Below are 72,089 nucleotides of genomic sequence, written 5' to 3'. Positions count from 1 at the left end.
CTTTTGTTTGGATCAGTGGTTCTCAACCAGAATACTCGGGTACTTCAAGTCTGAGGATCTGAGCCCTGGGATGGAAAGCTGAGACCCACCATGAGCTGTGGAGCCATCCCTGCTGCTGAGGACAGGTGTCCTGTGTTCAGCCTGAAACCCCTCGCTGGGATTCCTGCACTGTCCCTACAGTCACTGGCAGCAGCAGAGCAACCAGAAGTAGATGCAGCCCTTCCCTTGACTTTACTCAGGTCATAACTGAGTAAGAAAATGAAGCCTGTGTTTGTCCTGTGTGCTGCTCAGGAGGGAACGAAACGAGGCATGACTGTCAGGTGAGGTTAACAAGGTGTCCCCAAGCGGAGTCGGGAAGACTCAGCAGGAGCGAAGTGTGACTGAAGGAAGCATCAGCACAGAGCAACACACGGACCTGCACAAAGGGCAACAGGGAAGTGGAAGCCGAGGATGTCGGGACAGAGCTGAACGGGAAAGGCAGCCTGAAGGGCTGGACGGCATGAGGTAAACCAGGGGCTTTCTTTGCTTTGTAAGGGGCTCCAGCCTGGTGGGGGCAGTAGGAGTGGCCACAGCCACAGTCACAGAAAAGGTAGCCTAGAACAATAGAGAGACCGGGGGACAAAAGGGGTTGCGATCACAGTCCCAGAGATACCAACATCCCGACTCTGAGGAGAGATCTGACAGAAAGGGAAGAAGCCTGGACCGGGAGGCTATGGAGACCAGCACCGAACTGAAGGCCGCAGCTGACAAATGGAGAGAAGGTATTACAGAAAGGAAATGAGGAATTCAAGAAGTCCAGTGTCACTTAAAGGACAACGTAATCGGTTTTTTTGTTGTTACTATGGTCAAATACCTGCCGCGAAGCAACTCAGTGTGAGTTTTGGCTCACAGTTTAAGAAAGAATGCAGTCCATCATGGAGAGGAAGCTGTTGCCGCCACCGCCGCCGCCGGATTGTGAGGTGGCTGGTCACACTCCATTTGTAGTCCAAAAGCAGAAAGCAGGATTGGGGCTGGACTATAAATCCTCAAGGACCTCCTGCAGTGGCCCACTTCCTTCAGCAAGGCGGCTCCTCTTATAGATTCCACAACCTTCCAAAACAGTGTCACAAACCAGGGATCAAGTGACCAGACACACGAGCTTGTGGGCAACCCCGCTCATTCAAACCACAATAAAGATGACCACGGAAATCCTTCCACTTGATTTAGCAAATATAGCCAGCAGACCAAAGACCACCGAGATTAGTTCCTGGCGAGCCTTTGAAGTCTTCTGTGGCATCGAGCTGTTTGCTAATATCAAAGGTACCACGTGTCCACACAAACACTGTAACACAAAATAGCTGTGTTCTTAGCAGAGGAGAACAGGCTGCCGCCATTATCTTAGCATAAAACTGTATGCTCCATTCATCTCAGTGAGGATAACTGGCTGTTAGGAAACACTGGAACCAGAGCAGCTTGAGGAAGAAACGATGTATTTCAGCTTATGGCTTCCAGTCCATCATCCAGGGAAGCCAGGGCTGGCACTCAAGAGAGGAACTGATTGATACAGAGGCCATGAAAGGGTGCTGCTTACTGTCTTGGTTCTCTTGCTTAGCTTGCTTTTTTATGTACATCCAGGACCACCTATCCTGGGGTGGGGGGTGGGGGTAGCCTCACCCACCGTGAGCTTGACCCTCCTACATCATCAGTCAAGGAAATGTATACCACAGGCTTGCCCATAGGCCAATCTGGCTGGCATTTTCTCAACTTAAGTTTCCTCTTCTTAAATGATTCTATCATGTCAAGTTGACATAAAACTGGCCAGCACAAGGGTCCTGTCTGAAGAACAGACACAGTTGACTTCTGAATGAAGCTGAGGTTCTCTCCTAATGGCCAAACCCTTAGTGGATTGTTTTCTGTCTGGTCACACCACCTCCCAGCACCAGGGATCAGAGCTTCCCTGTGGGTTAGTCAGCTGTTTGCATTGGGGCCCCCTGAAAGGCTTACCAAAGCCTTCAAGACCCACCTACTGAATTCCTGAAAGTGGAATTTCAGATCCTATGACAACTGGGTGCAATTTGGAAGAAACAGGTGTTGCCTTTTGCCTGTCAATCAACTTCTACCCATGACAGATCCGTCATGTGGCCAAAGAGAGCCAATGTTGGTTGCAATCAGACCACCCTGGTGTACTCAAGGATACACTGCTGTTTTCCCCTATCAGGGTGGCCGTGTTTCCTTAGTGCAAAAGGCACCCAGCCCTCACCCCAGCCCTCACCCCAGCCCCCACCTGGAGTCAGCCCATCTACTTTTTGGCACTCAAAAGAGCAAGCTGTTGAGTCGGCCAGCCTCACCCACCTGTTATATGTCTCGCTCCCCAAACAGCTGGTGAAAACCAATATCAAGCTGAACGTCAGGCTTGGCCAGGGAATTAAACACACACATGTTCATGCAAGCTCCTCTCAAATTCATAAACACATCGTGACAAGTAGCAGGGTTCTGAGCAGAACCCCAAAGCCTTTGGTTTTGATTACACGAAACGCCTCTGGTAAAAAGGAATTATTTCTTTCTTTCTTACTTTTTTTTTTTTTTTTAGGAACATGCTTGATCTGATTCCAGATTTGGGGTGGAGCCCAACAGACCATGCCTGGTAGAATCTACGTGCCTCTGTCTCACACACTCTGAGCTGGATTCTGTCTGGGGTAGGCCAATCCTCCTGTCGGTAGGGAGCTAGCATGGGAAGCTTTCCCAGACACATCCTAGTGGGGTATGATTTTTCCCAAGTACAAGAAAGAAAAAAAAAGACAGCTTTCTCTTGCCATAGGCTCCCTTGTGGATACAACATGTGGAATAACTGCATTCCTCCAATGTGAATAAATGCAGCCATTTGAACCTTCTAGATTGCATCTTTGCTGTCTAGTATCAGGTATCACCTTCCATACGACCCAGAGGACCTGTCTGTCAAACCGGCAGGCTGTCCCAGATGAAGAGCCTGGCAGAGCTAGAGCTCCAGGCCTAGAGACACAAGTGTGGGAAGCAGTAAGAGCCTTTGGTTAGCCACCAAGATCTATGGGGCAACTCCAAAAGAGACAAGGAAATATCAAAGGGCAGATACAGGGAAGGGGAAGGGTTCTGTCATCTCCAAGCCTGCCTTCCCCATCCTCCGGTATTATAGTCTCTCATGTTGGACTGACTCACACACACTCACTCTTTCTACACCGACATCACCCCTCCTGTTTTTGAGATTTACCTGGTGAACCATAAGGAGGGGGACGGAAGGTGATCCCTGTTTCCACTACATTTTAAACCTAGTGCATGCTATTGACAATAGTAAGGATACGGATCCAGCCTGGCTGTCCATCAGCAGATTCGGATGATAAAAAATGTGTTACGCAGACACAGTGGAATTGTATTCAGCTGTAAAGAAAAATTCAATAAAGAAGTTTGTGGTGGGGGAAACATGTGGATCTGTAAAGTATTACACTAAGTAACCCATATGGGAGGTGACCCATAACCCAGAAAGACAAGAATCAGTTGTTGTTGTTTTTTTCCTCAATGTGGATTTTAATGTTTATGTGTAAGTGTGCATGAGTGTAGCTATTGGCTATGAAATTAGAAGAGATACCACCAGAGAGGGAAAAGGGGTCCTGAGGAAATGAAGAGGGGCAATAGAACACACGCTGTGACGGCTAGAAGGTTATGGGGTTGCCACGGTAGACGGGGACAGAGATGGAAAAGGAGAAACAACAAAATCAAATTTTGTTTGAAAATTCTGTCATGACACCTAATACTTTTGTAGTCCAATTGAAATTAATTAACTAAAGATGGTCTCTACCAGGAGAGGGAGAGAAGTTAGACCTTGTCTGGTTTCCAGTGATGATACTGTTTTCCCTCAGACCAAGTCTGAGCTCCGGAGCATTCAGTCAAAAAGGGTTGGAGCTTCTTAAATATTTTTTTTTAATTTTTAAAGATTTATTTTTATTGGTTTTAATTATATGGATGTGTGGAATATCCTTGGAGCTAGAGTTACAAGTGATTGTGAGCCACCTGATGTGGGTGCTAGGAACTGAACTTGGGTTCTCTGCAAGAGCAGTATGCACCCTTAACTCCTAAGCCAACTCTCCAGTCCCATGCCTCTGGAATTTTTATAGTATAATTCTAATACCTATCATATACCCTAACACCTAAAGGCATTTGTCAGCAGAGAAGGTGGGGGACAAATTATACATGTTTGCTGAAGAGAAGCACACAAACCAAGGAGATGCACGGGAGCAGGGGTGTGGCTCCTTGGTAGAGAGCTTGCCCAGCATGCATTAGGCTCCTTGGTAGAGAGTTTGCCCAGCATGCATTAGGCTCCTTGGTAGAGAGCTTGCCCAGCATGCATTAGGTTCCTTGGTAGAGAGCTTGCCCAGCATGCATTAGGTTCCTTGGTAAAGAGCTTGCCCAGCATGCATTAGACTCCTTGGTAGAGAGCTTGCCCAGCATGCATTAGGCTCCTTGGTAGAGAGCTTGCCTAACATGCATTAGGCTCCTTGGTAGAGAGCTTGCCCAGCATGCATTAGGCTCTGAATTCAGCCCTAGTACTGCCTGAACTGGACATGGTGGTGGACACTTTAATCCTGCTACTTGAGAAGTAGAGGCAGAAGGATCAGAAACTCAAGTTTTTCCCTGGCTATACAGTGAATTGGAGGCCAGCCTGGACTGCATAGAGACCCCGCCTTAATAAATAAAGGACAGGCTCATTCCTCTGTGCGCCTATGGCTTCACTACAGAGGCAAATCAAACAGCTCAGCTCTAGGACTATGTGACATCACAGTTGGAGGATATCCACATCCTGTGTACATTAGTACAGTGTTTGCATGTAACCCACATGTGTACCCCCAGCCTTTGAACTAGCTCTACATTTCTTAGATAACTCCCCAAATTACATAGCTACCCATCACATTGCCAAGGGAATAATGGGAAGCCAACAGCAGGGTGGATGTAGACCTCGGCTGTGGAAGCTTCTTCCCTCCTCATTTCTAGACTTACGATGGATGCCCAGCTACGTCACCTGTTCCTCATCATTTGCTCCTATCGTCCCCATGTTGCAGTCTCTGTATCTGATCATCCTGGTCTGGCTGGCTAGCTGCCCTACCCGCTCTCATTGCCTCCGTGGCAAATGGCAGTCAACTTCTCTTTTTCTCTTGTGCCTTGAGCAGTGCTTGCTTTGGCCATCAGTAAGCACTCAAAGAAATGATATTCTTCAATGAGTGAATGAATGAGCAAATGAAAAGGGCCAAGATTAAGCTGTAGGGGCTGTGAGGGTAGATTTTAGTCCAGCAATGTCTAATGATAGCTAGTTTGTACTTTAAAATTAATATAACTTATTAAAGAGACTAACTCAAAATTCTACTTATGTAAAGCTTAAGTTTAGTTTATAATTCCTAAAGATTTTAAAAGAGACATTATCTTCCATATCTTAATTGTTTAAATTATTTATAATCCAATAGGTTTAGTAACCATTTATAAAGGGCCTTGCACAAACTCAATACCCTAAGTTGCCACAGACTGTATGCATACAGTTATTATATTTAGTTTGTCTTACACACATCACTCAGTCCTAAGAAGTAGGAGCCTTTAAAAATATGTTCTTGCAGATCACACATATTATCTGTACAAATTTGAGAAATCTGAGATTTTGTTAACATTTTAGCACTGTTATGTGGTAAACGTCTCAAAACTTTCAGCTAGGAGCATACTACTGTAAGTCCCTTTTGAACTTGAATCTTGAGGTCTGTTTTTAGACATCCTGGGTTTGTAATTATTTAAAAGAGCAGTGGGAGTCTGGTTAGACCTCAGTAGCAGGAAGGCTAGCAGGAGGCCCTGTGTTTAATGCCCGGGACTGCAAAGATGAATTAGTTAACTAAACTGCTCAAAGGTGCACACAGGACTCTTAAATAACATACATGCTCACTTGGCTTCTTTGTTTCTGTTCCTTCGCTCCTCATTCCTCCAGTTAAAAGACGTTTGTATTATCCAAAGCAAGTGGGACTTTGCAACTTCCTGTGCCAAGGTTAAATATTAATGTGGAAAAATTGGGACCTGAGATGGAGGATTCAGTATTCTGGGATATTTGCACACTGTGTGAAGATACATTGCTGTGATTGGTCTAATAAAGAGCTGAATGGCCAACAGCTAGGCAGGAGGTGTGGGTGGGATTTCCAGGCAGAGAGAGGAAACAGGAGGAGATAATCTAATCGAGGCACAAAGGAGACGCCAACAAGATGCAGAGGGATTCAGACATACGGAATGAAAGAAAGGTAAAGAGCTACATGGTAAAATGCACATTAGTAGAAATAGGTTAATTAAAGGTGTAAGAGCTAGTGGAACAAGCCTAAGCTAAGACTGAGCTTTCATAATATTAAGTCTCCATGTTGTTGTTATTTATGAACTGGTGTCCCAAAGAAAAATCTGTCTATATACTGTGCCAAGGTTAAATATTAGGGAAAAAAAAATGGGACCTGAGATTTAGGATTCAGTTCTTGCCCAAGACACTGATGGGACAAGTGGGCTCTCACCCAGCCATTGCCTCAGGCATCCATGATATCAGGGGAGCCTCTCAGCCACACCCTTAGATGGAGTTTCTGTATTTCTTAGGCCTCCTCTTAGACTGGAGCCCATCCTTGTATGTAACAGTTAATGTCCTTCTCTGGTTGCGGGATTTTGTAGGATTTGTTTTGTTTTGTTGCCTTACCATGACCCCCTTTCTTTTTTTTTTTTACTTTTTTTGAGGCAAAGTTTCATACAACCTAGGATGGGCTTTAGCTTACTAAGTGTCAAGCATGTATCCAAAGATGCCCTTGAACTTCTGATCTTTCTTCCACCTCCTGAGAGGCAAAAGCCAGGTATATACAGTACTGGGGTGGAAGACAGGGCTTCCCATGTGTTAGAAGAGTTCTCTACCAACTGAGCCACATGCCCAACATCTCCCATGGCATTGGAATGTCTTTCTGTTCAACTTGTGGGTCATTTGGTCTACTAGACTCCACCATATTTCCTGTATACCCTCAATATCTGATTTTGACAGACTGGATCCCAGCATAATTTTTCCCCAAAGCAGTAATTCTTAAAGGTAATAGCAGGACAGGCAGCAGAGTTCTGTGCATAAAACTGTTTTGGCTTTATGAAACTCTTTACTGACAATACTAAGCTCAGGTCAATGGCTACAGATCCATTGAAATACCATTCCACATGGTAACTCCTGTACATTCAAATTGGTCCTCTTCTATGATTCCCGATTGGCCTTAATACGTTATAAGCTGCTGACTATGTCTTTTCCTCCAAACTAGAATATAAGGACATGGATGATTTTAATGGGTAATACAGTTTTGCACCTAGGACAGTTTTTGGCAGACATTAATATCCCAGGGGAAAAAGATGGGCCAGAGCAATGGATTGGCTGGTAAAGTACTTACTGCAAAGCTATGAGGACCAGAGATCAATCCAAGCACCTTTGTAAACTGTCAGGTGGATGCACCCTTGTAATACCAGTACTGGGGAGGCAGAAGTAGGAGGATTCCTGGCCAGTCGATCTAGACAGATTGAAGAGCTCCAGTTTCAATGGTAGACCCTGCCTAAAAAAAAATAAGGGACCGTGATTGAGGAAGACATCTAGCATCCACTTCTGGCCTCCCTCCACATGCATACAAATATGTAACACACACACACACACACACACACACACACACACACACACACTAAAAAAAACACTGATTGAATGAGCAAATGAATATAAATGGGATTGGCTATTTAAGTTGTAAATAAATGCCCTTGTTCACAAATGTTAAGAACTCCAAAATGGTACAGGCCAGATATTAAACTAAGTGTGGGTCCTGTCTCAGTCCAGGACCCCGTGCAAGGGTATTGGTAATGTACTCATAAGACCAGTAAGCACACATGTACATATGCTAAACCAGAATGTGGTACATAGAGCTGTCTGAAAGAATGAGTGGACAGTGACCTGGTGTTCCCATTTTAGCATTCCTGTAGTCTGTGATCCTCTGAAGGGCGGCAGAATCACTGAAGGTGTGGGAGATGCCTGGGTTTCACACCTGAGTCAGGAATCTTTGGTCTGGCTCTGTTCTCAGAGCTCCCTGTTGTAATCAGTGTCCACTCATTCTTCTGGCCTCTCTATTCTGGAACAAGGACTGTGAGGTACTAGCTTCCAGCTGTGGAAAGCAGACACCTCTGCACATCACATCCTGGAAACCCAGAGAAGGACAGAACCTCATCAGCTACCAAAGGACTTGTAGGAGTCTGCATGGTGCATTCATTCCCAGGAAATAAATTAGCAACTTAGGAAAACACGTTTTCATCAAATAAGCATCTTCTCTCTTTTTGAGATAGAGCCCCATTCATACAGCCTAGGCTGGCCTAGAACTCACTATGCTGCTGAGGGTGCCCTTGAATTTTTTGATCCTCCTGTCTCCATATCCCAAGTGCTGGTATTACAAGTGGGCACTACCACAACACATTTTATGCAGTATTGGGGGGTTGAACTATAGGCTGAGTGAATGCCAAGGAAGCACTGTACCACTTGAGCTATAGCCATAGTTCTTGAATAAACATTTGTAAAAGGAAATTGGCATATGACACACAGGTTGAAAGATACTTTAGGACAATGGTTTTCAACCTGTAGGTCATTACCCCCAAAGACCATCAGAAAACATAGATATTCACATTACAATTCATAATAGTAGCAAAATTACAGTTAATGAAGTAGCAGTGAAAATAATTTTATGGATGGGGGTCACCACAACATGAGGAATTGTATTTAAAGGGTCGAAGTTTTAGGAAGATTGAGAACCACTACTTTAGAACAAGTCAGAGATACAAAGTAATTTTTAATACTTAGTTTTGTTTTTTAAATGTTGACTGAGAAAGAAGTCTTTGAATGAAAACCCTCCCCTTCATATATTGAAAACAAACTGACTCATTGGATTTGACAAGAAGTCATAAGGGCAAACCGCACTATGGATGGAACCAGAAACACTGAGCACCACCATTTCCCCTGGTGGTAGAGAAAGGTCTTGCATCAGGGGTGTGCCTGGGTGACTGTGAGATCACCAGTTGGGGAGTGGAGATCACCTCCAGACAAAAACAGTAAGTAGGGGAGGCCTTCACAGATGGTGAGGCATAACTCACATCTCGGAAAATCCCAGCCTCCTGGGAGTCAGGCAGGGTGTAAATCAGACATGGAGTTGCCACTCAACCATGCACCTGGGGGCAATGTTTCAGGAAATAGCATGTCTGCACAGACCTTCCTCGTATATTCTAGAATATTCATTCTTCTACGCCTTACAAGCACATCTGCCTATTATCTGAGCAGGCGATGTGGGGGCTGCATCATTGGTCCAGTGACTAGAATGTCCCCAAGTTATAATAGAGCACAGTGGATGAGAATCAGTCCTAAGTTATTTCTATGGGATAGAAGTCTCCACCAGAGCCTGGGAATGTTCCAGGACCCCCTTCCTGTAGCAACCAGGGAGGATCACAGACCCAGAACTGCTGCAGAAGTTCTGCTGAGAAGGCAGGAAGGCACTTGCAGAAGTCAGGCTAAGGCAAAGACTGCCATCCCAGGAGCATCACCTAGCAGGGATGTGCTGGGAGAAGAGTGTCCATTCAGACCAGCCACCTCTAAGAGAAAGCCAGCAGATGCCCCAGAGCCCGAGATTCCTCCCAGGTGGACTGGTAGCCCTCTCTGTGACCTTTCCTATTTACTAGATGCAGTGGTTTGAATGTTGTGTTGTCCTTCCTTTAAAAATAAAGTATTTTCCTGAAGAGAAGGTTGAAGCCAGAGGTGAGTCTTAGTACCTCACAGATCAGCATCCTGGCTGAGTCTCTGCGGTCCATGTTCTTGTTTCTTCTTTGCTCCTTTTGTCCTTCATCAGATGCTTAATTTATCTTCACTGTGGAAACACACTGCTCAGGTGGTATTGTGTTCCCCAAAATATTGTGCACCCTAATAAACTTATCTGGGGTCAGAGACAGACCAGCCACAATATTAAACATAGAGGATTGTAGCTGGAGAGCTTTCTCTTTGGGTCCCGCCAAGCCCCAGCAGTCCGACAGCCCACTTATAAAATAAACACACAGACGCTTATATTATTTCAGCTGTTTGGCCTAATGGCTCAGGCTTCTAGCTATCTAGTTCTTACATCTTAAATTAATCCATTTCTATAAATCTATACCTTGCCACATGGCTCATGGCTTACTGGCATCTTCACATGCTACTTGTCATGGTAGCAGCTAGCAGTTTCTCCCTCTGCCTTCCTGTTTTCTCAATTCTCCTCTCTGTTAGTCCTGCCTATACTTCCTGTCTGGCTACTGGCCAATCAGTCTTTTATTTATTGACCAATCAGAACAACACATTTGACATACAGACCATCCCACAGCAGAAGATAGGCAGTGGTAGCACACGCCTTTAATCCTAGCATTCCAGAGGCAGAAATCCATGTCCAAGGATACAGCCAAGCATGGTAACTCATGCCTTTAATCCCAGAAAGTGAGCCTTTAATCCCAGGGAGTGATGGCAGAAAGCAGAAAGGTATATAAGGTGTGAAGACCAGGAACTGGAAGCATTTGGCTGGTTAAGCTTTTAGGTTTTAAGCAGCACAGTTCAGCTGAGAGCCATTCAGATATGAGGACACAGAGGCTTTCAGTCTAAGGAAACAAGATCAGCTGAGAAGTTGGCCAGGTGAGGTTAGCTGTGGCTTGTTCTGTCTCTCTGATCTTCCAGTGTTCACCCCAATAACTGGCTCAGGTTTGATTTCATTAATAGAACTTTTAAGATTCCTGCTACACACTCCTTTCATCTCTATTACATGTATTGCAGGGAGGGCTTAGCATTTGAGTCAGTTGGTAGAGTGCTCGCCTGTTACACACAAAGCCCCACACTCAGGTGATGAAACAGCGTATTAAATAAAATCCTGAAGAAAAAAAAATCTTCTATTTTCTTTCTAAAAATGGCTTTTGAAGGAAAATAGAAATAAATACACAAAAGGAGTTCAGCTCACAAATGAAGGTAAGCAAGATTTGGGGAGAAAAATATCCAAAGACTCAATATAAGTCAGAGAAATATTACTGGCAAGCTGGGGGAAATGTTGAAGCATTTTGTCTCTCTGATAAGCCAGGCCTCAGGCTAGATGTGAAATCCAGGAGTGACAAATGGCGGTAGCCGAGCATGTACTGTGTGTACACCCAGCATATGTATCAATTCCATATACAGTAGGCACAAATTACCCAGAAGGCAGTCCTTCAAAGACCAGTCAGAAAAAAAAAGACCAAAGTCCATTGGAAGCAAAAGAAGTATTATTTTAAAATTAAAGGAAAGGACAACAGATTAGATTGAGTAGTTCCTGTACCTCACTCTGCATAACACGACACACACACACACACACACACACACACACACACACACACACACACACACACACACACTGGAAATCTTCATTACTCTTTCTTCTAAATCCAACAACCAAGACAGTGAAGGAGAAGGTAAGGGAGCGCTCTTGATGGGCTGGGAAGGGAAACCTAGTCTGGGTTCTCCGGCCCAATAAGTGTGCAGATCCCTAAACACTCCACCCATGGTATTTTGTCATGCCTATCACCTCCTCACAAAATGATGCCTCTCTAGTCAGTCCACTGGATAAACAATTTCATGATCAAGAAAAAATAAGAGAACTTACGTTAAAGCCAGCCTGCAGGTCTTAGGACCTGTAAAAGTCCTTTGGGGATCATCACAATCATTCAGCTGTCAAAGTGTTTTCCATGAAGCCTGATCATCTAAGTTTGATCCACAGAAAACACGTAAAGGTGGAAGGAGAAAACCAACTCCACAAATTTGTTCTCCTACCTCGACACACATTCAGTGGCACAGGTATGCACACCCACACAAATTACACACAAATAATAGTAATTAATGAAATAAAAAAATAAGTTCCTTTATCCACTTTAGTTTTTTAATTTAAAAATGTAGGAAAAGGCTTCATGTATCCCAGGCTGTCAATTTACTATGTAGCTGAGGGTAGCCTTCTGATCCTCCTGCCTCCACCTCAAGATCACAGGGCCTTACAGGCCTGTGTCACCTAGGTTATGTGGTGCCGGGGATGGAACCGAGGCCTTTATGTATAGTAAACAAGCACTCTACCAACGTCACCACATGTCTAGCCAGCCTCACTGTAATGTGCTTAATAGATATGAAAGCAGTGTGTTCCCACGCTGAAGGTAAATTAATCACCTGAAGAGGGACCAAATGAACCAAGAAGAAACAAGAATATGGACCACAGAGACTCGGGAAGGATGCTGACTCTGAGGTACTAAGACCCACCTCTGGTTTCAATTTTTTTCTTCAGGTGATCAGTTTTTCCCACTTCCCACAGCTCCAGCTATCAAGAATTTCTGGGCTCTGATGTCTACTTATCATAAAGAGAGTGCCAAAAGATGCCCAAACCTATTGACTGACTATACTATGCTTAGGAAAACGTGTCAAAATGAAAGAAAACCTGTGTTTAATCTGAGGCCATGTTGGGAATGGAGACCTGTCCTTTTTTTCTCAGGAGGAAGGAGGACATGGCTGAGGCATTGTGAACAGCTCTGTGTGCCTGCACCCTGTCTGACTCTCTGGCGAAGGCATTATAGGGAGCTGATTTACCATACTTCCTCAATTATTTCCTTCTTAGTATCTCCCCTATTGGTCCCGACCTGAGGAAGTCATAGCTTTCTGTCCTTTGCCTTAGGGAGGCTCTTTTGGGTAGTACCTGTCTGTGACTTAGCGGCTCATACAGTCATTTTTCTGACCTTCCAAGGCATCGGCAATGCAGGGCAACCCTTAAATACACCTGCTGCTTCCTTGTGCTCCTCTGATTGCTTCCGGAGTCTTGCTTGCAGTGCAGAATTCATATCAATATGTTGGTGTGCTGAAGTGATATTGATTCATCACTTTTTTTCCAACGGGAATATTTTGGGCTCTGGTCCATCATGTATTATGTTGTTTCTCCCTAGCACAAAACCCGTAAGAAGTCCTAGTTTTCTAAGTTTCTGTGTCTCCAAAGCTCTGTGACCCAGCACTTCCACATTAAATGATGAGTTGTAGCTCTAACTAAATCAGACTTCTCTCCAACACAAAGTGGAGACATCCTTACCTCAGATGGCCCATCAGCCTCGTCATTTCTCATTCATTCATTCATACACTCAAAATGTAAGAAGCACCTGTGTGGAAGGTACCTCCTTTTCTTTTGTTTATGTATGTGTAGCATGTGCAAATATAAATATGTGTGTGTGCGCATGTTTATGTTGATGTAGGCACCTATGTATATGGATGTGGAGGCAGGGGAGAATGCCGAGTATCTTCCTCTATGCTGGTTAGTTTCTGTCAACTTGACACACACTAGAGTTGCCTGGGACACTCAGCCGAGGAATGACTTCCTTCAGATTGGCCTGTGGGTGTGTCTGAATGACATTTTCTTAATTAATGATTGATGTAGGAGGGCCAGCCCACTGTGAATGGTGAGACCCCTGGGCAAGTGAAAGAGCTCTAGGCGGAAGCTAATTATCAGCTTTCCTCCATGACTCTTGCCGCTGCTTCTGTTCAAGTTCCTTCCTTCATTTCCTTCAAATGGCCCATGATCTGCAAAGATAAGCCAAATAAAGCCTTTCCTTCCCAAGTTGCTTTGGTCATTACCAGCAACAAGAAGGGAAACTAAGACCTAAGATGTCCTCTGTCCAACTCCCCTGAACGTAGGTACGTCCACCCCACTTCAAGGATGAGACTTCACGGGACTTGACAGCAGGGGGATGTCAGGAGCCTGAAGTCCCTTCTTCATTGCTCATTATGCTACTTGACTGGCTTCTTGATTTTCAGTTTTAATTTTTCCCTTTCTCCCCCATCTTCCCTAGCCAGTGAGTGCCTGGTTAAGAGTAGAGTTGCAGATTTTAAACCTTGAACCCCAGGGCTGGGGATGTGGCTCAGCTGAAACAATGCCTGACTGGCCTGCATGACGTCCTGACCTTCATCCCCGGCTTAAAGCACGCATTCAGCATTCAGGTGAATGACTATGATCCTGGGATGTGGGAGGCTGAAACAGGAGAATCAGAAGCTATGGGCATTCATTTTTCTCTCCTCTAAAGGAGACATGGAGAGGAAACTAAGCAAAGGGGTTGTAGTCATTTACAGGAGTACAAACACACAACACACTAGAAAGTTTTAAGGAATTTGGATTTTAGAAATCATATCTGTATGAATGACAAGAAAGGAGACACAAAACTGAGGAAAAAGGGTTCTAATGGGAGGGTGTAGGGAGAAGAGGGCAGGGTATAGGGGAATATGTTTATAATGCATTACATACTTGAATAAGGCTTGAATAAAAATAATGATAATGTGAATACATAAAGTACAGACAAGAATGTACGATGCAGACAAAAATACAAGAAAAGATGGCCAAAGTGAGTACACAGCTGCATGTAACAGAGTAGGGAGGGGGATGGGCTCCACTAGGCTGAGTTCCACCACAGTCATCGCCCCACTACTAGGGTTTCATTCGTCCAACTCGGATCTGTAAAATGGGTGCCTGAGCACTCTATAATGACAGTCATGGATCTAAATATTTCTCTTCTGTTGTCCAACACCAACCACTCTAAGCCCTGTCAAACATTGATCCTCGTACTTCTTCAGTATCCACTATTGCAAGACCACCCTAACAGTTACAGTGTTGAGATGCTATTGTGCTGACCAGCATGGGAATGCTCCCATGTGCTGAAGATGGTTTATTGTCTCCAGGGACCACGTCTTAGTTAGGGTTTTCATTGCTGTGAAGAGACACCATGACCATAGCAACTCCTATAAAGAAAACAGTTAGTTGGGGTGGCTCACTTACTGTTTCAGAAGTTTAGTCTATTATCATCAGGATGGGAAGCATGGTGGCATGCAGGCAGATGCAGGTGTGGTGCTGGAGCTGAGAGTGCAACATCTTGCAAGCAACAGAAAGTGAACTCAGATCCTAGGCAGTATGAGATTATGGGGGCCAGTTACATTAAAACTATCACAGACCTCATCATCAACAGTGGCTAACAAGAAACTCCCAATGTGATTTCATTTTCTTCTATTTCTATTTTTTATTTTTCTGTGAAGAACTTATAATTTTAGAAAATGTTTTTTATTGGCTTGGGCTGTAGCTCAGTTGATACAGTGCTTATCTAGCACGCAGGAAGGCCCAGGTTCAATCTCCAGTACTTCAGTTTTAGTGGAGCACATCTATAATTCTAGCACTTAGTAGAGAAAAGCAGGAGAATCCTAAGTTCAAGGTCATCCTCAGCTACAGGACAAGTTGTATGCCAACCTGGGATATATGAAATACTGTTTCAATTCTTTTCACTGTTTCTGTAAGTCTAGCCCACTTTATTCTAGTGGTCATTATTTGGCAGAAGTGTCTTTGCTATGTGGCTTCAGTGTCCCTGTATTTCCTATCTTGTGTTTTATAAGGGTTAGGATATGCTCTGTTTTGATAGTTTATAATTCATCTGTTAGTTACCTAGTACTTCCACACACAAAAACACAGGCACACCACACACATGCCTCTTATGTGTGCATACATGTAAGTACATAATGCACATGCCTTATGCATACATACATACAGGAACATAGAGTTTATAGAGAGGTATGGCTATGGAGGATGACTGAAGTTCAAGAATGAAGTTTTACAGGTTAGAAGCTAGGTGAGGAGATGTGTGCCTATAATCTCAAGACTGGGAGAAGGGGCAGGAAAGCAAGAAGATCATTCAAGTTAAAGACCACCTGGATGTACACAGTGAGTGCCAGGCCAGCCAGGGCTGCATAGTGAAACCCTGTCTTAGAAAAACCTAGAAACAAAAAAGAATGACAGGTTGAAATTGCTGAGTTCACCTACCATGCCTGAGACCCCTGAACACAAATTAACTTTCCAGTACTTTCCAGTTGGCCCTGGTTCAGTCTAGACATTATAAACACGAGCTTTGTTACTGCCCCAGTTTTTCCCACATGCTGAGATAGACAGGCAAGCATGACCTGCTAGGTCATTGATGCTTGGAGAAGAAACTTCCACTGTAGACACTACAGTCCTTCTACTGCATCATGTCATTTTTCACAGTTTGAAAGAGACACAATTTCAGGAAAGTCTGAAAAGGGTGGATTGTTGTACCTAGACATGTACTCAGCTGTGAGCGTGGGGGCTGTCGCTTTCAAGGAATGCTTCTTTCAGCGTGTCTCTGAGTGTCTGGAATATGCTTTAGGGATGTGTTTCTGCACTGTGCGTCTCTCAACTGGCTAAAGGCTGTGTGACTCAGACTAACAAGCATGAGAGACCAACAATCACAGAAGATTATTCTTCTGTAACTGGAGATTCCTGGAAGAAAAGCAGCACACAGTAGCTTGCATTTGCCTTAAATGCTTGAAGTTCTTTCAGAGTGTTGGTGTGAGAGGAGGCATTTCTCACGCTCTCTCTGGAAAGCCAGACACAGGAGTTGATTTCCAGGCCAGCCAGCGTGGGTTCAAACTCTGGAACCCACACTTGTTAGTGGTGAGTCTTTAGGCAAACTGTATCAAACCTAACATTCCTCAGTTTAAAAATAAGGACGACACCCTGCAGGGCCCATTTAAAGGCATTTGCTTCATGATAAACTCCGAAGGTAGGAGTTTATGAGTTTGAACTTTCATTTTATTCCTCACAGAATTCAAACAAGTAACTCAGGAAAAACAACAACTCATATAAAGACTTTTTATGCACACACACACACACACACACACACACACACACACACACACACCTGTGTGTGTGTGTGTATGCACATGCATACAAATGAGCGTGTGTGTTTGCAGGTACAGATGCATGTATGCACGTATCTTGGGGATCATTTCTCCAGCGCTGTCCCTCCTCTGTCTTTTTTGAGACAGGGTCACTCTCTGGCCTGGAACTTACTGATTATGTTAGGCTGGCTGATCATCGAGCTCCAAGCATCTGTCTGTCTTCCTTCCCGTCATAGGATTAGAAGCACACACCACTCCACTCAGCTTATTATTGGAGTGCTGGAGCTCAAACACAGGTCCTCAAGCTTGCTGTGCGAGCTCTGTACCAATTGAGCATCTCCTCCACCACTGATTAAGCCTTGGAAACTCTGCTTATTCCATTTTAAAGGGAAAGATGGAGGTTTTCATGGTTCATGTCTTCACTGAGATAGCTCTGTGTGTGAATAAAAACCCAGTGGGCACTTCTTATTTTTACCTTGTGGGAAAGTACCAGCTGCTTTTTGAACACTAAATGAAAAAAAAAAACCTGCAATACTATATCAGTTTTGAGAATTTACCTTAGAAAGCCTGTTGCACAGCTTCTAACCATACCCAGGTACTGTGCATCCAGACCCCTGACATCACTGGAAACCTGTGAGTGGGTGTTTGTGAATTCAGCCATGGTTTTGACATTGTTTGCGGTTTTGTTCCGTCTGTTTCTGTCCAAAGCTATCTGTGCTTCACCTGAGTGTCTAGGACAGTCTAATCTGAAATGCCATAAGCACCAAAGCTGGCTTCTGCAATCACCCCCAGCCACACAGGAGGAGCCTCAGCCACAGCACCACCCACCAATGAGCCAGCCTGTGTGGCCACCCTCAGACACACCGCAGGAGCCCACCATAGCATAGCGTGGATGTCACCTCCTTACCTGGAATTCAGAGGTTCCAAGTTGTTATGTTGTCCCTCAAATTTGAGCATGACCTCTAACAAGGGATTTAACAACCTTAGTGCCATACATTCACGGGAACTTTGACAAGGTTCTTCTTTCCTGAAAGCTGCTGTTCATTCACTCAGTAAGCAGTACTACTGCATTAGAGTTTATGTATGCCAAAAATCAATTCTATTTTTATAAACCACCATATTTTATAGAGATACTGATCTTTGCACAGTGTCAAGTACCAACAGAAAATGGAAAACCTTGGGCAAAAAATTAGATCTTTGCTCTACATTTTATTAAAGGCTTGATTCCCAGTGAGCAGATTTCATCCAATAATCATTTTGGAAGGAACGTCCCTGTAGCGCATAGTCACAGTCGGACGATTAACGCAATAGCACCTGTGTTCACTTAGTGACCGACTTGAAAAGGCGTATTTTGACCTGTTTATTGTTTTAGGAAGTTAAAGGATCCCCTTGAAAACTCTTCCCCCAGATACTCTGGAAAGACTAAATGATGTCAAGAAATTGCTAACTCTATCCAGAGTAAAAATTAGAAAGTGATGTGTCTGGGAGTGTGTGCTGTTACCTCAGAAATAATGCCACTATTGACCTGTCTGGAGCTCCTCCTTGCTTATCTCCTTTACTGGGAAAGGCAAGTTCTTTTCCGTATTTGGTTTCGGTTGCTCAGAATATTTTCTTCCTTTTAGGAAGAAACGACGAGAATATAAAAATTTTGTATAATGTGTTCCCATTTTTTGGACAAGCTGAAGGATATATTCCTATCACAAATATTCTTAATCAGTTCAAATTCTGGTTGTTGTGCTTCCCTCAAATCCGCTTGAAATTCCAGCCTTCCATGGCAGGCTTTCATCAACCCAAGTACTATCCATGCATGCATGTGTGATTTCCAGAGTCACTCAGCCTCTGTGTCTATAAACCTGAGCAAGCACAACTTCCATTCACTTGTCTTCCCTCTCCGAAACAAGTCTCAAGGAGATGTTCATACTCACAAATCACTAGCGGGTCCTCAGTATTCATCACAACAGATCAACTGGGGAAGGTGAATTTGGAAAGCTGAAGCCATTTGCAAAGATGAGCCATAAAAGTGGGTCTGGAAGAAGCATCTAGGCAGCAGCTGGTCACCCGAAATGCACTGGTCCAAAGGAGCCACATCTGTGAGTTTATTATCAGCCGTATCATTTAAACAAGAAGGAAGACCCAGGGCAGACCTGGAAACAATGACAGAGCCAAGGAGCCTGGCAGACGGTGAGCCCTCCAAAGGCCAAACCAGACTCCATGAGTAGACTCCAGGTCCCTGCTCCACCCTCAAGAAGCCTTTAAGACAAAATGGAAAGGGTTGGTAGTGATGCCCAGCACCTGAAAGCTTAACTCCAGTGGGGAGTTCTCAACACTTTCGGAAAGACAAAGACACCAACGCTGTTTGTCCACTGAAGATTTGCTAACTTTGTCTTACTGCAGGAGCCCAGTTCACTCTGTGTTGAGTGCATCTGTGAAGAGGAGCTGCTGAAATAAGGAAGCACTGAAGGATGAAACCCAAGTACGAGTTTCCCCCCTTAGATCAGTAGAGTTGCCATGGAGCCCATCATCCCTGCATCCCTGAGGGACCTCCAATCACAACTCTAGCAGTGTCTGTGGAAAGAATAAACCTATGTTCCATGACTGTGGTATCATACCAATAGGAAACACTGCATCATAGGCTCAGCTGGCCTATGCTGGGGGCATTTAGGAGGCAGGGTGTGGTGTGCTGGTGTAACGAGAAGTATGCATTTGATCTCTTCCCATGGTTTCTGGCACACCAGAGCTCTGGAAACTACTGTAGAGAACGGGGCTAGGAGAGTGTCTTGTTCTACTCCTTGTCTAACCTGTGTGTGTTTCCTGTCACAGAGTGATGAGAAGACCCTCAGAATCTCTAGAGTGATCGGTGTCTACTCTACATATCCTAATTTTCTTTCTGTTGCTGTGATAAACACCATGAACAAAAAAAAAGCAGTTTAGGGAGGAGAAAATGGTTTATTTGAGCTTGCAAGTTACAGTCTGTTATCCAAAATGGCCAATATAGGATCCTGAAGACAGGAACTGAAGCAGAGGCCATGGAGTAAGGCCACTGCTTACTGACTTAACTTTTCTTGACTTGCTCAGCCTGCTTTCTTATACCATCTAGGACCACCCACCTGCCCAGAGGTGGCATAGCCCACTGTAGGGCACTTCCTCTGACACCACCCATTCATGGAGAAAATGCCTCACTGACATACCTACAAGCCAATCTGATGAGGGCAGCTCTTCAATTACGCATTCTAGGTAACTCTAGTTTGCCTCAACTTGACCAAAACAAGCTAACCAGGACAGTGCAGTCAGGAGCTGATTGGTGCCCGTCATTCCCTAGCCAGTTTTTTCCTAACTGGGGCTGCTCACCAGAGACACGGGAGCCCTGGACTTTAGCTCCACACATTCTGACTTTCAAAGAGAAGGGAGAGGCTGAAGGTCAACCGGAATAGCAATGGCCAGTGCAAATACGAGGACTGAAGTTCAGATCGCCAGCCCTGACTACAAAGCTGGCTGGGAGGTCAGGGAGAGGACTAGGCAGGGCAAAGCTCGTGCTGTGCAAGCGTGAAGACCTATATTTATATCTCGGCACCCACTTAAAGAGCCAGGCATGGTCACATGCACCTCCTCCCTCCGGTGTTTTGGAAGTGGGACAGAAGGATTGTTGGTTCTTGCTAGACCCCAGCCTAGCTGGAAAATGACAAACTCTGGGTTCAGTGAGAAACCCTGTCTCATGGAAATAAGACAGAAAGTGATAAAAGAGGATACACCCATTTCCCCCTTACATCTGCACACATGCACCTGCATACATGTTCATAAACCACACACACACACACACACACACACACACACACACACACACACACACCACATAAAAACTTTAAAAACTGTAACAGGACTGAATTAGAAGAGAATCTGGACTGGCAAGCTCAGTTATAAGTTGGGAGAGTGGCATTCCCCAGCTCCACAGAACACAGGTGTGTCTGGGCTGAGGACTCTCCTGACCTTGGCTCATGCATCTCTTTCTGGATTCTCACCGACACCCTTGACACCCTTTAGTTATCAAACTAGCAAACATGTGTAAAGCATTTTGCTGAATTCTGTGAGATTTGACAAATTAATCGAGGTTGAGATGGAGTCATGAGTACCTCCAGTTACAGCTCACTCTCAGAAGTTCTGGATGCCCAGTCCCATGACTGATATTTGAGGGAGCACAGTTGCATGGAACCATGCCCTTAACCCACAGGGGTTGACACAGTGTCTAGTAGATAAGGCTCAGTACTGAAGGTTACCCACTGCAGCTCCTCAAGGTCTGCTGAGGTGGTGTGTGGGGAACCAGGCCCAGAACACTGGTGCCAGCAGAACGCTGTATCTCAGTGTGGGATGTTGACTAAGGTTTTGACTATCTAGGTACAGGTGAAGAATGCATTTGTAGACTTCAATCATCACCTAGGAAAGTCTCACAGTTGCTCCTGAATCTTATATTATGGTGTGTGTACGCATGTAAACACAAACACAAGTGCATGTGGAGTTCCAAGGTCATCCTCAGGTGGTCATCTTCAGGTGCTCTTTACCTTGTTTATTTGAGTCATGGTCTCTCACTGGGACCTAGAATGAATCAGTCTAGACTGGCTGCCTCAGTCAGGTGGGCGTCAGGGATCACCTGAATCTCCCCTCTCAGCATTCAGATTACAAGCATGTGCTACCATGTACAAAACTTTACATGGTTCTGAGAATCAAACTCAGGTCCTCATGCTTGCAAAGGCAGGCATGTTACCAACGAAGTCCTCACCCTAGTACATCACATGATCTTCAGTGTGATGCCATCTCACCTCCCTTTTTTTATGATAAGGGCAAGAGCTGTTATGTCAGTTTATTAGGTTCGATTAAAAGATTGATACACAAAAGAACAGTACACAAAATCATGTTAAGAATGGGATTTAAAGTGTATCTGGAGCCTGGGAGGCTTTCCAGCCCCTCAGTCCATTTCATTGGATGATTATCTACTCAGCCCATGGTGCAGTTGGCCCTGGTAACTACATGCATGTGTGTGTGTGTGTGGGGGGGGGTTCTTGAACCTCTTCTAACACTGATCTGAAAGAGAATCCTCTGGGACATTTGCTCATGTTTCAACATTGCTCATGTTTCCAAAGGAACTTTCTATGACTGCTGTGCTTGGTCTTCCCCTCTGACTGTAAATCACAAACAGGATGAAATTAGCTGTAGTTTGATTTGTCAAAATCCTGTTATGTGAATAATCAAATCAGCTCAGCCCACTTTGGAGCAACAGCTAAGTCATGACATAGATTGACTCTGTAGCTTTGATAAATGCAATGCACACTTGTTTTTAAAAATAAAAACTAAATATTTCAATCATGTGGAAATCGGACAAATGCCTCTGAGTTACCTGGACTATTCCCTCACTTGTTAACCTGCCCACACTCTGCCAACACAGCAGGACAAAGAAGATAAGATGTATTTTTAGTAGAAGATAGATAGATAGATAGATAGATAGATAGATAGATAGATAGATAGATAGATAGATGGATGGATGGATGGATGGATGGATGGATGGATAGATAGATAGATAGATAGATAGATAGATAGATAGATAGATAGATAGATAGATAGATAGATAGTAGAGTAGATTTTTAAAAAAATTCTAGACTATAGATGTACTTCCCCAATGCTAGCAAAAAAGAGACCATTTGTAAGTATTCCAGCATTGCTGGGTGATACTTTACAGATCCCTCAGCCAGGTGTCCACATGCTGTCAGGACATGTCTTGGACTGTGGATGTGAAACATGAGATTAAACACTAAATGCTAATTAAAGCCTGTGGTCCCTGAAAGAGCAAGCAGATTTCCTAGAAAGATTCCCAGGTACCTCAACATTGCCCAGGGCCCTATGGGGTTCAGTAGGAATGGTATGGCAGGAGGAGGATCTTTTTTCTCCCTTTTTCTCTGGGTTCTCTCAAACTGGAACTCACCCCAAACACTCAACGTTGAACATTCAAAGTGCCTTCAATGACATGGTATTGTGTGAGACGTTATCTGAAGAGACAAGACACTGGCCATACCACGGTTGTGCTCAGTGGTTTTAGTATAAAGAATATCTGAGGAACTCAAAATGTTTCACAATACCTTCAGTCAAGAATAAATTTTATGCATTTAAGTAATTTTCCAATATGATGTTAAATGTATTATTGCCATTATCTTTATATATCTCTCACTCTGATCTCCCCAGTCTTTTTTTTTTTCTAATGTATGTATATGTGCATATCTTGTGTGTGGACACATGTGCATGTGTGTGTGTGGAGGCTGTCAGGGACAACTTCAAATGTCATCCTTGTAAACCATGTCCACCTCCTTGAGACAAAGTCTTTCATTGGCCTGGATCTCACTAACAGACTACATTGGCTAGCCACTGAGCCCAGGGAATCATCCATGTCTCCACCTCCAGCCACTGCTATAACAAACATACCCCACCATGCCTAGCTTTTTACATGTGCTCCTGGAGCTCACACTCAGGTCCTTGCACTCACAAAGCAAACACCTTAGCCGTCCTCCCAGCACTTCCCCAGATCCTAGACCTGAAGGCAGCACAGTTGGACTCAGTAATAGACGAGGATGGATCTTGGCTCCTGTTTTTCTAGCTCCCCCTCTCTCATCCATTCCCCCAGACCTCCTGCACATCTCTATCTCCATCATCTGCATCTTAATGTCTACGGCAGCACACTTGAAAACTTAATGAGTTTTATATTCACCAGCCTGTTCACTCTACCATAGTGAGGAGGATTCTGAGGCTCCCTTGTAAAAGTCAGCACTGGCCCTGTCTCTAGCACATCTGACTCCCCAACCCCCCAGCTACTGTCTTCATTCCCTGAGTACAGAAGCATGGATGAGTGTGTGTGTCCCGTCCCCCCCGCCGCCCCGCCCCGCCCCCCCCCCGCCCCCGTCCCCCGTCCCCCTTTCCTTCCCAGCCAAGAGAAGCTGCCTGTTACCTCCCTGAGCAGTCTGCTGCTTTGTCAGGAATTCTTAGAGACCATTCCGACTTTCTCCGATTGTAAATCTGCTGGGTAGTGTCATGATTCTTTGTGCCTTCTGAATGAGGCCGCAATCTCACGAGGAAACCACATTCCTGCATACAGACTGTAACCCCATTGTTGTCAATGGGATGTCCCATAAATATTAATGGGATGAACACGAACTTTGTATTACGAAGATGAATTTGCTGAACTTTTGATATTTTCACAGTCATTTGTAGGTCGCTGTTGTGACTCCATCATCTCAGGGAAATTCTTACTCAGCACACATAATACATTAAGCAATGCTCTAACCTCTGGGGTTATAGTAATAACTATGTAGTGTATTTCAAGCCTCAGGGTCCGGAATAAGTTGGTTGTTGATTTGATGATATAAATTCTGTTAGTCATACAGCTGGATTGAAAGAATCCACCACTCACCAACTTGGATGAACTTCTCAGACTTGAAGCTCTGGGTCCCTCATACTTAACATGAGCAGGTTGGAAGAGATGATCTCTGAGTTCTCTACTGTAACTCCATTCTCTCTTAGTAGTGTCTAAATAGTAAGCTTCTACAGTGTCTAAATGAGCTGGCTTCTTAAGTGGCTGCCATCCCACTGTAATTCACTAGAGCTTGATACGCATGTACTTAGGAGTTGCTGTTCTTGAGTCTTCAGAGGCCAGGGTATGGCCCTTGAGCCAAAAGTCTTTAAAACCCACTTCCCTAAAAACTAAGAAAGAGAAGGCTGCTTCTTTGTCCTAATGACTTTTGGACTTCAAATGTTCAAGTCCATAATAATAAAAAAGTACAGATTTCCCCCCTTCAACCAAATGTTAACATTACATATTATTGGGTAAGGAAAGAATTAATCATGAAAAATATTTCATCACTGCGTTAGGAAACAGATAAAAATGTATAATAAAAGTGTAAAAATAAAAGTGCAAAAAAAATGCAATAAAAGTAAAAAGTGATATCCAGCTGAGCAACTGGTGTTACAGTGTGGAAATAGAGTTCAAGGTAGCAGGAGGTATTGTTCAAGGTCAATGGCGTCAGGGACAGCGTCCTGGGTTTATTCCTTTTCTTGTGGGAGGGGGATGGACAGGCAGGATTTCTAACTAGAGTGTGAACTTCCTTCGTGTATTCTGCCAGAGTCTCACTAATTCATTTGGCAAATTCTTTGGAGAAGGTGAAATTATATTAAGAAGATTGAAGTTCCAGTGGAGTCCCGTGGGGTTACTGAAGAGCAGCGTGGGAGACAAGGCTATGAAAAGGGCTAGCTCACAGACGTGCAGGAGAGCTGGGTGAGGCCTCTGACAGCAAGTGCCGACTACTACGGACACCAACCAGTCTCCCTCACAGAGGTTTGCTCGAACGCTAGTTTTATTTATTCCTTCATTTCTTTTCAAATTTGGGAAGGTACTAAGAATGGGGTGGAAACTGTTCTCTGATGCGTCGCTGGAAAGCAGCTCCTGCTCCGAGCTTGTCTGTGTGCTTTGGCTGAGTCCTCCGCATGGATCCTCAAGTTCCGAACAAACAGCTCCAGCCACGGCCTAGCAGCTTGTTGAACAGGAGTATTGTCGCTTCACCAAAGCAGAGCACCGGGTTCTCAGCAACAATCTCAGAATTCCAGCACGGAGCCACCAATGGGGCGGGGAAGGCAGAGAAAGACCGCCCGAGGTCAGGGAGCAGAGACACCAATGCTGGCTGGAGTTTGCCCTGCTTTCTATTTTCCAGTTGCTCTGAGGTGTCAGTCCACAGAATGGCGCCGCCCCATTCAAGGTGGGCCTTCCCTTCTCCTTAACCTAAACTGGAGATTTCCCCACAGGCATGCCTAGCAGTTTGTTTCTTTGGTGACTCTAAATTCCACCAATCTGACCGTATTAGCCATCATAAGGAGGTGCCCATAAACAAGAATCAGGTGACAGCCAATGCCCACAGTTGATGTCATGTCTTATTGATAGATAGACTGTGAGGAAAATGTATCTGTGGCCCCGTGACTGTCCTCCAAGTTCCTGATCCCCAACTAATTATTAGAAAAATATCAGCAAATAGCAAGGGGCTTTTTACAATATATAATATCATCACTTTATTCTCTCCAAAAACAAGGCAGATCTGAGTAACTGTCACAGCTATGAGGAAGGGATGATTGCAAAACAGAATGGTCACCGAGTCCGAGTTTTGATACTCTTAATATTCAGCTCAGCTAGTAACGATATTTCAGTACTTGTTCATTGATTGCAACCAATCATATCAACATAAAATATAAGTAACATTGAAGTACGTATGGGGAGCATATGGCAATTCCCTGTGTTATGTGTTCAATTTTCTTTAAATCTTAAACTGTTCTGTAGATAGATAGATAGATAGATAGATAGATAGATAGATAGATAGATAGATAGATGATAGATAGATAGATAGATAGATAGATAGATAGATAGATAGATAGATAATATGACTCATAATAGCCCTGGATGGCCCCGAACTTTTGTGCTCAGCTGATTTTTCTGCCTCAGTCTCCCTCCAGAGTGTCTGGAACTACAGATGAATGCTACTGCATCTAGCTACTGTCATATTCACTTTTTAATTAACAAAAATATCCTGCCAAAGAACTGAAGAGATGGTTCAGTCAGGAAAGTGTCTGCCAGGTAAGCATGAGGTTCGGATCCTCAATGCCAACATAAAAAGCCTATAATCCCAGTGCTGGGGAGGCAAAGACAGGTGAATCCCTGGAGCTTGCTGGTCAGCCAGACTGTCTGAATTGCTGAATTGGTGAGTGCCCAAGAGAGAGGCTATCTCAAAACATAAGACAGAGAATAGCTGAGGAAGACAACAAATATTGACCTCTGGTCTCCAATGCATGAAGATACATATGTACACACACATACACACACACACACACACACACACACACACACACACACACACTCACGCACGCACGCACATGTGCGTGAGGCAGCAAAAAGGGGGTGTCCAGCTTAATGCATGTCTCAAACCTGTATCCCCTAAGCTTTTTGTATTTTCAGGGGTTGTCCAGGTACCAGTGGTTCTCAATTTTGGTTATATAGCTATTTATATCATTTAGTCCGTCTTGCTAACAACTACTTATATCACCTAGTGCTTTCTAATCAGCACAATCAAGCTTTCTGCTGATGAGCACTGGTGTCAGCAACACCCTGTCAACACTGCCATGAGTCCAGCTTTGGCAGCAGAAATTTCATGAGCACGAGTCACACAGTTGTGTCTTTTGCTATTTGTATTGAATGCCTCTCTGTCCTGACAGAAAGCCAAGTTGCGACCATTCTCTCTCTCCCTTGTGATACTTTGAGAGCTCTAGCAACAGGAAGATGAGTAGAATAGTGACTATAATTGATTTATCAAATTAAAGTCATTGTATTACTGAAAGCAACAAAGTGAAGAATCTCATGTGTTACTTCGATTCATTTCCTTAAGAACTCATTTCTTAGGATATTGAAAATTATTACAATTGAAAAAGAAAAATGAGCTTAAATTAAGGGAGATAAAAATGAACTCTTCTAATTTTAAAAAGAAAATTAAATGCACACTATCTGTTAAGACAGGCCCGCTGTTAAGTCTGCAGAAGTGATATCAAACCCTTCCCGGGGCATCAGGAGGCCAGTTTAGAGGCTGCAAGGTACTGGACCTTCAGTACCTTGCATCCCTGCTTAACAAGGAAGGTCTTGCTAAACTTGCCAGGATCAGAGGTCACCTCCATCTGCCTTTAAAAAATGCTATTTTAAGAAAAACTGCCCATTCTGGCTGTTCAACTGAAAAAAAGAAAAAAATGTGTCAATGATGTGCTGACTAACTGAAGAGCCATGTGCTGTGAAAGCAGGAAGCTGCAAAGCGCAGGGGGGCAGATCAGAAGGTGGAAACAGGGTGGCATCTCCCCGTCTACTCACTCAGCCTCATAACCAGCCTATCTGCAGAGCTTAGACAGGAGTGCTAAAAGCCCCAGGGAGAGCAAGATCACTCAAAACCAGGTATCAACTGGGTGCTTTCAACATCAAGGTTGGGATAATTCTTCCTTAATGTAGGTGTTTCTGTGAACACACCATTGCCAGGCTAGACAAAGAAACCCGCAAGACTTAACACAGTTAGTTTGCTCTTGGTCCCCAGGGACAGACATAGCCACAGGCCCTTTTGGCAACTTCTCAAATTGACGCTCTGGTCCCCGTGGCGTGGCCCAGTGGAAATCACTGGTCTTTTGTAATCAAATGACATAAATGGAGCAGCCAACCTTCCCAAGTCAGTGGCCAGGCTGTGGGGACTTCTGTGCCTCCGTTTCCTTGTGTGCGGAATAAAGCTAAGAACACCTTATGTGTACAAGGAAGGGATGCCTAAGACCATAATAAGAACATAGGGCTTCACAGGAGACATGGCTCCGCGGTCATGACATGAGAACTCTTACTACACAGGAGACATGGCTCCCTCCATAAGGACTAAAATGTTACATTTCTGTCTCAGTTACCAGTGGGGCAATGGAGCAGAAGGGAGAGTATAAAGCCAGATGGGCATTCATGTCAAAGTGGGATGTAACAGAAGTGGTATTGTATATGAGCAGAGAAATAAAGGGCTGTTTATCAATGTTGGGAAATTATCTCATTCTAATGAAAGAAAAAAAAAACACATTTACATCCTCACCTCACTCCATAAGCAAAAAAATAAATAAATAAATAAAATCCAATGGATTGACAGCTCCAGTGCAGAAGATGCTCTGTGTGTGTGTGTTGGGGGGGGGGAGGATGGCTTGAGCACCTTGGGTCAGGGAGGATGTCTTAAACAAGTCAGAAGAAGCAAAGAGAAAAGGAAGGAGCTGATGAAAATCCCTGCTCCAACATGCACAGCAGACAAGGTTAAAAGCCAGTGACGGACACAAGAGAGACAAAATACCATCTCACTGCGTGCAGCCAAGGAAGGATTAGTGCCAGAAGATTGACGAAATGCCTGCAGATCAATACAAACAGGGAAAGGAACCCAGCTGGAAGATGGACAGAGGCAGTGATGGCTCAAATCACCAAAGGGAATGCTGGATGAGCGAGGGATGAAAAGGGGTTCTCACTGATGGGTAGTCAGAAAATCGCAAACCACAGGCACCAACTTACAGCTACGTTGGAAATGAATAAATGTTTAGATGTTAGCCATTGTTAGTAATTATCTGGGGTGGGGAATAGGAACCGCCACAGTGGTGACTTTGGAAATGCTTGTATAGTCATTTTGGTGAGCCATCTAACAACGTGTGTAGAATTTTGTGAAGACATACCCCACAGCACAGGAGTCTCGGGCAAAGCACAACAGAGGCCAGAATATGCACAGACGTGTATAAAAATGCTGGAATTGGGATGGAGAGATGGTTCAGCTGCTAGGAGCATGGACTGCTCTTCCAGAGGACCTGAGTTTGGTCCCCAGGACCCATGCCTGGTGCTCACAACTACCTGTAATTCCAGCTCTGACTCCTCTGGCCTCTGCAGGCAGGTTCACGCATATACTTACACTCAGACACACATTCATGCATATAATTAAAAATAATGAATAGAAATGCTAGAGCAGGGCCTGGGGAGCTGCCTCAGCTGGTGACCTTCTCTCACAGGCATGAATACCTGGGTTTGGTCCCCCAAACTTATAGTTTAAAAATAAAAGCCATGGTGGTTTTTGTAGTTCTGGGCCAGAGGGGAGAGGGAGAGATGGGAGGATCTCCAGGGTTTACTGGGCAGCCAACCTCATCTGTTTGATAGATTTCAGGTTGAGAGAAAGAAGGCTCAGAGGGTAAAAGCCCTTGCTGCCAGTCCTAATGACCTGGGTTCAGTGTCTTGGAACCAGCGTAGGAGAAAAAGAGAATCAGCTCCCACAAGCTATCCTCCAACACGCATGCACACAGGATGACCTGTGTGTAAACTTTTGATCCCCAGAATCCAAACGGTGGAAGGAGAGAAGTGACTCCCACAAGTTGTCATGTGACCTTCACATGAACATTGTGACATTTCATTGAAACCTGCACACACCCAAACACATACTAAATGGGGTGGGGGTGGGCCCGAAGAACACCACTCAAAATTGTCCTCTTGTCTCCACACACCTGTGCACAAGCACTCTACACCCCCATGAATACTTGTGCACACATCTGAACATACTTACACACATACATTTGCATAAATGCCAGATACTAAGTGTTGTTTTAAAAAATGGTAAGTGGCGCTGGTTACCATGTGGAAAGGTTGTGAGGCACGAGCCATGAAAAAACCCCAGTATCAGAGCTTTAAGGGGGGGGCAGGGTGCAAAAGAACCAGGCCTGGAAAGAAGCACATGCAGAGAGCAGAGAGAGGGAAAGAGAGATCGTGGGGGCAGGAGAGAACCCAGCAGAGGAGAGGTAGAGTCTCTGTCAGGCTCTTTAAGGATTTCCACACACATGCATGGGTGGGCTTACGGAGCTACACCATGCACGCGCTGATTGCATGACCACGCCGAGCGCATGTAATCACCAGTGCACACTGATGACGCAAGACCCCTTGCTTAGCTCCTGAACTGCACATGTGAGGTGGTGCAGCTGGAGTCGGGGCAGAATTCTAACACTAAGAGCAAAGAGAAAACAGTTTAATGTGTGATTTGCTCATGCAATGTTTTGGTGATGTGGAGCTCAAAGAAGATGAATTAATTACATCTGAGAACATACAGGAAGCACTGGGGATTTTTCAAAGGTGTCATGGGTAGAAGGTGGGTGTTCACCAAGTGCTTAAGAAGTGCCTGTGTGCAGCAGGAAGTTGGTGAGGCAGATAAACAAAGAGCAAGTGTTCCAGGGCTGGGATTGTTCTCTCTAACGTAGCACAAGCCAGGCATCAGAGCTAGTCACATCCATATGATTTTTCTGCACTTAAAGACCCAAACAGTTACAAATAATAAAGAGAACATTCTAGAATTGAGACGAGGGGGTAAAAGTCAATTACCTATCTTTAATTTGTAGGGAGAGAAAGAGGCTAAGATAAACCTCGCTGACGTCAGCCATTTCTTCAGATAAGTGGCTGGCCCCTTGGCTGGCCCTTTCACAGTCAAGGGGTAATTGAATGTTAATTCCACTGACCTCATTTGCCACTGCTCCTCCATCCCCCAGCACCCCTGGCTGTCAGGCAGCATGCCTTACATAGCTGTCGACTTAATGTTTTCCTTTTGACTGAATTTTTTACCTGAGGCATTTCAGTCCTGTAACTTCAGCAATCAATTTAGGCCCAAAGCAGCTCAGGCCTCAGTTCCCTGGAAGCAAGTATTTGCATGCAAGCTAACAGCTTAAGCACCAGGGAAATGAGCTCCGTCCAAACAGATGGAAGGGAGGCTTTATGCTAAATCACACCACAGACAATTTGCCCATCCTAGAGTTGGGCTTTGTGACTCTGTGTGTGTGTGTGTGTGTGTGTGTGTGTGTGTGTGTGTGTGTGTGTGTTGTATGGTGTGTGTCTCGGTGTTTGTGTATGTCTGTGTTTGTCTATGTATGTCTGTGTGTTTATGTGTGTCTGAATGTCTGAGTGTATGGAGTGTATGTGTGTGTGTGTGAGTGTGAGTGTGTGTGAGTGTTATCTGCATGGTGCAGCTAATATCAGCTATATTATTATACCATCTTTTACAAGTAGTAAGCTATTTCTAAAGCTGTTTGCGTTAGTAATCCTAAGCTAATGCTTTAAGAATTAATCATGAATTTCCAATAGCTAGAGACGTCATAAAAGGAGAGATGGTTTGAAATGTAATTTAAATTGAACTAGACTGGGATTGTTAGTATTTTGTGTTTTAATTTTTAGACAACCCAATTTCTTTCTAAGATAGACATGTATTATGAAGAATCAGCATTGCTATTTGCCCTGAGAACTTGTCATCACATATTTTTTTAATTCTTAACTTCTAACAATGACATAGCAGCCATGTCTCACTCTTTGCAAGGACACAGGATGAAACATTTGCTGGGATCTCCAGCACGGGCCAGCAAATTCATTTACCAAATCTGGATTTTTTTTAACTGAGAGGAAAATGGCCACATCTGTTGCCCTGGGTGTGTAAGAAATATCCAGGGTTCCACTTGGACTTTTTCTGTATCCTCCTACAGAATAAAGCTAATCGAGCCTAAATGTGACTGGCATATAAAACATCTCCTCTCCAGATATCCGCGGGTGTTTGGAGGAAGAACAAACAGTTCACCTCTCAGCTGTGCCAGGGAGGAGAGGGGAATTTAGGCAGCTGGCCCCAGGGAATGGTATTCAGTATTCTAACTCCACCTGACATAGGCCAGGAAGCCATCCCCACGGCCTAGTGGTGAAAATAAAAGCATTTCACCTCCCCCACAAGCCTGCACGTCGATGAAAAGGAAAGACCCCTTAGTAAATGACAACATCCCCAGTTCCGTAAAGCAAGAAGCACCTAGAAGACTCTTGGGGGAAAATGCACAAAGAATATTGCCAAGGAACTGTACCCTGGTGGGTCAGCCCCACCACTGGCTGAAGTTTAAAAAGACACTGAGAAGCAAGGGTACCAAGCCTGGGCACCTTTACGGGCATTTTCCTGAAACAGAATCTTCTCACTCCACAGCCAAGGCTAGCCTGGAACTCAGGCCCTTCCTGTGTGGGTCTTCCGGGTGCAGCAGTTTTAGGAGGTCAGGGCTGCTGTGCTTTGTTCTAATGACATTCTCAGCAGGAAAGAATGGGACACCCACTTCAGGAGGACGGCCTTGCTCAAGATGCCAGCCCAGGTTTGCCTAGATTCGCTCTCTCTAGCTACCCAAAGCCACGAGTGTCCTCCTCATCCCCACCGGCACCCTCTACCTCCACCCAGACACCAAACCATTTCTTCCTCCCTGTTCTCACCGCTGCATATCAGGTTCCCTCTCTTGTCTCTGAATGACATCACTTCATCTCCCCCTCCCCCTCCCACTGCAATTCAAATCCTCCTCAATCTTAGAGTTGGTCTATGTCATTCCCATGTTAAAATTCCTCCCACTGGACATAGCTTCCTATTCTTCAAGGAAGAGAATAAAACCTTTGGGGGTGTTATTTATTTATTTATTTATTTATTTTTTTGGCTGTCATGAGATACCCAACAGAAAGCAACCAGAGAGGGTTTATCTGATATCAAGAAGAAAGACACCTAGTCTCTCCCTTTAGCTATCAGACAGCGGATGCCAAGGAACTGGAATTTCCCCCAGGAATCTCTTCCTGGGAGATGAGAAAGGACTGAGGCGTGAATGAGGTGCCAGCTAGAGGGGGAGATGTCTCCCAAGAAGAGATTTCTCACAGACTGACAGTTTGCTAGGCCACCTTGTAGGAGCTGAGCCGATGATTCCTTAGTGATGGGAAAGACCCCTTGACTGGGCCTGGGTAGCTATGCACACCTCTTGCCCTCTGTTTAAACCTAAACCTCATGTCGGTACCAAAAAGATAGACTGGGGTGTGAGTCACTGGGGCTGATTTGTTCCTCTTCCCAAGGCGGCCATACTGAATAAATCTTCCTCTCCTTTCTGCTGTGGCTTGTCTAATTGTCCCATTGAGACTGAGGGGCCAACCCTAGCTTGTCAGGGCTGCCAGGGCCCAGACCCTGACCCTAACAATTCCAGTAACAGGGCAGAAGTTCAATTGGGCTTAGATTTAGAAAGTGCAATCCATCGTGGCTGGGAATGTGTGGTGACTGGAAAGGTTTGGACTGTGGTGACAGGAGGCAGCATCTTACATGTTAGTGAACCAAACAGCACAGAGGGACAGGAAGCAGGACCAAGTGAAAACCCGCAGTGGCTCACCCAGCGACTCAGTGACTCAACTCTAAGGTAAGCCATCCCTCCAGAAGATTGCACAACCTCAACCTCGAGTAACAGCACCACCCCGGGGGCCAGGTGTTCACATGAGCACGCCATGCGTGTTGCAAGAGTAGTGGGCCACAAGAATTTACCTAAGTAAATGTTATTGGATATCATTGATTTGTGCAGATGACTGGTCCTGTGGCTGGGGAAGGCTTTTCAGCCTGAGTGTGATGGAATCTGCAAGAGCTGCTTGGGGAGAGAGTGCCACAGAAGCCAGTGAGAGAAGGAAAAGTAAAAATCAAGAAGAGGTAAAGGGCCTTCAAGATCATAGTAAAAGTCTAAGAAAACTGGGCAAGAGGAGGGCACAGAAGGCTGAGGAGCTGTGGGTTCATCACAAAGAAACAGCCAATCAGCTTGACATTGGGGGACAGACTGATGGGTCGCAACACTATCAGGGACACAGAAGCCAACCAGAAAGCCCTTGAAATGACTGCCCAAGGAAACCATTTGCTTGACATCCTCTTCTCCCATAGCATGCCCTGCATCTCAGTTCTTCTAAAATGTCTTTCCCTGCCTCTCCCATCTGGGATGGCACTCTGCAGTCTGGAGCTTTCTCGACCTGGGTCCCCTTGGGTTGGAGACCACATCCTAGGAAGCAGCACTTCCTGGCGGTTCCCAGCTGGATGGGTGGGCTCATCTCATCACCCTGACAGCTGCTTCCTGATGTTCCTTGGAGTCCTTCGTGTGAGCTGTTTATTTTTGCTCTTTGGCTCACTACATGATATCATTAGTTCACTGGTGCTTGACAAGTTTTATCCTAAAGTGAATGGTACAAGTGAAGACACGCTGAAACTCCCTGAAGTAGAAGCATTCCTGGTCTCTGGAAGAGATGAGATGTAATACCAATTATACGGTGCTTTCATCTTCAAAGCCCCGTGCAAACATTGTCTAATTAACCCTCCTCGCTATATACCCAGAAGGCAGGGAAGCATCATTAAGCCCGGGCTTCATGAGGAAGATACTGGAAACTACAAGGCAAATGACAAGGCCTCCACCAGAATGGCTTAGCACTGGTGCCAAAACCAGCAAAGAAGAACTCCTGACCCTCACTCCTAAGCCGGGGCCACGGAGGGAATCGACACTGAAACTTAGATTTATTGCAAAGGTCATGCCCAATATCTCGTCTTAAAGCTTATCAGAGAATAGGGAAATAAATCGTGCTGCTGCAGGGAGGCAGACTTTGGGGTCCTGGGGCTGAGTTTGTACTGCCTAGTCCCATGACCTCACCATACTTTGAATTCCTCATCTGCCAAAGGGGCCCTGTGAGCCTGCGATTGCCAGCTCCATCCCAGTGCTGAAACAGCTGGTGAAGTCTCAGAATACGAACTTTAATGATGTCCTACGACACGGATCACGTTATCCTCTGGGACAACTGTAAGAGAGATGAGCCTCCAGCCTCCCTCCTCCGTCGCTTCCACCTCCCCTCCTTACCTCTCCTCTTGTATCCTCAGGGTCCCTCCTCCAGCGGAGTGATCTCAGAAACAGCCTCCAAGTCCCTGATTCGAGACGGAAGAAGCAGGTTAAAAGCTGCACTCGCACCAAGGGGCTTTGCAGTTTTGCAGTGACTAGGAGCCATGGTAAGCCAGGAGGAGATCCTGAATGGGATTCTGTCCTCACTGCAGAGAAGCTACATAGGTTGTCAGAACCCCAGCATCCCGCCTCCCCACACCACCAGCGGTGGCAGGGGGTGAGTTTGGACTATTTGCTCAGAGCCAAACTCTATTCTGAAAGGAAGTTAGGTGTTACAGGAAAAAGGATGAACGCTGCTTTTTCTACTGCTATGAAATAATTTCACCTGTCTGGGCCTCGCTTTATTCATTGCTAAAGTTAACTAGGTATACCCGCTAGGGTGACCACGATGATTAAATGAACCAGTGCCCATGAGGAACAGCACAGCATCAGCCACGTGAGCGTCACAATGAACTGACTATTGTCACAGGTACTGGCTTGTACAAGGGACACCTGTGGGACTAGGCTGGTGGCTTTCGTCCCAGTTAAAGTGAAGAGGCTGAGACCCATGAGTGTGTGCCCCTTTTTCCAGTAAAACAGCTAAGTAGTGGTAGATTTGGGTCTCCTATGGGGCAGCCTTTGCTACCAGATTACACTTTAGAGGATTCACTGCTTCCCATTCCTTCCAGGGAGAATCACTGGGCTGCCAGTTACCAGCCTGGGCTCAGGTCTCAACTTGTGTTAATTAAACACAAAATTCTCTGTTTATCTTGGTTTGTTCGTATTTATTTATTCATCTGTCTAATTAAAGACAGGGTTTCATGTATCTTAGGTTGGACTCAAACTCATTATGTAGCTGAGAATGGCCTCTCTCCACTTCCTGAATGCTGGAATTACAGGCATGCTCCTCTGACACCCAGGGTAACCAGTGCTGGGGATTGAGCCAGGAGGGTTTTTGTTTGTTTGTTTGTTTGTTGCATGCTAAGCAAGCAATCTACTAACTGAGCTATATCCCCAGCCATATTTGTTTATCTTTAACACACAAAAAAAAATCCACCCCAAAAGTTTGACCACAAACCCCCAAAAGAATGTGAAAGGTTTAGAAAATTCAAGAAGGCTCCCTCTTCAAATGTGCAGGGTTTTCAGTGCCTGCCACAGGCTGAGCTGAGCTCTGGTTCTATAAACAAGCAGAGTGGGGGGGCGGGGGACACCAGGCTCTGAGGGTTTTAGGTTATCTGCACTTCATGGCTCCTCCCCTCGTGGGGATGATTGACAGGAAGACATTGGACTGGAGATCGTTTCACAGGGTTCAGAGTCAGAAGCCTGGCAGAGCAGGGAACCTGGAAGAAATCTCATATGGTCATGAGGTAACAGAACTCCATTCATTTCCTAAACCGGAAAGGCCATCCTCTTTGGGATACCATGTGTTCTTGCTGCTTGCTACCTTCCTAGAGTTCCTCCAAGGAAGGCCTCATTAGAGGGAGGGGTCCGTGGGACTACAGAGTCCTTTTAGGAGTACAGAAGGAATGGGGTCTTGGCACAGTCTTTAGAATCCTGCGGTTCTTTCTTCACCACAGGAATTTCACCAGCCATAGCGGATCCTGATTGCCAGCTTGACTGGAGCTGAAGCCAACTAAGAATACACCTCTGGGTAAGTTGGTTAGCACATTTCCAGGAAACATTAACTGAAATGGGTAGCTCCTCCCCCAGAGTGGGTGGCGCCTTCCTTTGGAGGCCCACACACAAAGAAGTCTAAAAGAAAAGCTTGCCTGCCTGCCTTCCTCCCCTGCAGGTCAGTGCATCTGCCTTGTTGCTGCTGCTGTCCTTCACAGACATCACAATCTACGTTCTCCAGCTTTCCAGTGTGGGTCAATGGCTCTGGAGGAATCCTCCAGGCCTTCAGTGCCCGAGTGTGGCTGCGGAGACATCCAGCCTCATGGACTGAACAGATGCAGGGTTCTCAGCCTTTCCAATGTGAAGGCAGACATTGTCAGACCGCCTCGACCATACCCAGTTGAGTATTTTCCTTTTGTAACATATATCATCCTATCAATTTTTGTTCCTCTAGAGAAGACACCAGCCCTCCTGGTGTGATGTTGGCTGTTTGTCTTTCCTGTCTAGTGGCAAACTATCCTGAAGTCACCAAAGACAGTGGGCTATTTCTGGCCAGGACCTGCTTAGGCCTGGGAATAACACACAGTCAACCTTGGGGATATCCACTCTCAGTGGCTGTGGATCTGTCCCGCTGTATTGCCTCCTCTGTTCCCCAGGACACACGGCCCTATGCCTTAGGCAGAGGATGCAGATGTGCATCCTTCCTTCTCCACAGCAGCACGGCAGCAGAGCTGCTCTCAGAACTGACCAGAGGATCTCTCAAACGACAGCACCATCCCGTCCTGCCTTGGGGTTTGGCTAGCACGAGCCAATCCCACCTGCACCCCGGAATGAGAATAGGCAGACATCACAGTGCAGCTTCGAAAGGCAGAATCCAGCTGGCTATCCCCTTTCACCGTCCACCTGCATGCAGCAGCGGCCCCCATGCCACTCTGGCCCAGGGGATGAGGTCCAAGGACAATAATTACGCTGGCAGCATCCAGCTGCCGGAGGAATGTGTCGAGCGCTGTAAGGCTGGTCTGAGCCTTGTTCCCTGTCCTCCCAGCAGGATCGTGCTACTGTTTGTACATACATACTTCACCCTCATGAATAATGTTCCCATTCAAATCTGTCATGGCAGACAGTGTATTCTGGAAGCCACTTCATGGCAAAGGTGAGTGGTTTGCCGAGCGCACATGTGTTTTCAGATGCCTGCTTCCCACTGGTTGTGCAAATGGCACCCGCGGTGTCCGGTCTCTGCCTCATTGTCACCGCGTTATCCCTTTAACAGGCATGGCGGGCGCTCCCTGCGCCCAGCATGCCAGAGAATGAATAGAAACAGAATGTTTCTGCCAAGTTGGGTTTTCATTTGAGCAGAGTGAGCAGGAGAAGAAACAAACAGTAGGGAAGATGTACAACTCACACTGAGGTGAGACCGTGGCGAAACTGGGCCAGATGTCTTTGTTGTGAGGCCTTCAGATACCTCCCACAGACAGCGGCCGCACGGAGGGAGGCCATTGTGGGGTGAACTTGAAGGACTTTCCCCCCCTGTAATAAGGCTAGCACTCTATTTGGGACATGCCTCCTAAAACAGGACACTGGTCCTGCTCCACGCCGCCTGGCTCGTCTATCACGACCCTAACCTCCAACCTCGGCTCCCTTCGGTCTGCGGCACAAGTCCTATCATTAAACCAGAAGAGCTCTTTATGCCCCTGCGGGGAATATTTATCACACCTTTTTTTGTGAGAGCAGACTTTTGTATGTCTGGGTCCCTACCTCCAAAAGTGAGCCAGTGCTGCCTTCTGGCATTTTCCTCCTTAATTGGCAATTAGGCACACTGGCGTGCTCAGCTGTACTGATTTTTATTTTAAAGCGAGTATTGATTACAATTCTCTAATAAGTGTAATAAAGCAGTGGGTGGGTAAGCGTCTCTAACAGGTATGATCTCATAAGAATAAGGGGTTGACCCAGCAGTTTTAAGAATGGTGTAGAGGGCAACGCTGTGTGCAATGGCTTGACATCCCAAGGCACAAGAAGGCTGCCTGAGCCTTTTCAGAACCAGACTCAACGTCAGAACACCAGCTTCAGAGCTTTCTGGAATTTTACCCTGAGCCCAGTCGTCCTACCTGAGTCGTGGATTTGGGGTTTTCAAGTTGCTCTCTGATATGACTCAGTGGTGTTTCTTGTGTGGTCAAGCATCTTACCTGAACACGAGAAATGAGTATCCACAAGGCAGGCATGCTGAGCCCAGGGGTCTGCACGAAAGACACAGATTCCCATTGGTGTATCACTGCTGATGATCTTAATGGAACAACCTCCACGCACAGGATGGGCAGCCAGGTCCTGGGAGAGCCATCTTTGTGTGGTTAACTTCCTCTCTGTACTCCACAGGGCTGAGTGGACAGATGCCCTGTAAGGAGAAGCAAGTACTTCCTAAGCTTGATGAGTGTGCTTGCGACCCTGCAGCTCTTCCTTGGCCCCTTGGCCTTAATGCTAATGACCAAGTATTTAAGCCTGATTCCCCTTGAAGCTGTGCTCACCTCTCCCCAGAACTCAAACCACAGCGAGTCGTCAAGAACTGAGTGTGTATAGCTATGGCAATCAGCCTTAGAGTTTGCAAACACAACAACCCAGGAAAGATGGGAGGGGGGGGAGAAGGAGGGGGGGGGGGAGAACAAGGTTTTAAAAGTATAGAAATGTTTCCAGAACTTGTCCAGCTAGCAACACGTGAAGACCAGAGTCAGGCCCAGTCCACCTGACTCTCAGAGCCCAGATTGGACCGTCTGATAGCTGCAGTGACTGGGAAACACAGGTTTCCTCTGCCAGAGAGGGAGGCCAGTCTGTTTAAGATGAAAACCCTCGGGACTAGAGACACTGCTCTGCTGGTAGAGCGCCTGTCTAGCTGGTGTAAAGCACTGCTTTGTGATTGAGCTATCTCCCGAGCCTTGAGCAGGATGGGATCCTTTGGGGACGGGATGCAGCCAGCCTCGCCCACCAGCAGAGTCCCAGCTGTTCATCGGTTCCACTGCTGGGTCCATCAGAAATTTGACTGTGCAGTTACTTCTCACCTTACATTTCGGTTTTTAAAGAAAAGACAATGAGGCCTGGGCAGACGATGCAGTTAGGAAAGTGCTTGCTGTGTGAGCGTGAGGCCCCTGGTCGGATGACTTGCAGTCCAGCTTGCAATTCCAGTGCTGGGAAGCTGCAGAGAGGAGAACTCCTATGCTCATGGTCCAGCCAGACCAGACTAACCAATGAGTCCTGGATCCCAGTGGAGGCCATGTCTGAAAACAAAGTGCCCTGTGCCTGGGGAATCACACACAAGGTCAACTTCTGCCTGCCATATGTACACCACAATGAGCACAGGAAGACATCTACACCATCACCACACACACACACACACACACACACACACACAAAGACATTCCAGCTCATCTCCAGCTACATAGTGAGATAGCCTGGTTAAGAGGACCTTGTCTCAGACAAAACAACAACCACAAAAGGAGGTGGTGGAGGATGGTCAAGGTAATTCCCATTCAGGCGACTTCCTCAGTTCCCTCTGAGCCAATACTGACATTATTGCAATGCTCTTCAGTCATTAAGGCTGCTTCTTTTCCCAGATGAATATTGCCTGATCTACTGTTTTTCTCTTGAACACTAATACAAACCATTTTTATATGTCCTTCCAATTCTATTACTAAATTATTTGATTAATAAAACCAAGAACCTTCACTGACCATGCAGAACATGCTCTGCCAATCACACGACTATATTCATTTTGTTCCTCACTGCGACTAAAACACCCATTATAGACAGTTGAGTTTAGTCCATCACAGTGGGGTATGAATGGCGCATTTCAGAGCAAGGCAGCTCACATCATGGTGTGGCCAGGGAGCAGAGAGGCAGAAACGCCAGCACTGAGCTGGCTTTCTCTTCTTTTCTCTTCAATCCATCCAGGCCCCCAACCCATGGAACGATACCACTCACATCCAGGGTAGATCCTCCCTCCTCAGTTAATGCTCCCTAAAATCACTCTCAGAGACACTAAGTGATGCCCCTCAGTCTTCTAAATTCTAAATCCAGTCAAATTGGCAATGGAGATGGACCATTACAGAGCCTAAGGAAGACCTCAAACCCATCATTTTCAGCACCAATGCCCTATGAACACTGCTCACATGTGTGTGCTGTGGCCGAAGTTACAAATGTGGCCATTGTTCATATATTTCATAACATTTCCTCTGGCCAAAGCTCCATGATAGTCCGGGTCACCATCATTCTGAATACTCTCACGGTCATATTCATGTTTAGATCAATCAAGTCCACTTTCAGTCTCTGCCGTATTGAGGGCAACTTAAATTTTCCACGTGTTTAATCAATCACACAGCCTGAGGAAAAAGTGCATGTGCCGATAGAACACTGTGGTAGACTGTAATGTACTTTACGTAGCATATATGCACTAAAAGAAATCAACAACCTCAAGAAGGATCGGTTAAAAGCCTCATCATCCCTTAATTCACGCTCCCCCCCGCAAAAAAAAACATTTTACCGTGATTATTTGGGTCTTGAATTTCTTCTTAGAAATATAAATTCTTCCAAGATGCTCCTTTGTAATGGTGGTAAGTTTTATTTGTTTGTTTGATCAATTGAATTTTGACTGTGTTTGGAGTTTGTTTGGTTTTTGAGACAGAGTCTCAAAACTATGTATTACTAACATCCTTCCTCAGACCCTAGAGGGCTGGGATTACACATGTCCACCAACACAGTCAGTTTAACATACTGTCTTGACTGAGAAAAGAGGACACACAATACTATCCAGAAAAAGTAAGAACTCTAAAGGTAAAGTAAATATGTATGCAAAAACTTAAAGATCTTTATCCAAATTTGAAGTACTTCTTGCTCACCTTTCTTGTCCAGAGCCCACAAATGCCTGTTCAGTTGATCAAGAGGTCATTCCCCTTTGCACTCCACATGAGCCCAGCACATCTGCATTCATTACTTGTCTCCTTGCTGAGACCGAATACCTGACAAGCAGAAACTTGAGGAAGAATTCATGCTGGCTCAGCATTTGAAGTGACACTGTCTATAATGACACGAAAGGTATATGACAGCATCAGCATGGAGCCACAGTCCCACCACATCCAAGAAGTGGGGCCTGGATACAACCTCAAGGCCAGCCCCCATGACTCAGCCCTCCAGCAAGCATCCACCTCCAAAAGGTTCACAACCTTCCCAAATAGCTCTGCTAGCTGGGGACCGAGTGCTCTAACACGTGAGCCTGTGGGAACATTTCATATTCAAGCAGCATTGTACTACGAGAATCGGGAAAATGTCCAGGGTGATCATGAATTTCTAGCCACCTTCTCCAAGGAGTTGGTTCAAAAACCTGCCTATCACCTGAACCACAAGAGAGGAAGATGACCCTGGCTAGGTCCATAGCTATCCCTAACAGCAGGTCAACACTCCAGTAGAGGCAGCTGTGTAAACACCTGTCTTCCAGAGAGTTCAAGCCCATGATCGTCGTGGCAGTGGGTATGGCTGCCAGCAGACAGGCATGGCATGGGCATAGCAGCTGAGAGCTCCATCACAAGCATGAAGTAGAAAGAAAGAAAGCTAACAATGATGTAGGCTTCTGAAAGCACAAAGTCCACCCCCAGCGACATACCTCCTCCAACAAGACCACACCTCCTCATCCTTCCCAAACAGTTCCACCAACTGGAGATCAAGCATTTAAATATATGAGCTTCTGGGGGCCATTCCCATTAAAACCACCATAACACGTTCCTTGGGAATCACCATAGTAATACTTAATTTTTCTTGCATGAGTGGAAATTTTTCTCATATGTTCTTATTTATTTGAAACAAAAAGAATTGACAGGGCATAAATTTAAAAAGTAATTATTGTGGGGTTGCAATGTGGCTCATTTGGTAGAATACTTGCCTAGCATAAGGAAGTCCTGGCATGATGGCACAGGCATGTATCCCTAACATTTGGTGTGGAACATCAGTATCAGAAGTTCACGCTGATCCTTGGCAATAAATATATAGGGAGTTTGAGGCCAGCCTGCAGGACACAAGGCCCTGTTTAAAGACAATGTCATTGGTCTTTGATGTCAGAGCCTGATTTTGACTAACTAAACTCTTATGATTACACATAACTTTTACCCCCCACCCTTTTATTTTCCTGGCTATCTGCCTAACTGCCCAGAATCCTTTACTAACTGAATCCTTTACTTGCTCTCCAGGAGCCAAGCAGCAAGTTTCTCTTTCCTCCACTTATCCTGAAATACAAGTGGAAAGGGAACAGGCCTAACATGAGCACCCTGGCCACTTGTTACCTGTGATTAGTTCTCCTCTAGAACAGACCAGAAGTCGAAACAATACTGCTTCCAATACACCTCTGGAATCTTCTAGAAATAGCTCCTTACCTCTTTGGCAGAGTCTGTTTAATGAGTCAGCTTAGAAATTTTGAGTGTAACTTTTTATGTCAGATTTGACACCTAAGTTTAGATAATCATCTTTCATTTCTAAAAGCAGTCAAGAGGAAGACTACATGGCGTCCACTTATATATTGTCTCACTTTTCTTATGTGACCTATATTTGAAAGGGAGGGAAAAAGTAGTGCTTCTCCAGGGTGGCTGTAGTGCTCATTATCTCTGTCATCAGAAAGCACTCATTAAAACCTAACTGGGCAGGTGCTTAGTTAGATGGTACCTGGAATTTCAAGCTATAGTGAGCTGAGAGCAGAACCCATGATGGAAGACACTGGAGTTTGCAGAGGGTTTCACTTCACACCTTTGAAAGTATGTTCAGTCCCAAGGGATTTGTTCTGTGTGAGTCTCCAGATATCGAGACATAAGATGAGTGGGAAAGGGAGGGATGGTACGCATGCCTGCTGCAAACAGAGTCTAGAGTCTCTCCCTGAAATATAGATATGCACATATCTACATTCCCTGAAATAAGCCCCTGTAATGAAGGCATCTCCCCCTAGAGACCTGTATATTTAATTAGAATGGATTTCTGTACCGCTTGGCTCACCAGGATAGCCTCAAGAGATGAACGTCTTGTTATGGGAAAACCCAAGAGATTCAGCAGCCAATCTTTCTCCAGCATACTTGGTACAGAGGGTGTGGGAAGCCCAGGATGCTCTGCTTGTGATGAAGACACAGACTGGAGTCCCTGCCTTCTGGCCATTTTTAAGAACCCGAGTGTCCCATTGTTTGCTGCCTCAGACACCTCTGCATCTGTGGGTCAGAGCTGAAACCTTCAGAACCTAGCCTTGACCCTCAACCGTGGCAACTGAGCAAGAATCTCCCTGCCACCCCTGTTCATGCCATGATGGTTCCCATACACAGTGCACTGAGGTCCTTCAAATGCAAACTTCACCGTCTTTCTTCTCCAATAAAAAAAGACATTCCTTCTTACAGCCTAGGCTGGTCCATTGTGTTCTGTAACCCCTTCTGGAAAAAGTTTTAACATGGACTATTTACATGGGCACTTATGGCATAAAAAAATGTAACGGTTTTTAAGGAGATGATATTTTGAATAATTTCACTTTTTGAAGCTAAAACACAAATAATAGGTACTGAAATTTTTTATACAGCCAAAAATACAAATTAATGCATATCAAAATATCTTATGTTTACACTGATCCTTTCAGTTGACAAAATATGAATGAATCTTTAAAACAATTCTTTGAGGGATGCTAAGACCATCACTTACATCCAAATAGCAAAGTTTTCTGTCCTCTACTAAATTCAAAGCTATGAAAAACTTGCAGGTTTATCTCTGAAAACCTTTGACTTACATTGGAGGGTGTGTTAAAATATGTCTGAAAGTGCCACAGATGCACACACATGCCACTGTAACCACTCTGATTGTTTCTGTCAGGTAACTAGAAATTTCTTCTCAAAAACTTATCTATTTCAGTCTGATTAAAAATGACCAGGTATCCCGTGGAAGCTGTATCAACCTGGGTTCCTGAGTCAGAGCTTTTGTCCAGCCCGTAGAAGCTGCATGATAGAACGTTTTCTGTCACTGTGTGGAACAACTTGAGATGATCGACAGGGAAAAGTTTCCCTTTGTCTCTTGTTGCAGGTTACACTCCACAGACACTTGTCCCTATGTCCTTGTTTCTTTGAGGGTGTGGCTACACAGCACATCATGGTAAGAACATGTAGCAAAAGGGAAACTATTCATTTCATGGACAACACATATAGAAAGGATGGACAAGAGAGAGAGAGAGAGAGAGAGAGAGAGAGACAGAGAGAGAGAGACAGAGAGAGAGAGAGAGAGAGATCGAGATCTGAGGTTCAGGTCTATCCAGTGACCTAACTTCCTCCCAGTAGACTCCACCTCCCGAAGGTTCCAATGCCTTCCAATAGCAGTATAGGCTAGGAACCTGAAGGTCCAAACTATACCTGTGATTGGTGACACTTTCAAGTATTTGTATTAAGGAAAGTGTGTCAGAAGGACTTCTGCCTCAGTGTGCATATACCCTAGACTACCCAGATGGTCACTAGTTCTTACAGTAAGCCTTTAGAAAAGTGCTGTGTCAAGATGCTTACCAAACAAACAACACATTCTCAAAAACAAATCCAAAAGGCATTTCCCAGGACCTAGCAAATGAACAAAGAATAAAGTAAAGACCAGGCTCACTCTAGAGCAGGAAGTCGTCAATGCTGAGCTGCTGGGAGTCAAGTTAATTTTTAAATGCTTTGAGGTGATTAGGAAACCAGCGTCACTCTAAATGTAAATAACTCCCCCATTCATTTCCTCCAAGCTGGCTCTGATGCGTGCAGTCTCCGTCTACTGAACCCGCTGATGGACTGAAGCTCTGCAGCCTAGTCCATAATTAACCCCGCCTCCCACTGAAGCCTAGGCTTAGCAGCCACACTTGCAAACACAAGCACACCCAGGACCTCTTTCTTGACAGGTTCACTGGGGAGAAAGTTGGTTTGTCACCAGAAGCCTTATTAAGATCTCAGAGCCACTCCGTGTTGCTGATGGATGGCTGACCAAATATTTGGCTGAAGGTGGTGTCGTTTCCTTCAATCAACAAATCGGAGAAGTCATGTAAAAGAACATCCCAGCAATTGAATTTTTGGTCCCTTTTTCTGATAACAGTATTTCTGTCCCTTCAACTCCTGGCTTCTGGAAAGAGCCGGATGAATTATTTATTTCCCACTAGCTCGCTCCAGCTCTCTCCCTGGGCAGGCGCTATTCATTCCTCTATCTTATCGTAAGGAGCCAGGTCAGCCCAGAGCCGAACTAAATCACGACTGCTCGGTGTTGCTGGCTTTATGGGTCTGGATGGCCTACTTTATGATGTTTGTACTTCCCTGCAGTTGGTGTGCTAGGCTAAGATTGTGTAACTGCTTTACCCCAGGAACCCTCATAAAAATGAGAGAGCCAGCTCATAAACCTACCCCACTGCGTGAAACTGTAAATAGCCTCCCCAGGAGCAAGAGGGACCCAAGTCTCCTTCGAAAGTGCCAGGGATGCTCCCACAAGCTGGGGGGATCCTGTTTGTCCTGGGAATGGCAACGCCAATTGTTCTATCCGTGTTTTGCAACCCAGCACCATTTCCTCTCTCCTGTTTCCCTCCGTGTCCACCCTGCCACTGTTTGCAGGCACAGGAAGAGCCCGGAGGGCTCAGATGAGGACAAGGTCTCTGCAGGAGCAGTCTGTGTTGACAGGCCTGGTGACTATCCAGCCTTCTCCTAGCTGTGTGTGCATGAGTGATTAAATAAATAAACACCCTGTACAGCTGCTGTTTTGGCTATCTGTTTTCAAGATTCGGGGATGTGTTCTAGAACGACCTACTGGGAGCCTAATATATTGAGCCGACGTGGGCTGGGGGATTATTTAGAGCTCCACATTGCTTATAACACTCCTATGGCTAACGCACTAAAACATGCCATTTATCTTCCTCCACCGGCCACTAAAAGCAGTGTACCTTAGTCCAAAACAGACCAAAACGGTTGGGGGAAAAAGGGCTCCGCCAGTCAAGTGTTTGTCGTGCAAACACAAGGACCTGAGTTTACGCCCCAGAAACCCACACATAAATCTGTGCGTGCTGTGCGTGCTTGTAATCCCAATGTTGGAGAGGCAGAGACAAGCAGATCTCTGCGGCTCCCTGGCCAACTCACCCAGCCGACTTGGTCAGTTCCAACCCAGAGAAAGATGCTGTCTCAAAAACAGAAGGTGGACGGGTTCTGAGGAACCATACTTGAGCTTTATCCCTTGTCTCCAGACAAATGTGCACCTATACAAGTGCCCCACCACACCCCAACACATAAGCAGCCTTTCAGGTGGTGGTGGTGGTGGTGGTGGTGGTGGTGGGTTAGAGCCTAGAGAAACGGCAGATGACATCACAGCTGTGCATTCAGTGGGGGAAAGCCTAGCCTGTGCTGCCCTGGCTGGAGAGGTAGCTTTTCCACCTGTTGGCAGTATGGAATTGAGCTGGAATTAACTGCAAGGTAATACATGCTTGACCATTCCTTAAGTAAACAGACTGAGAGAGGCTGTGTAAGGGATGGCAGCCTACAGCTGTGGCTCTCGAAGGTGGCGTCATATCGACATCACCTGGAAATCTGACAAAATCCAAGTTCTCAAGCTTGTGATGCAGACAATTTGAGAGTGAGGCATGGGAACCCTCCCCAGGAAAATGTGATGCCACTGAAATTAGAGAAGCACTCTTGGGAAGAATGAACACAGAGCCAGGCAGGAATCTATCACATACAAATTTTCAGGAAAGGATGGGAGACAACATCAGCTGCTTTGACAGAGGCCGTGAGCACCCTTTTCTCCAAGAACTCTAGAGCTGTGCCATTCTTCGACTTTGAGGGGCTTACACTTTTGTCTCCTCCCTTCTCTCTTCAGTTTAAGGCAACTTTTTCCTGATGGTTTCCCTTACTGCTGAAGTTTTCGGGTAAGGAGAGCTTGAATTAGAAAACAAAAGGGTTCTATACCACCATGTACAGAACAAAAAAATGGTGAGGCCAGAACTGTTAGTGGGAAGCTCAGATAGCATCAGCTCATGGGACCATAGATTGTGTCAGAAGTCATGAGGAACCAGAGGGTTCATCTCATTGTGAGGCCACAAGAGACTAGCAGGGACATCCCATGCTCCAGAAGGGCATCCCACAATGGATCAATAGATGGCTAAGAAGGGACATCCCATCACAGTATTATAGGAGACACCCCATAATGGGACCATAGGAGACCAGAAAGCATATCATTCCATCATTAGGTCATGGGCATCAATTATGGCTTCTATTATGGGGCTGTAGGGAACAGAAAGGTTATCCCATTGTGGAAACATAGGAACCAGAGGGAACATCCATCCTGAGGTCATCAGAAGTGTCTGCTCATGGGAATACAAAAGGTATTCACTCACACATTCATAAAATAGCGTAGTTACCCTTGGTTAGAAATTAGATCAGATGAGGACTGTCTGAAAGTCTCTATATAACACCGAAACTTTCTCTGGGAAGAATCTGCAGAGACAATTAAATTGAGAATGGGTTTTGTTTTGTTTTGTTCCATTGACAAGAGGCATAAAGCATCTATCAAAACCCAAACCCTGATCAAGGGAGAACATAGCTCTTGACATCTAAGTCTGTGGGTGTTTTCTATGGTTCAAAAGCAAGAGGCAGCTACTGAAGGTGGGCAGGGTCACTGCAGTGAGTGCCCTGGGCACAGGGCACTGTCACTGGGCACTCCCTACATCAAGCTCACCCAACAGAGGAAACCAGTTGTAATTCAATCATTTACCCTTAGTTGTGATACATAAATCCTTCTTGGAAGCCAGAAGCCTTGCACTCCGAAGGAAAATAGATAGGCTTGACCCAAGTTTGGAGGAAATGGTTAAATTTGCAGTTGTATCTTGTGGGGTCACACCTGCACCCCACCATCTTTAACATGCCCTACCCTGACTGGAATTCTTCTTCCAGTGATGCTCCGTAACAGACATAATCAGTGCTGGTTGGATTCCTCCCTGCAAGTCTGGAACTCAATGCTCATGTTATAGACTCAGGATTCTCACTGAGTTCTACCTGCTTGCCACTGCCATTTTCTAGGGTCAGAAACTGTCTGATTGAGCAGCACCTCTTGGTACAAGAGATTTCTGCTGTTTTCTTCTGAGAGTCATTTTTGCTCATCTGGCCCCAAGGAGCAATTTATATCCCTTCACTCTCCCTGCCCTCCACCCAAAACTATTTTCCCACTGAGGATGAAATTCTAAATGAGAACATTCTTAACTTGAAGAATGCTATGGTGTTTAATCAGTCATTGATTACTGGTTGACAGATTGGTTGACTGGCACCCAGAGCATAAATCACTTGGACTGAACAAATCATTCATACCATCAACCATCCTGTGTGTGGTCTTCAGTCTTCTCAGTGCAGAATCTAGTTAAAAAGAAGAAAGTCAGATTGATTATCCAGGGAGGCGGGGCTGAGCTTGCTGACCCTCTCTCCTGCTCAGGCCTTTTGAGAAGCTACTGTTCAATGTCTGTTGTAAGCACAGTCAAGCCTAAGAGTCCCCATCTCTGAGAAATGCCTCCCTCTGTGCCTTGCTGCTGTTACTCAAACAAACTGCTGTGACTTGCAGTAACCACCTTGAGAAAGACAAAGGTCATGCTTAGCCTCCACTGAGCTTCCTAGGTTTCCTAGACGCATAAAATCATAAGGGTGCAGACGGCACGAAGCAAGTTAGGCAGCAAATAGGACTACCTGGGGACAAGTGTGAAGTTGGAGGGACAGTGGTGTCGGAGGTGGGGGCTGGGGAGGTAACAGAGTACATTGCACACTTGCATGAAAATGGCCTTACGTAACCCTATGTACTAAGATTAAACTAAATAAATAGATAAATAAGAAACAAAACAGAGCAGGGTGGGGGAGATAAACCTGGCAAGTGTCCTACTGACTTACCGCCTTCTCAGTTTTGAATGTAAGGTGGGATGTATTTACAAAAATGACCTGAATTTGAACAGGGCCAACTTATTCAAATCCATGTTCCTGACTAAACTACATTCTCTTCTTACCATATTGTTTTCTACATTTATGCAAATATGAAGTTCTTTCTGATGTCAAAACTAATTTTAGGTTGTTTAGGTTCATTATCTTGCTGTTTTTTGAGACAGGGTCTCACTCTATAGCTCAGGCTAGCTTAGAACTCACTGTGTAGCTCAGGCTGGCCTTCAACTTACAGCAATACCCCTGCCTCAGCCTCTCAAGTGTTGAGCTTATAGATGTAAGCTACCATGCCCAGCTTTTAATATCTGTATGTATGTATGTGTTTATTTATTTATTTGTTTGCATTCATATTTGCGTGTGTGTGTGTGTGTATGTGTGTGTGTGTGTGTGTGTACATACAAGTGCACACATGCCGCAGTGCATGTGAGGAGTTCAGAGGATAGCTTTGTGGATTTGGTCTTCCTCTTCCCATCACATGAGTTCCCAGGATCAAACTCAGGTCATTAGGCTTGGCAGCAAACACCTTTATCTACTGAGTCATCGCAATTCCTAAAGTTCTTTTTATTGCTAACATGGAGCTAGCCACCTGGAGCGTCAGCCTACTATATTCATAATGTCCGTGGACCAGACATTATAGTTTTAGGTTGGCCAAATGAGAAAACCAGTTCATCACCAAGGGCCGATGAGAGGTCGGGGCTAGTCAGTGGCAAGAAATCAGTGAAAACTTAAGAGTCTGGGCTCTCAGCCTAGCTGCCCTGGCTAACCCAGGTAACCCTTTAGAAAGCAGAATGACACTCTCTCTTAGACTAGATGGAGTCAACTCTCTCGACTACTCAGGCTGCTGGAGTAACTTTCCCAAATGAATGGATTCCAGACTGCTAGAGTGCTCACAGCAAGCCGTTTCAAGAGCATCTCTTCTTCCCAAGCCCTTGCTTTCTGTTTGTTGGCTTGTTTTGTTTTCAGTGATGAAAATCAAACCCAGACCTTCCAATGAGTGAGCTTTAAAGGACATTTTACGATCACAGAGAGGAGAAGGTTAGCTGCTGTGTAATAAACATGGTGGCTCAAGAACAGCCTTAACTGAAGAGTTCAGGGAGGCTGTGGTGAGTCCCACACGGAGGGAGGGTAGCCCTGCTCACTTGGAGCCACTTGAAATGGGGAAGCTCCTGGGACAGCAGGACTAGCTACTGGCCTCCCATCCTCTCAGCTGAACCCCTGTCCCGTCCCCCCCCCAACCTCCGCTTTCAGGTGCATCCTGAAATCATTTCCAGAGAGTAGCAGGCCAGTTCTTCACTGCCCAGGGCCCAGGGACAGGAGATCTGCCACGCTGCGGGAGTGCTCATAATTATGTAACTGGCAAATGAAAGTGTGGAGAAAAATCACCAGGAAAGCTTTCATTTCGAGGTATCTCTAATTTGTGCAATTATGTAAATGCACTGTGCAGCTCTCTGCAGATTTATTACTGCACTGGGACCACAGATACTAAAACTGCCCATCACTGCACACTTGGAATATTTATATATATGCACAGAGGGAGAGTGAAGGAGCAGGAGAATGGCCTCATTTAAATATGTCAGAGTTGGAACTACTTGCTCTTGACCCATGTTCTGAACCTTACTCTGAAATGGGACAGGACTTCTGAACTAACTAACCAGTTTCACCCTGAATGGGATGACTGGCGAACCCTAAACAGAATGCAGTCTTTATTTGTCCCATCACCAAGACAGGGTACCAGACAAAAGCAATTAAAGAAGCCAGGGTTAATTTGGGTCTAGAGTTCCAGGGCATTCCACAGTGGTAGAGAAAGCACCGTGGCAAGAGTGTGAGGCAGCTGGACCATTGTGTTCACAGCTCAGTTCTCTCTCTCTCCTTTTTATTCACTTTGGCACCCTAGCCCATGGGATGGTGCTGACAACCTTCAGGAGGGATCTGCCCACCTCAATGAACTCATTCTAGAAACTTTTCCATAAATGTGCTCAGAGGTTTGTTTCCATGGTGATTTTAATCACATCAAGTTAGCAATCAAAATTAATCATCAGAGAATTATCTCAATGCACAAAGCAAGGACAAAGATGGCATGTGAGTGACTGGGGTCTGGAAAGGAGAACACACAAGCACTGTGGGAAAGATGGCGGAGAGGAAGGCTGGTGACGCAAGCCACATGGAAGCCTGGTTGGCTCCTCTTAGCCACTGTGAAGGGCAGAACTGATTCAGTCTTTGCAGTGCCTTGGCTAACCATCCTCCAAGGCCTCAGGCACCATTGGGAGCCAGGGAAACACCCAGGGAGTAGAGACTAGTCGTTCACTGGGACGCGGCCCGGGAGAGGATGGTGGGACCCAACTACCTTTCTCTTTCTTGGCTTCCCCGCCGTCCAGGAGGTGAGTAGTTCCACCCCAGGATGTTCTTTACAGAGCCAACCAACCACAGACTGAAACTGAATTTTAAAATAGGCCTTTCCATTTTATACAATATGTATGTCAAGGGTTTTGTTGAAATGAAAGTGGCCAACTCCCCTTTTCACTTCTCAGGGGAGGGCAGCAAGGTGTCAAGTTGAAGCTACTACAAAGGCTAACCGTTTTCTCTGCCACCACTCTGTAGCAGCAGTGGCTGATATCTTGAATTGCATCTCATTTTTCCTTGTTATTCAAAAGTGTCATGACTAGATTCTGATGTCCAAGTAAAATTACATTCCACCTTTTGTTTTATATACTACTACTCAGCACTGTAGATGTAACCAACCGTCTTATTAAATAAGAAACACAGAAACAATGTAAAAGAGAAAGCCGAGAGGTCAGAGCTCAGAGCTAAAATCTCACCCTTCCTCCTGCTGTCCCAGCTTCGCGAAAAAAAGACCTACTTCCTGTCGGTTCGTATTTTTAAAGTATGTTGTTCTGCCTTCTCATTGGTTGTAAACCCAAACACATGACTGCCTCGTCACTGTCTGAATGTACAGCCCCCTAGGTCTTAAAGGCATATGTCTCCAATGCTGGCTGTATCCCTGAACACACAGAGATCTTATGGGATTAAAGGCGTGGGCCACCACCGCCACACTCTTGCTATGGCTCTAATAGCTCTGACCCTGAACACACAGATATCTATGGGATTAAAGGCGTGTGCCACCACCGCCACACTCTTGCTATGGCTCTAATAGCTCTGACCCCCAGGCAACTTTATTTATTAACATACAATCAAATTAATATTTCAGTACAAATCAAAATAATATTTCAATACAATTAGATTACCACCACATTTCCCCTTTTCTATTTTAATAAAAAGAAAAAAAGCAAAAGGTTATGACTAACAAAAGAAAAACTATATACAAAAGTACAATAACTATATACAATATATACAAGTAATAAATACCTAAACAGGTATTTGACGAATCAGAGAAAATAATTCCATTATCTATCCTATTTTGATAATTCCAAGATGTATCTAATGTACTTTCTATCCTAATTAATTTTCAACTATAACTAACTAATCTTCAACCATAACTAACTAATCTTCAACTCCCTCAGAGACCCAAGAAGGGAATAATAGTAGCTAACAAAAATAAAAACAGGAAGTGCATGCAAGCAACTTCCAAAAAATTTTGTGAGTTGACAGAAACAGCCAGCTGCCTGGGCAGTCACCTGAGGTTTCTCCGCAGTGTTGGGGCATCATCTTCAGCCTATAGGCTTAGTGTATCTGACAGACTCATTTGTGAAGTAGGATGTACACAAGGTCAACAGTTCAACCTCACATTGGGTGAGAGCAGTCCACGTACCAGAAACACCTGAATTCCACTAGTGTCCTGTCATGATTCAGGATTTTAAATTCTGGAAATTGTTGACAGTTTTTTAATTCAGCTGTCCATACTTCTTGGCTGTGTATATATGGCTTCATCTCAGCATCCCCTTCTTCTCCACATCCCTCTATTAAATGCCAGTCTACTTTTGAGAGGCATGAGCTTTCAGCTGCTGTTCCATTGTACAACAGAATCCATCGGCCCTCTGCCTGTTAAGCTGCCTTCGAAGAAAAGGGCACCGTACCTTTTCCGGATGCAAAGGCCACTTCAGGGATGGGGCCATATTGTCCTGGCCTCAGAAGATGCCTTTTGATAAAGCCATAACCACACTTGTTTTGGCAAGAATCAGTAGTCCCTTGTTTCGTGATCTGTCTGTCCATTTTGTCCTGTTGATTCGAGGATACTTTGTTGTCCAGTGGCTAACTTTTGCCAGAATGAAAGTTGACTCCATATGCAGTTTCTTCAATGCCCATATTTTCTCTAAAGTAGATTGGTACTGCCAGGAGCCGACATGTCTCAAAAAAGAAAAATTTTCTAAGTTATTAAAACATTTTAAATGCCATATTCTGTAGATCTCTGAAGGGTTTGAAGATGACCTGTCTAAAACATCTCTGCTCAATTTTTAAAACATATCTAATATGACTACAAGTTCTATGATAATGTCTAACTACTAGCTTTCATTTCTTTATATCCTAATAGTTGATAATAATAACATTCAAGGATCAGAAATTTGCATTACATTGTTAAATGGATGGGATAAATACAATTAGAAATATACATATAGCATTTTCTAACAATATCAGTTTCAAATTTGTGTACAATATAAAACAATTCAATCCAATGTAAAGTATTTAAAACTAGTAATTGTCTTTTTCTTTTCTTTCTTTCTCTTTTTTTTTTTTTAAACAAGAACCTTAAATCTAATCTCCTTTGCTTAGCCTTTTTCCTAACCCTTGACAATAACTTGTAACCAACCCCTCTAAATACTGAAAATTATCCCAGACCCAAAACCCATTAAAAAGACCAAAAAACCACCCGCCCCACACCACCTCTTTGGGAATGTGGGCGTCGTATTCTTAAAATTGCTTCCTGCTGGGTATGGGCGAAGTTTTCTTTATCCTGAAAGAAAAATTTTAGGTTAATTGTCAAATTCTAGGAGAGGTAACTATATCCTTCATTATCCAGTCTGTGTATAATGCCAAAGTTGAGGGTTTATCTCAAGTCCTTATTCAAGTAGTCTTTGAGACTGGATCATCTCAGCTAGTCATCTCAAATTTGCTCTGAGCACCTTGTAGTTCAAAGCTGATCTATGGATGATGTTTGTCAGCTTAATGATATTATTATTGTCCACGTGGAATTGTTGTTGTTGTGGGGCCCCATCTTCTTTCTGGAGACTTCAGTTGATATTAGGCCTGGCCGTGATTTCCTGCAGAAAACTGATAAGAGACTCGAACACAAAAACATATATATGCAGCTAGCCTTTTTTCTAGAATTAGTTAGTACTCTATGTGACCATTCATATCTTAACAAAGTTTAAAATGTATATATATATATTAATCTTGTAAATTTTGATATAAAATTTATACTTTGAGAAAAGTTTAAAGAATCAGAATAGAATCAAAGAGTTGAGATTAGTAATAGAATAGTCCCTTAATTAATTTTGCTTTTGTCCTGTACCATAGCAGAAGATGGCTCTTATTCTGGCATGATACAGGGAGTTTGCATTTTCCTTTTAACAACATGCTTGATTTTAAAGAAGGAGAGAGCCATTCTCCAACTCCAAAGTCAGCTTTAAATTTTAATTGAACTGGGACTATTAGAAAACCAAGAGTGTTAAATCTTTAGAGAAAAGCAGAAACAAACATTTAGGAAGACATAAAATTTTTTTAGATAATATATACCCATACACCGTTTCACTCTGTTTCTTGGGATAGATGATTTGTCCCTTTTCTTCAGTTGTCTCATTTGTCCAGTGTTCTTCAGATTCCTTAGCCTTCATTCTCCTAAAAGACAAAAACAAAAACCTTTCCCCAAGACTAATTTTGGGGATGTTCCTTTTTGGCAAGTTATTATCTGATGAAATGAAAAGGCATGTTTTATTGATACAAGTTAGTTTAAATTGGATGTTCATGCTGGTTGATGAACTATCACCTCCTCTAATTAAGAGGTCTCTCTTGTTCAAATCGAACCTTTATCAATTTTGATGGTACCCACAGCTTATCTTCTCCTGTAGAAACAAAAGCAAAACCACGTCCCCAATGTAATACATACCCTGGTTTCCATTCTGAGGTCAGCACATCCTTAAAGTATATAGGCTGATTTAATTCTGTAGTTTTTTCTATTATCCAATGTCTCTCTGCAGCTGTTGTTCCTTTCTCATTGGCATTCAGAAAATTCAAAGTTAGAAGAGCATTATGCAGTCTATTTCTGGGGGTTTTTGTTACCCATTTCTGTTTATTTAGCATATCCTTTAGAGTTCTGTTTGATCTTTCTATAACTGCTTGACCTGTAGGATTATGTGGTATGCCTGTAATATGCTTTATATTGTAATAAGCAAAAAACTGTTTCATTTTAACAGAGACATATGATGGAGCATTGTCAGTTTTGATTTGTGCAGGTATACCCATGATGGCCATAACTTCTAGCAAATGAGTGATTACAGAATCAGCTTTTTCAGAACTCAAAGCAGTTGCCCATTGAAATCCTGAATAAGTATCGATAGTGTGGTGTACATATTTCAATTTTCCAAATTCTGCAAAGTGAAACACGTCCATCTGCCAGATTTCATTTCTCTGAGTACCCTTTGGGTTACATCCTGCTGGTAATGGCGTCTGATTGTAGAAGGAACAAGTAGGACATTTCTTTACTATTTCTTTGGCTTGTTGCCAGGTTATGGAAAAATCCTTTTTTAAACCTTTACTATTGACGTGATGTTTTTTATGAAATTCTGAGGCCTCCAGCACATTTCCTATCAATAATTTATCAATCTCATCATTGCCTTGTGCTAGAGGGCCTGGCAGACCAGTATGGGATCGAATGTGAGTTATATATAAAGGATGATTCCTTTTCCTGATTGTATCTTGTAATTGAATAAACAGTGAAGTTAATTCTGAAGCATCAGGGATAAATTCTGCAGTCTCAATATGTAACACCACTCTTTCAGCATACTGAGAGTCAGTTACTATGTTGAGAGGTTCTGAAAAATCCATTAATACCAACAGAATAGCATACAATTCTGATTTTTGAACTGAATTATACGGACTTTGAACCACTTTACTTAAATTTTCTGATTTGTAACCTGCCTTTCCTTCTTTGTTGGCATCTGTATAAAATGTACGAACTCCAGATATGGGTTTTTGCCGTACAATTCGAGGCAAGATCCAATCAGCTCTCTTTATAAGATCAATTCTATTGCTTTTGGGATATTTGCTGTTAATTTCTCCCAAAAAATTACTGCAAGCTCTTTGCCAAGGTTCACTTTCTGTCCATAATTTTTCAATGTCCTCCTTAGTTAATGGTACGACAATTTCTGCTGGGTCTATGCCTGCTAATTGACGAAGTCTCATTTTTCCTTTGTAAATCAAGTCAGAGATTTTTTCCACATAAGTTTTTAATTTTTTATTTGGTTTATTTGGTAAAAATATCCATTCCAATATAATATCTTCCCTCTGCATTAATATTCCAGTAGGAGAACGCCTAGAAGGTAAGATAACCAAAATGCAATCCAGCTTTGGATCAATACGATTCACGTGTCCTTCATGCACTTTCTTTTCTACCAATGCTAATTCTTTCTCAGCTTCAGGTGATAATTCTCTTGGACTATTTAAGTCCTTGTCACCTTCTAAGGTTTTGAACAAATTAGTCAGTTCATCATTTTTTACTCCAACAATAGTTCGTAGATGAGAAATATCTCCAAATAATCTTTGAAAGTCATTAAGAGTCTGTAGTCTATCTCTCCGAATTTGCACCTTTTGGGGTCTAATTTTTTGTAGCTCTATTTTATATCCTAAATAATTAATAGAATCTCCTCTTTGTATCTTTTCAGGAGCAATTTGTAATCCCCAGCGAGGCAAAATTTTCTTTACTTCTTCAAACATTATTTCTAAAGTATCTGCATTTGAGTCAGCTAGTAAAATATCGTCCATATAATGATAAATTATAGATTTAGGAAATTTTTTACGTATCACTTCCAATGGCTGTTGTACAAAATATTGGCACAGAGTTGGGCTATTCAACATTCCCTGTGGGAGGACCCTCCATTGAAATCTTTTAACCGGTTGAGAATTATTATAAGTAGGCACTGTAAAAGCAAATCTTTCTCTGTCTTTTTCTTGTAAGGGTATTGAAAAGAAACAGTCTTTTAAATCAATAACTATGAGAGGCCATCCTTTTGGTAACAGAGTAGGCAAAGGCATCCCAGATTGTAGAGAGCCCATTGGCTGAATTACTTTGTTAATTGCTCTAAGGTCTGTTACCATTCTCCATTTACCAGATTTCTTTTTAATAACAAATACAGGAGAATTCCAAGGGCTGGTTGATTCTTCAATATGCTGAGCATTTAACTGTTCTTCTACCAGCTCTTCTAAAGCCTGGAGTTTCTCTGTTGTTAAAGGCCATTGCTGGACCCATACAGGCTTGTCTGTTAACCATTTTAAAGGTAGAGCTGTTGGTGTCTTTGGAAGATCATCAGTTATTGTGCCCTGTTCTTGTATAATATGGATGGCTGGTGACCACTCATTAGAACAATATCTTCTAATATTTCTCTCAGTAACATGTGCTAGTTTATGATTTGTTTCTGAGATTGGAGGGATGTTAATCTGAGTATTCCATTGTTGCAACAAGTCTCGACCCCACAGGTTCATAGTTATGTTAGCCACATATGGTTTTAATTTTCCTCTCTGTCCTTCTGGACCTATACATTCGAGCCATCTTGCACTCTGTTTCACCTGAGATAATGTCCCAATTCCTAACAGTTGAACGTTTACCTCCTGAAGAGGCCAAGTTGGATGCCAAAATTCTGGTGCAATTATGGTAACGTCCGCACCTGTGTCTACCAGACCAGACAACAAAACACCATTTATTTTTATCGTTAATTTTGGTCTTTGTTCATTAATAGAAGTTTGCCAAAAAATTTTCTTTATGTTTTCTCCTGAATTTTCTATTCTCTCTGTTTCATCATTCTGACCAGCATGATTTATTCCAATAGGCATTTGGTTATTTAATCGCTCTCCAGAGCAGGCATTTCCTCTATGGCTGCCGGAAAGGTTTGAACTGGATTTGCACTGGGGGCCTGCCTGAGGCCCCTCTGGGAGTTTCCCGAAGACTGAGGCAAAGGATTACCCTGTCTGTCCTTTGTTGATCTACATTCGTTGGTCCAGTGTTTTCCCTTACCACACCTTCTGCATACTCCAGAAGGAAGGGGCATTCTGTTGCCATTGTTCCTTGAAGAAACATTGTTTCTGGAAATGACCTGTCTACAGTCCCTTTTCAAATGTCCTTGCTTTCCACATCCAAAACATCTAACACTCCTCAAACCTTTTGAAATTACTTCTCCTACCCATGTATCATCATGCTCATCAGCTTCAACATTAATTGTTTCTCTAATCCAATCTTCCATAGGTGCAGATCTTGCCCTTAATGGCCTGATTATTCTTTTGCATGCTGTATTCGCATTCTCAAAGGCCAAAGATTCAATTATTGCCTTACCAGCTTCTGAATCCGAGACCGTTCTCTTTACTGCTGAAGCCAGTCTTTGTAAAAAATCTGTAAAAGACTCTTTTGGGCCTTGCTTCACCTTTGTAAATGACTCAGATTTTTTTCCTGGTTCCTCAACTTTGTCCCATGCATTCAAGGCTGCCGTTCGACATAAAATTAGGGTTTGGACATCATATAAACATTGTGCTTGTGCTGAAGCATATTGGCCTTCGCCCATAAGCTGATCCTGGCAAACTTGTACTCCTTTATCCCTCCATTGTTTTTCTATGTTTTTAGCCTCCTCCTTAAACCAAGTCAGAAATTGAAGTCTCTGGCTGGGTTCCAGAACACCTTGTGCGAGGTCCCGCCAGTCCTGTGGTACTATCCTATTATATGTTGACCAAGTGTTTAACATTTGCTTTACATATGGGGAATGCATGCCATAAGATACTATTGCCTCCTTAAACCTTTTTAAATCCAACATTTCAATTGGAGCCCAAGTATTTTGTGTAGCCATTTGATCAGGCATCTGCTGTACTGTTACAGGATAAATTAAGGGTGACTGTGTGAAAACAGGCTTTCTTTCTGCAACCTTATGATCCCGACTTGAAACAACTTCACTGTTAATTTCTTCTGTCTGAATTTTTACAGGTTTAACAAGTTCTTCTAACGCTGTTATCCTGGCACTTAAATTGACTATCTTTTTAAATATTAAAATGTGGATTATTATAGTGATGAGGTGCATAATTCCACCAATACTAATATTATATAGTTGTTCCATTGCCAGACTGCCTAAAATTTCGAACAAAAACCAATTTTCTTCCAATGTACACATAAAACCCATTTGTTTTTTAATGTGGAAAAAAATTCTCTTTTAGATAGTTTCCTTTAAAATATCTGATATATTATGACTTACCAAATCTGCGTAGAACAGTAGAAATCCGAGGGGATTTTCAAAGCAGCCACCTAGTGTCCCAGGTGTAAATCCAGAGAGAGAGAGAGAGAGAGAGAGAGAGAGAGAGAGAGAGAGAGAGGAAAGAGAGAACGCACAAGAAAGCGTAGCTGGCTAAAGCTTAAATGCAGCCACGTGTTCCCTCTTGTGCCGAGTCAAGGCTTGGGTCTGGCTTCCTTAAGCTCCGACCACGTGCGTTGGCTTTACAGGCAGGGCCCTGTTCGGCAGGGCAGGTCTGAGTTGTTTGTAGCACCGGCTTTAGGCAAGCTGCTCACAGACCTAGGCCCGGGCTAGAAGTTGCTACCCGGACTAGGACGCCAGCAGCTCGGACTAAGAAGCCGATCGCCGCCGGCCGCCGTGTGCCGCTGCTGCTGCCGCCGCCGCCGCCGCCGCCGCGGGCCGCCTGCCGCCCTTGCGGGAAAGCGGACCTGCCGCCAAGCCAAGCAGTTTTTAATGGATTCTTGTCACGTTGGGCGCCAGATGTAGATGTAACCAACCGTCTTATTAAATAAGAAACACAGAAACAATGTAAAAGAGAAAGCCGAGAGGTCAGAGCTCAGAGCTAAAATCTCACCCTTCCTCCTGCTGTCCCAGCTTCGCGAAAAAAAGACCTACTTCCTGTCGGTTCGTATTTTTAAAGTATGTTGTTCTGCCTTCTCATTGGTTGTAAACCCAAACACATGACTGCCTCGTCACTGTCTGAATGTACAGCCCCCTAGGTCTTAAAGGCATATGTCTCCAATGCTGGCTGTATCCCTGAACACACAGAGATCTTATGGGATTAAAGGCGTGGGCCACCACCGCCACACTCTTGCTATGGCTCTAATAGCTCTGACCCTGAACACACAGATATCTATGGGATTAAAGGCGTGTGCCACCACCGCCACACTCTTGCTATGGCTCTAATAGCTCTGACCCCCAGGCAACTTTATTTATTAACATACAATCAAATTAATATTTCAGTACAAATCAAAATAATATTTCAATACAATTAGATTACCACCACACAGCACTCTTTTAGGATTTATTTCCTGGAAGTGTGAGCCTGCATACAGTTTAACACCACTGTTCCCAGCGAGTGGTAAGCCTCAGATTTTGGATTGGAGGGCTTCCCACAGTGCTGGGAGGTAGCTTTACCTTTTCACACACACACACACACACACACACACACACACACACACACACACACACACACACACACAGGGCTCGGTTAATTTGCCTGTCCCACAGTCATTTGTCTCTTTATCTAATTCATCTGGAACTGAGATGCCATCTGGTTCTTGTAGAAACTCTGTCCTGCCCCCTCCCAGTTCCAAAGGGCACTCCAGATTAGCCCAAGCCAATAAACATTCTTTTGACAAGGCCCTTCATTCTGGGACTGATGAAAGCTTAATTTGAGCAATCAGCCTGGACTAAAGGGTGCACATTGTGTGCTCTCTGTCCTCTCCTCTCTCTTCCTTCCTTTGTTTTTCTGAGATGTAGATCTGCTGCTACAGCTCTCCAAGGAAGGCAGTCTTTAGAAAAGCAGAAGGAAGGACTAGGCATGCCCGGGTTCTGCATGTCAACCCTTAGCTACTCAGCTCCTTGCAGGGTTTCTACCTTCAGACTCTGTTATTTGACATTCTCAGCATCCAAATCTTGTTTCAAAAGCAGCACAGGAAGCAATCTCTTCATCCTGATATCTTCATACACACATCGTGTACTTTGCTCATATTCACTCTGTTACCACCTCTTGCTCCCTCCTCTCCATCCTCTGCTATCTCCACTCTTTATTCACAATTCACCTTTAATAATACACACACACACACACACACACACACACACACACACACGTATGTATGTATGTATGTATGTGTGTAAAACATGTAATGTCTGTCTTTCTGAATCCGGCTTATTCCATTTACCATGATGATCTCTAGCTCATCCACTTTCTTGAAATGGACACAATTTCATTCTTCATTAGGGCTGAATAGAATTCCACTGTGTACACGCACCACATTTTCTTTATACATTCATCTGTTGATGGACATCTAGGCTGGTTCTGCATCTTAGCTGTTGTGACTAGTGTTGCATTAAGATCTCTGTGGTATGCCCACTCATGCTTCTTTGGGTAAGTAACAGGAATATAAAAGTTTGGTCACATGGCAGTTCAGTTTCAGTTTTCTGAGAAAACTCAACCTTGTTTTCCATAGGGTTGTAACTAATTTATGTTTTCACCATTAATGTATAAGTGTTTCTCTCCCCCATATCCTCACCAACATTTGTTGTTAGCTGTTTTCTGCTAGTATCCATTCTAAGAACTCAAAAAAGTATCATAAAAAATTATTGCCCCCCAAAACCCATCCAATCAAAACTATGGGAAATTAATCCAGTGTACAGCTTTCAGAAGAAGCACAGATAGTCAACAAATCCATGAAACAGTGCTCAATATCCTCAACCATCAGGAAATACTGTGTTCTTTTTTATTTTAATTTTTTAAAAAATTCTTTGAGAATACCAGACATGCCTGTAATGTATTTTGCTTATATTCATTGATATTCACTACCTTATATTCACTACCACTTACATCCACTACCATCCCTCCCCCAACTCACCTCAGAACTACCCCCACATCACCTCTGTTTCATAACTTCAAGTCCAATTTGTATTGCCCACATACTTGTGGGTGTGCATGTGTACTCATGGGTATACAGGGGCACTCACGGGATTCAGCCACCCACTGGAACGTGGTCAACCTATCAGAAACCATGTGTTTAAACAAAGCTGACTCCCACTCATTCAGAAGCCATGAGCTGTCAGTAGCCCCTCAGTTAGGGGTGGAAGCTCGTGAGGCTCTCCCCATTCCATGTTGGAATGTTGATTGGCTTGACCATGTGTGTGTCTTGTGCAAACAACCATAGCTGTTGTGAGTGCATCCCTGTCACGCTCAGAAGACATTGTTTCCCCCTACTCCTCCGCAATCTCTGGATGTCACACTGACCTCCCCATTCCTCAACGGTCCCTGAGCACTGGGGAGAGGTGGGATGCTGTAGCTGGCCTATCTGTGACTCAGCATTCTACTGGCACTTGGACTACCTGTGAGTTTCTGCTTAGTGGCTGTCCATTGAGCAAAGAAGTGGCTATCCACTGAGCAAAGAAGTGGCTGTCCACTGAGCAAAGAAGTGGCTATCCATTGAGCAAAGAAGTGGCTGTCCTCTTGTAAGGTCTGAGAGCTTCACTAGCTCGAGCATAGAGACACAGATTTACGGGACAGTTTGATACTATGTCGGTTTAGCAAAATAACATTATTAGGTTCACTCCCAGAGCCCGTGGGCTTGCAAACCGGAGACTCTTGGCCAGATTTACAGTATCAGACATGTGTTTCCTTCTGCAGAGTACAACTAAAATCCAATCAGAAGCAGTTAGTCACCCCCGTAACCTTCATGCCACAACTCTATCCACTACTACCACATCAGTCACTATCGTGGCTCACAGTGTTTCCAGTTGGGTAAGACTGTTGATGACCACTATACCTCTGCACCCTGCACAGCACCGTCTAGAGTTTGAAAGTAGGGAGGAAACTTCCTAGTCACTGACAACCTGATTCCTCCATTTCCTGTGACCCAGGTATGTGGTGTTGTTAGCAATAGGATCGTATCATTAAATTCTGATGGTAGCCAAAAGCAATGGCAAGGGGCTGTATGGTTTGAGGGGATCTCCTGGACACTCCTTACCAAAAATTCAAGAGGCAGTATCCCTCACTCAGCAATGGCCTTTTTAACTGGCAACCTATGGCTTTGGGGAGGAGCATTATCCCTGGGTAGGATAACTTCAATTTAATTCTTTTATGAAATAGTAGGTTTCCATATAGCTTTTCCAAACATCCTTGGCGTTAGTGATTCCCCTCTACCCTAACCTCTCATCTGTCTCTCCACGTAGATTTCCCCTCCCCGTAGGTCTCCTTTCCCCTTCGTACCACCTGGGTCCCTTTGGGAGGAAAAACTGCATCTGTGTGCATGTGAGCATATGTGTGGGTGTCTATGTGCATGCAAGTACACATTATGTGTGGGAAGGTGCTTGTGGAGGCTGGAAGTCCACCTCAGGTGTTATCCCTCAGGTTCCATGCTCTATGTTTTAAATCAGCTTGGGAAAGCTTTCTTGTCACTCATAGCCAAAACCATTCCCTGACTAAGAGCAGCAGATATATTCGTCCAAGCCATAGAAGGAAACAACAAAGGGAAAGGCGAGAAGCGGACCTGACCCAGGACAAAAGTGAGTGATTAAGAGAAAAAAAAAAAAAAAAGACAGGACGCACTACTGTGGGGGATTTATCAAGGCAACTCCATGGAGTTCAAAAGGTTTATTTGGGGGTAACTTACAGCCAGTAAAAGGGTTGGTTACAAGATCCAGGAGAGTTGAGGTGCAGTCAGTAAGGTTCTCTAGAAAATTCTGACTCAGTCTGTCATCCAGCATCCAGGATCACCAAGAACCAAAAAGGGCCAGTACATCCAGATCTCGGGTCTTAAGGGCTCCTGTCCCGGCCATGCCCCAGGGGCAGGTCATAGGTAGGTAGTTACCAGAAGCCTTGCTAGGGGTAGTACTTCCAGGTCAAAGCTGAAACAGCTACCCACTACAATGCACAGCACACATTTTTCCATGGTTCATGAAAGGCAAGAACAGATGCTACACTAAGAACTCAGGTGTAGACTGGAGCCATATGTAGAAATCATAGTGTCCTGGTGCCCTGGGGACACTGGTGTAGACGTCTTTGGAGGTCAGATGAGAACACACTGTGCAGAGTAGAACTAGCCATCTTCTGGGGGCTTATCATGCCAGGTCATTCTCAAACACTCTTTCAGTTTATGTGAAGAGACCAAGTTTAGCTGGTTTGGAAACCTTGCCCTTGTCCAATTCGTGAGGGAGGCTGCCCTCATCATCACAAGCACTTACTGGTTCTGTCCACCTCTGTGTCTGCCTCCCAGACCCACAGAGCCCCCAGGAGGGTCCCCTGTTCTCCGCATATTTTGATCTCTATGTCTCCTTCTCCTTTGTCCCCCTGTGCTGTGATTTTTTACTTGGATGGCAAAGAGTGAAGCTGTGGATATGTTTGCCTGATTTTAGAAGAACTAAATCTTAGAAGAGTATTTGGTATTACAAGACACAAAAAAAAAATCTTCAAAATTTCTTCAAAATTTCTCAGGGTCAATAAATATTTTGATTTTAAAACCATTAATACTTGGAACTTCAACTGTACATAAATGTGTACAGCAAAAAAGATGTATATTTAGGGCTGCTTCAGAAATTGTAGGAAATTTTATTCTAAAACCAAGCCAAGATTCATTGAAGGATTAAATAAGTAAATAAAACCTAATTTAAAAATCATTCTAACATACTAAAATCCAAAGGTATAATAAGTTGATACTTAAATGCTGAGGAATGGTTGTAGGAAAATATTAAAAGCCTTTGTTTCTGCAATTAAACTATCGTGTTTCTGTAAGAGTAGAAAATTGTATATCCAATACAAAGACTCCCACACATGGTATCACCAATCACAGGTGCTGTGTGAAGTGATTGTGTGAAGTGCATGACTCATGCTGTAAGTTCAGAACCAAGGCTGAAGTGATGTCACAAGGGACGACATAGGTGAGCCCTGTCAGAGACACCTCGGATTTCTTACGCATTGGATCTTTGCTGTGGGATGTTCTATATGTCAAATGTGTTGCTCTGATTGCTTAATAAATAAAACACTGATTGGCCAGTAGCCAGGCAGGAAGTATAGGCAGGACAAGGAGAGAGGGGAATTCTGGGAAGTGGAAGGCTGAGGCAGAGAGACACTGCCAGCCACTGCCATGACAAACAACATGTAAAGATACTGGTAAGCCACAAGACATATGGCAAATTATAGATTAATAGAAATGGGTTAATTTAAGATATAAGAACAGTTAACAAGAAGCTTGAGCCATTAGGCCAAACGGTTTAAATAATATAAGTGTCTGTGTGTTTATTTTATAAGTGGGCTGTCGGACTGCCGGGGTTTGGTAAGACTCGGAGAGAAAACTCTCCAGCTACAGATCTTGAGTTAATGTTTGGTCATTCTGCTGGGCAGAAGCCCTTTACTGTTGTTGAATTTGTACAGCTTCCATATTCAGCTACACTACTCCATGTGAAGTCACACTTCATAGCCAAGGAAGCTGTGGACTAGACCACACTGCAGCCTGACCACAAAGACGCAGAGGAGGTAGTGATGTGTCTCTTTGAACGTGAGTGTTCACTTCTTGGTACTAAACTGTGCTCAGATTCCATGTAAAGAAAAATTAGAACCGCTGTCACTCATCCAATACTCCCAAGTGTAGCTCATCTAAATCTGTCTAAAACATGAGATCCATCAGCGAGACACCGGGGAGCAGATGGGACACATACACAACTGACACACATACATTCATACACACATACTCTCACACACACTCACATACTCACACACACTCATACACACACGCTCTTACACATACTCATATTCACTCTCACACATACACACATTCACACACACACTCACACACATACACATTCACATACATATACACTAGTTCTGTGACTCTGAATCCTTCACTAAGCCATATAGTCTCAAGTTTTTAGAAAAGAGATGTCGGCATGTGCCCTTGCTTCCTTCTGAGGGTCCTCTGGCAATTCCAGGCAACGGCACATAAAAGGACTTTGTAAATAGATACAGCTACTTGACTAAGTGTTACCTAGTCTATTTAAATCTGGTAAAAGTTTGGGAATTCATAATAAGTTAGGCTATACACTAAAATTCCAATTTTCTCCAAAACATTTTTTCTAAACTTAATTCATCCTCTCAGGATCTATAGGCATGTGAGGATAGTCTGGGTCCAATGCTCAGGTTAATCCTACTCTGGTACACTTATCTCCTCATTGTTCTGCTTCCAACATTAATCAGTTGCATTTGCTTTGAAGTCCCTGAGTTGAGATGGAGTTCTTACCCCATACACTCCTTGACTGGAACATTTGGAGAAGAAATCATGTTTTGGATTAAAAGAGGAAGATAGTATCCATTACAGATATCCCAAAAAGGAGGCCCTCTGGCTCCAGTAAGCATAAGATTTCTAAAAGGAGCCCGGGAAGTTTCTGTTCTCTGCCTTTTAGTTACCCTGACTTCCATCAGCAGCTGAGAAGGTCATTTGGCTTTAGACAGCAAAGAAGTATAGAGGGGGACCTGGGAGAGAAGACTTTCTAAGCCCCTGTGACATCAGGAGATTGGACACAGTTGCTCCAGAGACCCTCCCGACAATGACCTTGTCCAATATGATATTGTCTGGATGAGCTCCTAAACACACACCTAGGGCTCCAACGGCATCAGTCAGCTGCTGATAGGAATATTAGCAAAGAGGAAGAGTACTGGAGGGATATTTAAAGTTAATGAGTGAATAGGTAGGGCTAAGGCTCAAACAGAGTGTTTGCCTAGTGCGCATAAAGCCCCAACTTTGACTTCCACCATGCCATAACCGAGCCATGGTGTTGTACACCTGTTATGCCAAACATCAGGAAATAGAATTGGTAGGATCAGAAGTTCAAGATCATCTTCAGATACCTAGTGATTCCAAGGCCAGCATGGACTACACAAGATCTTGTCTCAAACAAATAACAAACAAACAAAGAGGAAATCCTACAAGAAGCAAAGTAATATGAGCACATGGAAAGTAGAACACCCAGGACAGCGGTGGTGTGGTAGGAGTGTGTCAAGCCAGTGTGTGGAAGACAGACCCCAGCTCATCCTCACTTGACAGACCTCAATGTTCCTAGAAGCAACATACAAGTCGTGTCAGCAAGCTGTTGTGACTTACACCAGCTTTAAGTGAAGGTCAAAAACCACTGAACCAATAACTAATACCTGCTCCAAAGAGGAATGTCTGGGTTAGACAAAGAGAAAGCATTTTTCACACACACTCCTGTCACTGTCCCTCCCTGATGGAGATTAGCTAGTGGTGGTCTTAGGTTTTTACTGATGCAGTCAAACACTATGACCAAAGCAACTGGGGAAGAAAGGGTTTATTTTATCTTATGCTACCAGGTCACAATCCACTATGAAAGAAGTCAGAGCAGGAACTCAGGGCAGGAACCAAATGAAACAGAAGCCATGGCGGCATGCTGCTTACTGCCTTGCTCCTTATGGCTTGCTCAGCTTGCTTTCTTACATAACCCTGCCCAGGGGTGGCTACCCCTACAGTGGGCTGGGCCCTCCCACATCAATCATTATTCAAAAAAGTAATGACTCCATGGACTTGCTTACAGACAGTCTCATTTTCTGAGGAGGCATTTCCTCAACTGCGGTTCTTCTTCCCAGATAACTGGAGCTCGGGTTAAGTTGACAGGAAGTCTAACAGTGGCCACACCAACTCCAGTCCGAATAGAGAGCAAAGCCAGATAAAGCAGACAAAACGCCAAAGGCATAATGAGGTTCAAACCCCTCCACAAGCCAGGAGTAGAGTGTACATCTAGCTGATGGCTCTGCCGGAGCTGGGGGCCTCCTGGGTGCTGGTCCTGGAAGAGTGCTGTGGCTGGCTACAGCTTGAGTACCATGAGGCGAAGCAGAGAATAAAAACTACTGCCGCTTCGATGTAGGGAGCTAGATCAGTTGATAAAAAGCTTGTCGTGCAAACACGAAGACATGAGTTCAATCCCCAGGACCCAGCCAAAAATAGATGGGTATGGTGGAGTGAATTTATAATCTCCTAACCGAGGAGGTGGAGACAGGAGGATTGATGAGCCTCTCACTGACAAGCCAGTCTAACATGATTACTTAGCTCCAGGCCAGAAGGGACCCTGTCTCAGAAAACAAGGCTGATAGGAGTCCTGAGGAACAATAAAGTTGTTCTCTGCCTTTTATGTGTACACACACACACACACACACACACACACACACACACACACACACACAGATCTATCCTCACTTCAACACTGTAGCTGGGGCCAGATCCACTGCCCGTCCCTTGTCCCCAATTCTAATACTCAACTACACATGAAAATTCAAATCATAGCTAACAATCCTCTGGAACTGGGGCTTCAGCAAGTTACAGGATAAGAAGGGAGACAGAAGAAAGGTTGTCTCCTGTCAAGGCAGGACACAGCCAGTATGTCCCTGTGAAACCTGAGTCTGCTGGCCGGCAGGTTAAAGGTGGGAAGGTGTCCTGAGGAGCTAGACAGAAGTGACCAGAAACCATGGGCCTAGGGTAGCTGAACACAGAAGGAAACAGAGAGCAGAAAAAAAAGAACAAAAGGAGCCCCCTCAAAGTAAACCTTCGAAGCAAAGCAAAAGAAATCTAACAGAAAAGAAGGCAGCCAACAAAATTCAGTATCTGAATACACCCTGAGGAAACAGAGCTGTGGAGTTATCTCGAAAGACCTTTTTGAAAGGCTGTGTCAGGTTGCCCAAGAGATAAAAGAACAACTTCCACTTTAAGGTGTGAGAGATTCTTAAATAACAACAGCTATAAATGAAAATATACAAAGATACTGAGTTTAAAAGCAGAAGAGAGTGGGGATGGCCCAGTCTCTAAAACACCTGCTTTGCAAGCAAGAAGACTCAAGTTTGAGCCCAGAACCCATGGTAAAATGCTCGATGTGGCAGTGCCAAGACTAGCCTAACTGGTGAACACCAGGCTAATGAAAACTCCAACCTTAAAACGGTCCAGATGGATGGCCTTCCTGAGGAATCACACATGAGGTCGGCCTCTGTGCACGCACATGCACACAAGCACACTCAACAGTCAAATCTCCTTACAATTGATGTCATCCACCCACACATGACACAGCAGAGTGAGGGCTATGTAGAAGCTGGCTGGGTAGTCTGCCTTCCTTCATGTTAAGTAGATTTTGTTTTGGACCCAAGTTCAGTTCCAACAAACACACACACACACACACACACACACACACACACACACACACACACACTTCATTAAAACTAAATAATAGTTTTTCTTTAAGAAAAAAAGGAAACAAACAAACAAACAACCGACCAAAAGCTGGTGAGATGGCTCATTGGGGTACAGTGCTTGCTACACAAACCTGACAGTTTCAGTTCCATTCCTGGAACCTACATAAAGGTGCAAAGATGGAATCAACTCCACAAAGTTGTCCTCTGACCTCTATGTGCGCGCGCGCGCACACACACATACACACAAGCACGCACATATGCGTGCAAATACTCCATAAAATAAAGTTTAAGACTAAGTGATGGGATCAAATGGAAATACAGTGTGAAGCTTCTGTGTCATGAATGAGGAAAGTCCCTCACAGGCTCATGTGTTTAAACACGTGGTCTCCAGTTGGTGGCGCTGTTGTGGAAGGTTGTGGACCCTTTAATAAGCGGAACTTCGTTGGGGTTAATTAGACACTGAAGTGGACCTTGAGGTTTTATCTTATGCTCCACTTCCTGTCTGCTCTCTGTTTCCTGACTAGTCTCCCACTAATGTGCCTTCCCCACTAAGGCAGACTAAGTCTCCTGAGGGGTGTCCTGAAATAAATCCTTTCTCCACTAAGTTGTTGCCACTTGTCATTGTCAAGGATTTGGTTACAACAGAAAAGTAACTAATACTGCTTCCCGATCACTAAAGATCAGAAAGACTGTCTACAGAGCTGTTACAATTCAACCTAAAACAGAAGAAACTCAGATAAAGTGGGTAGTATATAGAAAATTCAAATTATCAACAGATAATTATAAATGGATTCACACTTTTATTAAAATAAGAAGTTATTTTGTAAGTAAAAGTCACCCCTTGGGGGCAGGGAGATGGCTCAGTTGGCAAAGGGCTTACCTTGCCAGCACGTGCACCTGTGTTCAATCCCCGGTCCCGTGTCAGAAGCCGGGGTGGTGAGCTGCATTTGCAATTTCAGCACTGAGGAGGCAGAGGCAAGAGAACCCTTGAAGCTCAACACCCGGCTAACTCGGCCTGATCAGATGAACCCAGGTCCCAGTGAGAGAGCCTGCCTCCAAAATCAAAGTGGATAGTTTGTCAGGACTAACACCCAAGGTTGTCCTCTGGCCTCCTCCTGCACACCTACCTATGTGTACACAGACAGACACATATGTGCACATACACACATCCCAACCTCTTTAAAATCACTCCTATATACTACTGATAGGAGAAAAATCATGAGTAGTACAAGATTGGGAATTTTAATTGAAAGAATATGCATTTATATATAATATACTGTTTATATATAAATATATATCACATACCGTTTTTATATATAAAATATACATAAAATATATAGATAAACTTACTATAGAAACTTTAATATGAGGCAAAACAATATAAGGAAATGGATAGGAAATAATGAAACTACATGCACAAAAAATAAATTCTAGTTCAAAGACCTAAACATAAAGTCAGACTTTTAAAATTTTAGGAATCAATATGGGAAAACATTCTAAAACTTTTTTCACAAGTAATGAGTACTTGAGCTTGACAGTACACTATAATTGGAATATATAGACTATCTTAACTCAATTAATATTTAAAACTACTCTCAATCAAAAAAATTAAAGTAGACTACTGGCAATGGTCAAGAGAGTGCCTAAGCTTACCTGCTCTGGTGATCGGATGCCCGAACACTCTGGCTGTCATGATAGAACTCTCATCCAGTGTCTGATGGAAGCAGATGCAGAGATCCACGGCCAGGCCCCAGGTAGAGCTCCAGGAGTTCAATCAGCGAGAGAGAAGAGAGATTGTATGAGCGAGAGATATTGATATGATTGTAAAAAGCACAGGGACAAATAGCCAAACTAGTGGAAACACATGAACTGTGAACCAATAGCTGAGGAGCCCCCATGGAACTGGACCAGGCCCTCTGGATAAGTGAGATAGTTGATTAGCTGAAACTGTTTAAGAGGCCCCCAGGCAGTGGAACCCGGACCTGTCCTTGGTGCATGGGCTGGCTTTTTTGGAGCCTGGGGCCTATGCTGGGACACTTTGCTCAGCCTTGGTGTAGAGAGGAGGGGAC

The 72,089-nt window shown here is 44.2% G+C and overlaps 1 long non-coding RNA gene across 2 annotated transcripts; it reads right to left on the bottom strand.

Annotated features, from left to right (window-relative positions):
- Window positions 1–32,847: 32,847 nt before the first annotated feature.
- LOC121829477 (uncharacterized) lies at window positions 32,848–71,067 on the bottom strand. Of its 2 annotated transcripts, XR_013051422.1 has the most exons (5): window positions 70,901–71,067; window positions 49,048–49,092; window positions 38,887–39,092; window positions 35,072–35,136; window positions 32,848–34,460 (listed from the first exon to the last, which is right to left on the bottom strand). It is a non-coding gene; the product is annotated as an uncharacterized LOC121829477 (long non-coding RNA). The 2 variants fall into 2 exon arrangements; XR_006072349.2 differs by lacking the exons at window positions 49,048–49,092; window positions 70,901–71,067 and adding an exon at window positions 41,584–41,751.
- Window positions 71,068–72,089: the final 1,022 nt, after the last annotated feature.

This window comes from Peromyscus maniculatus, chromosome 5 (assembly GCF_049852395.1).
Source record: "Peromyscus maniculatus bairdii isolate BWxNUB_F1_BW_parent chromosome 5, HU_Pman_BW_mat_3.1, whole genome shotgun sequence".
Lineage (NCBI taxonomy): Eukaryota > Metazoa > Chordata > Mammalia > Rodentia > Cricetidae > Peromyscus > Peromyscus maniculatus.
Note: the sequence above shows the minus strand (reverse complement) of the source record. Positions and strands in the feature narration are given on the sequence as shown.